This window comes from Coffea eugenioides, chromosome 5 (assembly GCF_003713205.1).
Source record: "Coffea eugenioides isolate CCC68of chromosome 5, Ceug_1.0, whole genome shotgun sequence".
Lineage (NCBI taxonomy): Eukaryota > Viridiplantae > Streptophyta > Magnoliopsida > Gentianales > Rubiaceae > Coffea > Coffea eugenioides.
In genome coordinates, this window is record NC_040039.1 from 46,918,054 (window position 1) to 46,987,870 (window position 69,817).

General features: G+C 37.8%; 7 protein-coding genes and 1 non-coding gene across 9 annotated transcripts; 2 read left to right on the plus strand and 6 right to left on the minus strand.

Moving 5' to 3' along the window:
* Positions 1–5,120: 5,120 nt before the first annotated feature.
* On the plus strand, positions 5,121–8,644 carry LOC113770394 (interactor of constitutive active ROPs 1-like). Its single transcript, XM_027314833.1, has 3 exons — positions 5,121–5,434; positions 6,992–7,073; positions 7,161–8,644. Exons 2-3 carry the CDS (start codon positions 7,060–7,062, stop codon positions 8,299–8,301), a joined length of 1,155 nt encoding a protein of 384 aa, XP_027170634.1. The 5' UTR covers positions 5,121–5,434; positions 6,992–7,059; the 3' UTR covers positions 8,302–8,644.
* Positions 8,645–8,872: 228 nt separating this feature from the next.
* LOC113770395 (YJU2 splicing factor homolog) lies at positions 8,873–13,013 on the minus strand. The gene is made up of 7 exons (XM_027314834.1): positions 12,396–13,013; positions 11,730–12,014; positions 11,494–11,559; positions 10,551–10,601; positions 10,363–10,473; positions 9,722–9,794; positions 8,873–9,166 (listed from the first exon to the last, which is right to left on the minus strand). Exons 1-7 carry the CDS (start codon positions 12,591–12,593, stop codon positions 8,979–8,981), a joined length of 972 nt encoding a protein of 323 aa, XP_027170635.1. The 5' UTR covers positions 12,594–13,013; the 3' UTR covers positions 8,873–8,978.
* A 140-nt stretch (positions 13,014–13,153) lies between these two features.
* Positions 13,154–13,226, minus strand: TRNAE-CUC. The gene has a single exon. It is a non-coding gene; the product is annotated as a tRNA-Glu (tRNA).
* A 431-nt stretch (positions 13,227–13,657) lies between these two features.
* LOC113772064 (tyrosine--tRNA ligase 1, cytoplasmic) lies at positions 13,658–18,258 on the minus strand. The gene is made up of 10 exons (XM_027316600.1): positions 18,031–18,258; positions 17,303–17,450; positions 16,317–16,606; positions 16,112–16,208; positions 15,120–15,225; positions 14,939–15,021; positions 14,662–14,807; positions 14,431–14,536; positions 13,990–14,049; positions 13,658–13,900 (listed from the first exon to the last, which is right to left on the minus strand). The coding sequence occupies exons 1-10, from the start codon at positions 18,114–18,116 to the stop codon at positions 13,880–13,882; spliced, it is 1,143 nt and encodes a 380-aa protein (XP_027172401.1). The 5' UTR covers positions 18,117–18,258; the 3' UTR covers positions 13,658–13,879.
* Positions 18,259–23,587: 5,329 nt separating this feature from the next.
* Positions 23,588–25,772, minus strand: LOC113770908 (gibberellin 2-beta-dioxygenase 1-like). Its single transcript, XM_027315534.1, has 3 exons — positions 25,136–25,772; positions 24,689–25,037; positions 23,588–24,079 (listed from the first exon to the last, which is right to left on the minus strand). Exons 1-3 carry the CDS (start codon positions 25,537–25,539, stop codon positions 23,831–23,833), a joined length of 1,002 nt encoding a protein of 333 aa, XP_027171335.1. The 5' UTR covers positions 25,540–25,772; the 3' UTR covers positions 23,588–23,830.
* A 13,122-nt stretch (positions 25,773–38,894) lies between these two features.
* LOC113772054 (cationic amino acid transporter 8, vacuolar) lies at positions 38,895–41,269 on the minus strand. The gene has a single exon (XM_027316593.1). It carries the CDS (start codon positions 41,125–41,127, stop codon positions 39,274–39,276), a length of 1,854 nt encoding a protein of 617 aa, XP_027172394.1. The 5' UTR covers positions 41,128–41,269; the 3' UTR covers positions 38,895–39,273.
* Positions 41,270–47,660: 6,391 nt separating this feature from the next.
* On the plus strand, positions 47,661–55,809 carry LOC113772135 (ubiquitin carboxyl-terminal hydrolase 15-like). Of its 2 annotated transcripts, XM_027316695.1 has the most exons (15): positions 47,661–48,074; positions 49,046–49,156; positions 49,587–49,940; positions 50,258–50,705; positions 50,793–51,213; positions 51,293–51,444; positions 51,649–51,737; positions 51,917–52,002; positions 52,197–52,359; positions 52,489–52,612; positions 52,735–52,892; positions 53,017–53,101; positions 53,581–53,793; positions 54,403–54,464; positions 54,948–55,809. In XM_027316695.1, the coding sequence occupies exons 3-15, from the start codon at positions 49,654–49,656 to the stop codon at positions 55,630–55,632; spliced, it is 2,973 nt and encodes a 990-aa protein (XP_027172496.1). In that variant the 5' UTR covers positions 47,661–48,074; positions 49,046–49,156; positions 49,587–49,653; the 3' UTR covers positions 55,633–55,809. The 2 variants fall into 2 exon arrangements, with proteins under 2 accessions (XP_027172496.1, XP_027172495.1); XM_027316694.1 differs by lacking the exon at positions 49,046–49,156.
* Positions 55,810–58,258: 2,449 nt separating this feature from the next.
* LOC113770862 (2-oxoglutarate-dependent dioxygenase DAO-like) lies at positions 58,259–59,803 on the minus strand. Its single transcript, XM_027315473.1, has 3 exons — positions 59,384–59,803; positions 58,968–59,289; positions 58,259–58,686 (listed from the first exon to the last, which is right to left on the minus strand). Exons 1-3 carry the CDS (start codon positions 59,713–59,715, stop codon positions 58,426–58,428), a joined length of 915 nt encoding a protein of 304 aa, XP_027171274.1. The 5' UTR covers positions 59,716–59,803; the 3' UTR covers positions 58,259–58,425.
* Positions 59,804–69,817: the final 10,014 nt, after the last annotated feature.

Consider the following 69,817-nt stretch of genomic DNA (forward strand, 5'->3'; position numbering starts at 1 on the left):
CCCACAAAAATAAAAAACTTTTTTTAATTTTTTAAAAAAAACTTTCAGTCACGTAAAGTGAAGAGGTTTTAAGTTTTAACCAAGCTCTAACGGATTTTATTAGCACATTTGGATTGTTATTTTTATATATATTTTTTTAAAAAATACTATAATGATTTGATATATAAAAAATAAAAAAGTGATCGAGAAATGTAATCACGAAAAACATAAAAAATTTTTGAAAAAAAATTGCAATCCAAGCAACGGACCATCTGTATCACGGGCCGGTTACGTGCAATGGAGGACATACTCTACATTTTATCCGTGGCCCAGTCCCATCTCATTGGGTCCTTCATGTTTTTGGGGTGGGGAGACAAACGCAGAACGTAGTTTATTTTGAAGGAACATTACCGCCCCAACCAAAAATTTGTTTATTCGGAGATAAATAAAATTTGCTCTTCTCTTGACATCTAAGGAAAATCAAACGAAAAATCATTTACCAGTAGTGATACAAGAAATATGACATTTATTTGTCTTTTTATTTATTTAATAGAGAAATATGAAATTATTCATCAAACATTTGCAAATCCGTGAAGATTGGGTACGGTCCAGGGAAGGCTGGCGAGACATTTTAGATTATTTTAAAATAGGTTGGGCATTTTCTTTTTGCATATCAGCCCTTCTGTGAAGTAGGCTTTCTCTGAGATCGGCCCAAACATTTTTGTTCTAAGTTACACTTTGGGCCTGTTGGTTCACCGGGCCAACACCAAATTCGAGATGAGCATTGCGTAATACGGAACAAGATATTTGGTGGGATTGAATCGCCATCAATTTTTTTTTGGGTTGATGAGAAATTTAAAAAAGACTAGATCACTATCAGATCAAACAAATGCGCGTTCATCCGTCGAGGAAATTTCCAAATGAGAATATGAACAAAAAAAATTTGATCCTTCAACTAACATCTATGGAGGGACTTAAGTCTCATCGTGATGGCCAACTCAGCCCAGCTAAGCTAGGTAATGGTGCCAACATTCAAAGACGTGAAAAAGAGGTTCTTTCATTCCTTATGCAGTATTGTTGTGACCATGAAGTTGTTTCCCAATTCGCATTGACTACCCACACGTCAACTTATATTAAAGAAGAGCTCAACGTACTGAGTCAAGAAAATTTGAGAAAGAGAAATCCATATCTAGACTACAAATGCTGTACTACTAGACATCTTCTTGATTTAATTGCACATATGAGAGTTTTAATAACTAGCTGGTATCTTATACGTTGGTAAGCATCTACCTAAAGCGGGTTTTTCAGAAAACAAAAATATTTTCTAGCCCGTTCTCGTGTATATATTGTTAACATACTTTTAGGTTGGCACGCACCAACGCTTCACTCTAATGGTTGGAAATGTCCGTAAACCCTATCATTTGTGGTTTCTGATCATTGATACAAGGAATATTGAGAATTGAAAAATACAATAATGACATGATCGTATCCAATGATCAAATACCAATTCCTCGTCCAGAATGGCCTTATTGCATATGAAATGGGGCAACATTCCAGTCTCACAAATTAATCTTGAGTACAATAAATATGCTGTGCTCCAAGAATTAGCTAGAGATGGATCTTCTGTGGTGTAACCGGGCAATGACCGACCAACCAGTAGTTCGTTGTTGGAGTGGTTAGATTCACATTTAAGCTTTCACATGCGATGTTTTCCTCAAAACATTAACTAATCCAGCTACCTATCTCGGTTTCACATATAATGTCACAATCTATTGTTCTTAAATATTTTTCTTTATTGTGAATGTAGGCAATGTCACAGTCAATGTTTTAAAAACCGGACCGTTAATTGAACCGATGAAGTGAAAGGGTCGAGATTCAACCGGTCGGACCGGTTCAACCCCGGTTCAATGAATTTTTTAAAAAATAATTTATATAAATATATATATGCACAAAATAAGACATGTAATGGATAATTTAATACTTTATATGATGAAAAGTTTACTATTTTCGAATAACTTGGATTTTTAAAAATAAAATTTTTAAATTATAAGTTAAAACAAATAAATTTCATCTCAATTTCAATTATATCTATCAAAAAATCTTAAATCCACGTCTATAAGAATTTAGACATTGTGAACTTAAATTTTAATTTACATTTTGGAATTTAAATTTACAATTTAAAAAAGGAAGTTTGGAGTTCGAAGAAAATCAAGAGAATTGAAAATAGAAATGCAAATTTGATAAGAAACAAAAAATGAGATAAAAGTGAGTGGTTGTGGTATTAAATAAATTGGATTAAAGAAAAATAATTCTTTTTTCACTTTTTTAAATTTAATGGACAAAAACAAAATTAAAATATGGAAGAAAACATCAATAAATTAAAAATAAAGAGGTTTGATTAAAAAATGAGTGACAAAAGAAAAGATGATAGAGAGAGAGAGAAAGAGTTGAAGATTAAAAAGAAAGAGCCATGAAAGGATGATATTTTGTAAGAAAAATGGAACAAAAGAAATATGAGTATTTGTTTTATATAAATAAGTTATCAAAAAAAACTAATAAGATGTGATGGTGCAATGGTTACTACATTGGTCTTCTACAAAAAGTGGAAAACTCAAAAACCGGAAATAACCGGTTCAAATCCGGTTCGGCGGTTTTCGCGATCCGACCGGTTTTGGACCGGTTTCTTGACAAAGTCAAACTTAGCATTGAACCGGACCGGAGCCATGGCCGGTTCGCGGTTCAACCGGTCGAACCGGCCGGTCCGGTCCGGTTTTCAAAACACTGCCTCACAGTCTTACCTCTGAACAACACACACAGCCCCATGACTTTTTACTAATTGATATTTAGGACCACAATTCAATGTTGTCATGATTTTTTTTGTCAATTTTTTTTTTTGAAAGAATCCAATGAGGAAAATTATAGGTATGGAGTTGTATCCATCTCAGTGCTGCAGCAGTTTTCTGGATCCACTAAGATGATTTGCATGAAGTTTATGTGGAGGATTTCCTTATAAATGATGTTACATTATTATACTGCTACTAGCTACGTGTAAAATAATTTTTCTACATTATTGTCAGGACAGGAGTGGACGTAGTCTATAAAAGTATTTTTTTTTTCTTTTGGTTTTTCTTTTTTCCAATTCAATCAGAAGATAATTATCTCATACAGCTGGTTCATTTGATTGATCAGAACTTAGACGTGCCGGTGAATAAACAAGTACAGATTAGATGGCCAGTAGACTTTAGATAACACACTAATTGATGGCAACATGATGATCTACTTCTCAGATAATTGATGTATTTATAACTTATCTTGAAGATATTTTAATATTGATTTTTTTTACGAGTGCCCATCAGACGCTTGTTAACACACTAATTCTAAATCTAATTTATTATGTAAAATATATATGATCATAATTATTACTATTGAGTTTTTGCTCTGTGTTTAAACACTTTCTTGATTTAATACCTGAAATATCTTTTAACGAGTACCCGCATATTCGCCAAATTGATTGATAGAGTAGTATTTGCAATGTGGAAAAATCATCAATGTGTACAATCAAACTTCTAGCTGTCTTATCGAGATGTATATAGTAAGGTATGCCCTTGATGGGGGGAAATAAAGAAAATGTTCCAACTTGCAAATTTAGAAGTAGGGCCTTTTGATATGGATGGGAATGGGAGATCTTCCTGTCTCCTTGATTACTGTCCGTCCTACTTCATTCATTGAATGCTCAAAATCAGCTAATTTCTTGTATTCATATTCGTACATACATATATTAAATGTATTCACAAGAGTTCATTGATTCAGAATTGATTGTCTACTCATCATTCCATTTGTTTGGATTGGACTTTATTTCCCTAAATTTATTTGCTTACATCATCATTACAATTTCCAATACACCTTTTTACCTTCCCAATTACCTTTTTATCTCACATACATCACATCACAAAAAGTGCTACAGTAAAAATATTTCTAATAATTCACAATCCAAAGGCATTATTCTTGGAAGATGAAGATGAAGGCTCGTACTGCAAAAGTTGCAAGCAAATCTATCAAACTAACAACTAAAGAGGAGACATATGAATTTGCTTTTGGTAAACTGATTGTTCAAAGCTGAAACAGGTCTTTTACAACCACGACTTTGAATTTGTTTGGAGGTCTTCCAAGGCTGACAATAATATTATTGATGCACTAAACCAATATATTAATGCATTCGCACTGTTATCCATAGGGCCTCAGTGTCTCTGTCTCTGTCTCTTATTGAAGCAAGAAAAAGGTTTGAAAAGAAGCAAAAAGACAGAAAGATATTATTGCCTAACAACTCGGATTTCCAACATAAATTTATGATAGTATTACTTTCAAAATTACTCTCTTGGCCTCTTCCTCCTTTCAAGATCTCCTCAGTCCTCACCTACAAAAAATGATTCTTTATTAGTACTCCAAATTTCGAGTCCACTTAAATTGGTACCATTCTAATTTCTTATCTAAAAAGGGAAAACAAAAAAAAACTTAAGTGAGTGAGCTCACTCATCCTCTAAAAATGTAGACACGTGCAAAATTTAAACTATGCTATGTATCTAGATCGATATTAATCTATAAGTAGTGAGTTTACCTAGATCTTACTCAGCATTAATTTACACGTCTTTAATTGAACTTATAGATCAAACTACCCAAATATTTAATTGATTTTAACCCCTAAATACATAAACGAAAATAATTGATGATCAAAGTTTTGCCATGTCTACCGTCTTATACTTGATATATGTTAATTATAAAATTACAGTGAAGAAATTTTGATTCATCAAGTTTTGTGTACACAAAAAGATTAATGCATTATAAAAAATTATTATTATTTAAAAAAAAAAAGTCCAATTAATCTTTTGGTTTTATAATTTGAGAATAGAGGATGATGAATATCAAGGCATGCAATTATGTGATTCACGGTTTAAGGTCCATGGGGGTATCCAAATATTCCTTGTGGGGTTAATTTAGGTATTGCATGTGTATAAATTCTTGACAAAAAAAAAAAAAAATTATGTGATTCACGGTACCCCACAAGCGCACCAACGACTTTATTTCAAACTTCAAACTTCAAACGTCTCTCTCCTCTCTCTTTCTTTCTGACTGCATCTGCATGTCTATGCACTGCAGCCTTTCTTCCTTGGTTATCAACTTTTACCGCCTGAGCTGAGCTCTCTCTTGTATCAAGAACAATTGTCCCATGTATCTATAAATGCCACTCAATGCCCTCAAGCTAAGGCCTTTTCTCTTCACTTTTTATGTGGGATTGTGGGGAGACTTCTGAATCTTTGTCTGCTCTTTCTACTTTTTTTTTTTTTTTTTTTTTTATTTCTTTAGGTGCATAAAAGCAGTAAAAGGTGTCAAAATTTTGATGAACATTCTTGCCTTTATCACTTCCTTCATCCACAACTAGAAGAGCAACGTATTCACGGTATCGTTCTGATTTATGTCCTTTGTAGTTGGTTCTTGATGCCGCATGTTTGTTGATGTTTATGACCAGGTTCATTGGGGTTTATTTTGTTTCTTTTAATTGCTGAAGAAAGGGGTAATATTGAAGTTTGAGAACATTACATTTCAGATTCTGGATGCCTGTTGTGATTTCTTGGATGCCCTTTCTGGGATCTGATTATCCAGCTTAACTTCTCTGGTGTTATTTGACGAGGTCTAGCATGTTCAATGCATGACTTTATGGATTAAATCTTTACAAAATCTAACATGTTTAGTGTCCCCTGTAATCTTCAGATCTTGCTATTCTGATCAATGATTATTCTTTTCAATCTGTTTGAGAAGTGTTAATTCCTCGTCTTTGCGCTCAATAGTAGTAGTAGTTGTTGTTGTTGATTTTTTTTATTTTTTTGGGGTTCCCTCCAACTAGTGGTTTTGTACCTGGTCCATGTGCTTCTTTTACCATTTTTGTGAATTTGTTGTACAAGCTCGTCACATGCCAGAGCCCAGAGATGATCTATAAAATTCATACTTCTACATGATAAAAAATCTTTAATTTTGGCATGAAGACAACATATATAGACCAGCTTATGCACCACTTTTGATCACATAGATATGCGCATGTTGAAAGTAAACTGCAAATTGAGTATTTTTTATCTGTTGAAAGACACTCTTCTTCTCGGAATCATCAAGCTTATTACGTTGCGTGTCTTCTTTGAATTGATTCTTACCCTCTTTAATTTCGTTTGGTACAATTGGCTTCATACCTGTGGAGAATGTGGGAGGACTAGATCAGCTTGACCAAAGATGAGTTGATGCATTTGTATACTTTGGGAATGTTTTCTTCTTAAAATTGTAGATTGAATACTATAGTCATCAACTTAATCTGAGAAAGCTCCAAAAATATTCTGCTAAGGCCCTGTAGTCACGGATCACTTCTCCATAATGTCAAACTATTCTTGAACAGAGATGCATCAGAAATCTTACTGTGTTGATAGAGTTTCTATTTTGAATTCCTTCCCTTCTCTTTATCTCTCTCCCTCTCCCTCTCTCTTTATCCCCCCCCCCAACTACGTACAGTGGGTCTGGATCTCAAGCAAATTTTCATCATTGAATATCATTGAAGTGGGAAGAATATTAGAGTACTGGTTTCCTGGCATTCATGTTAAATGTCTGTTAATAGTCAATGCATGAGAATTTTCTTGATGCCCATGTCTCCGAGTTACTACTGCTGTTATATGTTACATGACAATTTTACTCCAAAGAGTGCCTCTGTCTCTTAATTGCTGTTTTTCCTACTAAAATCATATCTCTGGAAAGTAGTTTTGATTTTAAAGTTGCAATTACAAAATGCTGCAGTAGTGTCCCTGTGTGTTGCATTTGCTAGCAACTTGTCAAAATAAGCAGATATTGCCTCCCTAACTAGTCCTCACGCTAATTTTATCCTTCCACCTTGTTTCTTCTCTTCACAGACTGTATATTTTCCTCTTTAGTATTTAACCCATTTTTTCAAATATACTGATCTTGTTTCCACATACTGCAGGTTAGAACGTTGTAGAGGTTAGCTACTTTCATCAGTTCTCCAGGAAGACGCGTCACAAGATCGGTGAAATGCCACGATCAAGGTAATTCCTTAAAATAATGCATCTCATTTAGTCATCTCTTTTCATCTCCTTGAGTTTGCTTCTAATGATTTCGATTATGTGAGGCAGCGGACCAGAAATGCCTCAAAGGCGATCTCCTCGTCCATCTCAGCTGAGGACCTCTAGCTCTGATTCTGAGCCCTTGCATCATCGAGCAACAACTGACCGGAGTCCTAAGCTTGGAGGCGATCGGCGATCTCCAAGAGGTACTCAGCCTGATCCACTGAATCAAAAGAAACTCGGAACAAGAATTGCAGACTTGGAATCTCAGCTTGGACAAGCACAGGAAGAGCTAAGGAACCTCAAGGAGCAGTTGGTCTCAGCTGAGGCTGCAAAGAAAGCAGCTCAAGAACAACTTGAGAAAAAAACTAGGAAACCAATTGCTCCTGAGCCAGAAGAGGCTCAAGATAAAAACTCCTCTCAAATGCAAAACCAAGAGTCCAGAAGGGGAAACAGAAGTGCGGCATTTGAAATTTCTGAGGAGAACCAACAGGAAACTGATGTGTTTGAAGTTCCAGTTGAAAAGGTAACTTTGGAGCCTGATGTTGAAGTCAACCAGCAAATCAATGAAGACGATCTCAAACCCGGGACTGAAGTCCTACCGACAGAATTCCCAGCCATTTTGAAGCCAGAGAAGCCCTCAGTTGATGAATTCGCCCTGAAAAACGATGAAATAAACATGTTGAAAGTCATGTTAGAAGAGAAGGAAAAAGAATTAGGAGTGTATTGCCAAGAAAATGAGAACCTCAAATGTCAGCTGAAGGAAAAATCTTTAGAGATATCAGCAGCTCAGTCAAAGGAAGATGAAATATCTACTAGGCTGAACGAAGTTACTAAGGAGCTAGAAGCAAGTAAGAACAATTCTATTCGGATAAGTGAGAAGCTGGAAGCTGTTGAAAAAGCTAAAGAAGAGTTAGAAGCCGAAATGAAGAAGCTTCGAGTACAAACAGAACAATGGAGGAAAGCAGCTGATGCTGCAGCAGCGGTACTATCTGGGGGTGTAGAAATGAATGGTAGAAGGATATCAGATAGGTGTGGATCAATGGATAAGCACTTTGGCAGTGTCTTTGAAGCACAGGGTGGTGGATATCATGGTTACCTGGGTTCTCCAGGCATGGTTGATGACACTGATGATGTTTTCGGAGGTGGAAAACGAAAAGGTTCTGGAATGAGGATGTTTGACCTGTGGAAAAAGAAGGGCCAGAAATGAGGTTTGCAGGGTTATTTGATAACCCTCATCCATCGTTAAGTTGTATTGACCTGCAAAATGGTACGCTTACCATTTTCAATGTGATTGCTTATGTATAACAATGGCTAGTACATCGATCTTTCGTTATCATCTTCAGCATTATGCTGGAAGTGATCCCAACCCCAACCTCGTACATTTGGGGTTCTATGAAACTTTTACGTCTCTTCCATTGATGGACTTGCATTCGGTAATTACCATCGGTCCAAGAAATCGTTAATGCAAATGCTTGTCCAGTGCATTTGATTACCCCGACTGTAGTCAAATGTTTGTTGAGGTTGGTAATCTGATATGCTTGTCCTGTGCATTTGATATGGTATAAGCTGCTTAAGCTCAGAACGCACAAGTATAGAGGTTGGTTGAAAAAGACAAATCCTAGACCATAATTTAGCATTTTAGCAAGATACATGAGCCGACAGAATCTCATAGTTTTTGAATTGTTTATTTCAATCCTCTGAATCCGATATTCTTCACAAGCTTTTTGGCTTGGCCGTTGAATTACACCATTCATGATAAGAAAGTGATCTCATAAGAAGATAAATAAGAAAGCAAATACGCATTGAAAGTGATTGAAGGTTATTTTAAAAACATTTCCCAGTTATCAACGACTTATGCAACATGAAGATTTTACATTAATACATTTAATCATCTTCATCACTCTGATACAGTTGGCATAATGATTGCAAGCCAGTGCTTCTAACAGTCTGATTGTGATCTGTCTCTTCCCCTTCATTTGCTGCAGCTGGCTTCTTCACAATAGATACTCTTACTAATGGCGACTTGAAAATGGATTTTCCATTATTTGAAGACCCAGAAACACCAGCTTTATCTGTCAAAATCATGCAATGTAGAAATGAACTAATAGTGCCCAGAGAAAACAAATAAAGACGGAGACAAACTTCTGGAGGGAAGCTAAAACAGACAAGAAACTGATACTTGAACAAAGATTCTATCCCCTTCTTTTGTTCTTTACTATTTGACAACTATTAGTCTCTTCTTCAGAAGGGGTAATCCAGGGCTTTTGTAGCCATTACTCATTACATCACTAAAATCATTTGCTATCTGAAGCAAGAAATAGTTTGTCCAAAGAAAGAAAAGAGTTGAACTTAGATAGAAACGAGCATAATTTATCTCTCTTCATTTATGGTACGTAAAACTTTAGAGAACCAGCAGTAGCAAGATCAAATCCTAAACAGAGCAATCGGGGAAATAGAAAAGAGCAGAGAAGCATCTCATAACATTCTGGAAAGAGACAACAATTAATATCACTGCACTGCTTGTCATCTATTCCAAGATTATAGCTGTGAGAAGTTAACAAATAATCACAAAAACTTGTGATCAAAAGCTGAAATCTCCAGAAAAATCTGCAGATAGATTAACTAACCTTTATCAAGTGCACTGCCATCTGACAATGTATCCGTTGGGTTGCCCAGTCGTTCTTCATCCAGTTTTTTCCTCTGCAATAAAAGAGCTAAAATTAAGCTTAATCTCAAAGACACTGGTTATGGTCAATCTCCAAGTTACAGAGCCAATGACTTGTTCAAACAGAGTATAAACACTAATTAACATCATGAAAAACACACACAAATAATCTTTCGTTAAGATAAGCAAGCAGTTAGACAATAACAAGCTTTCAAATCACAGATCAAGGAAACAGCTTTTAAGGATTGCAACTGCTTGATGAAGATAAACTAAGACAACCTGAAATTGAAAACCCTAACTCAATCCAGCAGTCCTCATATCCTAAAACTACAAAATTTCCTATCCTATAATGCAGTGGCCAGAATATAGCAATTGCATCAAACTGATTGAACATGAGGACACGCAAATCCTTGTCTTTATCAATTCTCAGACCTCTTTGGTCCCTCAACATTCAAGTCCTTCCCCTACCCATCACTGTTAGTTCAAGGTTGCATTGAATTCGCCAGTATCACTACTTCTGGAGAGGGCCTAAATACATTTTCTCAACTAACATATACCAGCAGAGAACAGCAAATTTTATTAACACTCTGTAGATAATTGCACCTTTGAAACAGAATTTGATGCTTCTTCACTGGCAGCAACTGTAGAAGCTACATCCTCCTCGTCATCAAAGTCATCATCATTAATCCTTCGCACATAGCTTTCACTTGATCCCTAAAGTCAAATTTTAGTACCATCAATGAGAATTTAGTTACAAAAATAGAAGATGATTTCACAATTGCATGCCTTACCTTAAATATAGATCTTATGAGAGCTTCATCCTCTTCAAACAGCTTCCTTTCCTATCAGCACAAGAATTGATAATTCAGTGAAAAATTCTTAATTGAAACAATGAAGACCCAATATAGGTGCACACAACATGATCTAGAACTGACTCTATATCCAACTCGCAACTTAATATATCACATCAACCCCATCCTATCTGTCTTTAAACCTTTATTTCAAGTATGTGCTTCTGTGTGTCTGTCCGCATGCGGATCCACGTGAGAGAGATGGGAAGAGAGAGGTTTTTGTTCAAAACCATGCTTCTAACAAATATAATTGGCAAATATTCTAACCCAACCTCACCAACCCAATTTAAAAGAAGAGAATAACATGATTCAAACATTACAAATTTGCAAAACAGGGGAAGGAGAAAAACTACATTTCTGATGACTTGGGCGTACAAAATCAACAGAAATAAGTGCCCGGGATGAGAAATTTTCAGGGTTTTGTTCCAAGCACATTGATAACAATCTATAGATATCACATATGCAGTATTTATCAAGTTATAAAGTCAAAAAATTAAAAAGAAGATTGACTTCCAAGCACATTTAGACATTGATAAAGCTATCCAACTACTGAATCTCAATGCAAACTTCTTGTCATAATGAACTTCTGCCAAATTTGCATCTTGATGCTTGTTAGTCATGTAAATGCCCAAAAAAATAAAATAAACAGCTAAGAAAATGGATTTCCTCTCTTGGATTTCACCCAGTACTGATGTTAGACATGACAAATTATTTGAAGCAGTTTAACAAGTCTAAAAGCAGAGATATCACAAGTTCAACCTTAAACAGATAGCTCCAAATTGACCCCAAAAAAAAAAATCCTGTAATAGGTTTCTCATGCAGGAACCAGTTACCAATATATACATTAGAGTCCTAGCAAATGGCATTGGCATAAGAATCTTACTTTCTCCTCATTTGCACGTTGCAGAACTTCCAGCATTGCATCTACGCTGACACTTGCTTGTCTTGACTGAAAAATATAGGGGAAAGGGAGAAAGAGGGAAAGAGAGAGAAGATTAGTACCAGGAAGGCTTAGGTATATTTACATTTCGCTCACCTATACAGAAGAATATAAGTATTTTGTGAAATATATGTATTAGCATAGGTCAGATAGCAGTAATGAGTAAGAAGAAAAATCACCTTCATGGACTTCACTTCATCCAATGCAGCAAGTATATCCATTTCTCGTTTTGAGTCCAACGTTCTATTCTCCAATGATTTCATAGCATCCCCCATTTCTTCAGAATCTCTTTTCCTCTTCTCACTCTCAACTTGCTCGTCCTCTGCACGCCAGGGCTCAAAATTCCGTGTTGCGCCAGATTCGACAACATAATCAGAATTCTTTGGATCTGTTTTGTACGTAATCTCAGCTGAGCACTTTGTGCACTTGAAATAGAATCTGAATATTTGAATTCCCAAGTAGTTCTGGAAAATTGATCAAAAATAAATAAAAAGGATTCACGAGTTATAAATTTTTTTTTTTAAAAAAAATAAGCTATCTTGTTTGAGCAAAAATGAAACGAAAGCGAGCAGATTCAACAACGCTATCATAACACGTGCTACACCGCTAATAATCTAGACTGGCCATCTTTGTACATCCAAATTTCTAATCCAAACATAAAAAACAGGAATTCCAACTCTGAAGTTCTAACTTTCGCAAAATTCAGACTTAACTCCAAAACCTGCATCACAATCCAAATAAGATAAAACAAGAAAAGCTTTTGAACGATAATCAAGAAAATCGCACAGGAAAACAACTTAACTGAGCAATGTTAACGCAGGTGCACAGGTTAATTGAGCGATTACCTCTCCGGCAACGTCTTCCTTTCTTGAATTGAACTTTGTGCCTTTGTAAATATAGTTGCCGCACGTATTACAGCGAATACTCATAGGAAGCATCATCCGAACTTTCATCTGCTGGTTCTTCGGTTGCCTCCGCCGTGGAATCTTCGCCGGATCGAAATCCGGCGGATAGTACTTGTTCAGAACCTTCCGTTCTCCCATCTTTCTTACTTCTCCTTATCCTCCTCCTCTTAGTCAATCACAACTGCAAACCCTAACAATATCCTTTTCTGGAATCAAAAGATTATATAACTTCTTGTGATCGAAACAAGGGCCCTCTTAGTTAATTTGTACCTCCCAGAGTTCAAAACGTTGACATTCAGTGATTCCAATAACTAAGAAAACAGTTAATCTCTACTCATTCAGAATCGTCATAGAGAAATCTGCTTCGCCAGAGAAAAGAAAATAATTCCCTCGTTTTCTTCTTTTTCACTTACTTTTTCCCCCCACTTTTCTCCCTATATTTGGATTGGGAAAATAATTAAACCGGGCAGTGGTGGCGGTGCTCTAATTAGTAAGCTAAAACGACGCCGTTGTTGAGAGGAAGGATAGTGAGTAAAGAAACCATGACCAAAAACACATTTCCCCGCCCCTTCTTATTATCCTATAATTGGGTTGGAAAAATAATTTGACCGGCGGCGGTGCTCTACTTAGTAAGCCAACGACGCCGTTGTTAGGCGGAAGGATGGCGAGTAGAGAAACCCATAACCAAAAAAGCAAAATTCCGTTGCCGGGACTCGAACCCGGGTCTTTCGGGTGAGAGCCGAATATCCTAACCATCTAGACTACAACGGATGATGGTTAGCTTTCGGCTCGAATATAAATAAAAGTGAGAAACATTTGTGTTGTAGCCAATTATTAACAAAGACTAAACATCCTTCATAATATTCGAATACAATTTCCAAATTTTGGAGCGTAAACCTTTCTTTTGACGGATCCTCTATCTTTTCAAACAAAACATAAGCTAACATTAGCGTGTTTCTATCATTTGGCTAAGGTGTTCTTGGAAACAAAATGCCATAACATTTCTGAAGCGTTTTAGCAAGTCATAGTCATAGATCCCCTTGATTTGCCTTTTCCAGAACTATATGGTATTATTGGACTCAGCAGAAGGCTTATCAACCATGTTTGGACTAATTTTACGTAGTCATTCGGGATTGAAGCTAAACATTCGTGATGAATTACACAGCCCCAAAAAAAAAATTTGAATGAAAAACACCAAGAGATATAGAGAGCGCACTCGAATAATTCTAAAGTGCCTCGTATATTTGATTCAATTTAAATGTTCGTCAACAAAGTACATGATACAATATCCCGCATAGTTGCTAGCGAAGGATATTGGCAAAAATTCATCATAAACTGCTGCCCCAAAAAAGTGGCATGTTCAAACAGCTTCAGGTCGTCCACAGAAACACTGGTTTATCGTGCAAATTTTTCTCCACTCCACCTCATTTAGTGACCTTGTAACTCTGAGAAACCATAAAAGTCAAGCTTTAATTAATGAGGATATGCCGCTTAATATAAATCCTGCATTTATTTGAATTTCCAGGATCATTACCTTCACCCTTCTCAGTAGCTCTCTAGCGTTTGCGTCATTCTTAAAATGGTCACGAACGGGCTGCAAAGGTCATGCAATTAGAACAAGAGCAAATTAAAAATGAGAATAAAAACTTATAGGAGGAGAAAATCATGCTAAGTACTCTCATTCATTAGAATCTGGTTTACAAGTGTCACTACTTAAAAACAAGCTATATAGGAGTAGTTCCTTGGAATGGTGTAACATGATTAACCAGTTTGGAAGATGAAATTCTCACCTAATGAGCAAATTAAGTCAAGACGAACCAACAATATTCCCTTGCTTAATTTAATAAAAACAAGCCACCTTTGTGAAGGCCATGTCTCTACATTTTCCTATTGTCCTCTGTGTTTTTCTATCCTTGTACCATTTCTGATTTTGAAGTCAGTTTTCTTCAAATTCAAGGAAGTAAAAATTGTTTACCTGGAGTATTTTGTTCAACGATTTAGCTAGCGCAGGTTTGACATCACCTGGGTGCAGTTCACCACTTTCATAATCAACAGCTAATTCTTCAAAAGTCTTGTAGATCCTAGAAAAAAAAAATTGACATAAAAAGTATTAAGTGATTTTGGAACTATTCTGAAGCCAACGCATCATATAAAGGTACATTTTATCTTAATTGACAGTAAGACTGTCAGAGTCGAAAGAACTTACTTGTCACCACCATTTTGAGGACTGCGCTCAACCTTGAACTCATTGAACCAAGGTAAGATTATATATTTTATGTACTCAAGACAAGGATTCCCTGCTGCAATTTGTGGAGGGCAGTATGCCTTTCTTATCTTGAGATTAACCTCCGCCTGTGATAATCAATATTAGCTATAATAAAGTAAAAGAAAAGGCATTAACCAATACCAAAAGTAAAAAGAAGATCAAGCACCTGACTCCATTCAATACCAAAAACACTATTACTAGCCCCACAGCATCATACCTCTTCATCCTCCATGTATACAGAAGAAGATGGGTCACTCTTTGACATCTTCTCCTGCCCCTGCTGTAGGCCAGGCAGCATGTCTACAATGTAAAAATTAGGCAAAAGCTAAGTTTAGTAGCATTAAAAATCAATAAAAAAAAGAAGGTTTTAACCGTAAAAGAACAGATTGAAAGCCTACGATGGGACAAAATGATAGGTTTATTTTTCCTCTTAATATCATCACAGTACTCCCTTGCGAGAACATTCACTTTGCGCTGATCCATGCCCAATTGACAGATGTCAGCCTGTAAAATTGAATCGTCAAGCGTCACTAGATCATTTTTTTATACTCCACAATAACCAATCATTTTCAACATGCCTCAGAGTGAGTTTTAGAATGATACAGATGCACATGGGCAGAGGACCATAATTCATTTGAAAATGAGAAAGGTTTCATGATGCTGAAAAGCTACATAATTTGCATATAAGAATTCCTCAATATTCTATCATAATCATTTTGCTATAATGAAAGCTTTTTCCCACCTTTCAGCAACACTTTTTTTTTTAAGGTTTTCAACAACACAATTGTTTGCTTAGCACATGCATAGTTCAGTTATATGATCTAAGCAGATAATACTGTAGGAGATGAAACTAACTATCGAACCATCTTTCCGGTGGTATTAAGGAAGGGGGTGCTCAGCAGTAACTTTCATCACTAACCACTAGAACCCTTGAGATACCCAGAGGCAAACTGATTGCAAAACCAAGGAAAACTATATCTGCGACAACTCCACAAACACATTATATTTATGTTCTCAGTCTGTTCGCTTAGGAACAATGCAGCGCCTAGCTAATGTAAAAGAAATAATGGTACGCCACAATCACAAAGACATGGAGGGACATGAGGTAAAACCTAATCAGATTGCCAACATGCAACAGAGTTGTACATTCTTAGTATGGTCAAACTTTAATAAAATTAGTATGCCTTAGATACGTAGCCACTATAAAATCTAAACAAATCCACGTCTTCAGCTATTAGCATAACGAAGCATGACTAGAAGCCACTATATTGGTGCAAAAAGTGAATGTACTACTACTAAACTTTTGAAGTCAACAGTAAAAATCCAAATAAATATGGAAGCCAATCCTACATATAGCTATTTCCATCACGTCTCTTATAAAGCAAGTCACCTTGAGGAAGAATATGTCTGCGCACTGCATGCAAGGGTAAAAAATTTGAGCAGCAGTCAATTCATCTTGCTCATTACGACCCATAATCTGGCAGCACCTAATAAATTGAAACAAAAACGAAAACCAAATACTGGATATTATACCAGTATCCATAGAGCAGTAACTCAGTGAACCAGATAAACGAGCAACTTTATAGACCTGCTACCTGACTATCCTGGGAAGCTTGTTCCTCCGTGCTATGTCCATTACCAAGGGCCAATACTCATTGGCTCTGGAATTTATTTCATCAGAGGACCACAAAAACTCTACCTGACCGCCTTCCAAATTCATCCCCACAGCTTTCCAAATCTCAATTAAGTATTCACCAACAACTTTGATTTTTTTCAAATCACCACCCATTTTGTTGTTTAACTGGGCAAACCAGTCTGCTATCCAAATTTTGACCTTGCAACCAGCAGAAGTCAGTTTGTTCACATTGATTGCCTTCATGACTCCCTGTTTAGCAATAAATTGAGAATAATCACCCACTTGTTATTAAGACATAATAAAGGCATCCAGACATGATAATTAACAAAACTTGGTTTTCTAATTCTTCATCTAATCTGGGAAGACCATGGATGTGAGCTGTGATGTTTTAAAACTCTTCTAAGATACTTATGAGGAATCCAAAATTATTTGGCATGATTTACTCCGACCCACTTATTTTAGCCAAAAAACACAAAGGCATGGAAGGAGAAAAGGAAAACCATACATAAAGTGCCAAAATAGTTTAACACAAACTAGAAGAACATAAAAGCAGACTGTAGTCCCTCAATTAGGAAGAAGATAACCTGTGAGAAACTTCACCTACATCCGGAACGCTTTACAAAACATACATTTCTCACATATAGTACTTGACTCAACTGCAAGTAAATTCTCAGAGCTAGAGGTCAGTTACCAGGTTTGAAAAAAACTAAGTACACATAAAGCTATCTGTACCATAATACATTCATTCTACATTTGTAACCAGAACAAAAGAGCAACCAACAGACAATCTAGCTGAGATTAAGTATGGCATGCTATAGACAAACTACATTAAGGTCATCAAATACTAATTAAATTGTCAAACAGATGATAAAATAACATTTTTTTCCCTTCTTTAATTTTTTAGCAAGTAAAGGAACAGATGTAACTAGTATCCAAATTCCACACCTGAGCGATGTGCATTCTGCCAGATGGCTCAAAACCATCATAGCAAACAAGCTGGGGCTTCTTCTCCAAAAGGTTCAACAGTTCATCCTCTTGAATACACTCTTCCCCCACACTCCTGACAATCCTGAACCTCTCCTCTAAGCTCATCCTGTACGCAACATTTTTTGGCAATAAGGATTGAGAACTGAATTTGCAGAAGTCAAAACATACTTGAAAAAGAATTCAAAACCAGCTCATCAATCAAGACAAGTCGAATTACCAAAGCACCACCGCACATTTTCTGGGTTTTGTATGTGCTTGCACGTGTATCTACAAAACCAACTTCCTGATAACCAATTGAATTCATCTCACATGGAAATCCATCACTTTAATATCACATAAGTCATCCCAAAAAAAAGTGTTGAACTTGAAAACACAGAAACACATATGTATCATCTATCAACTCAGGAAAAAGCAAAAAAAAAAAAAAGAGCATATACTCAGAGCAGCAAAGAGCAGCTTCCTCCACCCATACCAAATTACCAATTTACACTTTACCTTGAGTACATGCAAAAGCTTCTAGAAAAACAGAAAGAGCAGATAGTTGCAACAACTCGTAAGAACGTCCGATAGAAACTACATTCCAATTCATTTACAAACAATTAATCCACATTCACATGTCTTAGGAAAAAGCTAAATGAAAAAACAAAATCAAACTTGTAAAACGATTAGAATGAGATAGGACTTACTGTGAGGAGGAGGTTTGGGGAGGGGGCGGAGAGGAAACCGAGAGAGACGCCACGGATTCCGACGGAGGAATGGCAGTTTCGTCCATTCCGATTCGATTGGACAAACTTTCTGTAAAATCTTCAGCTGCAGACTATTGGTTGGCTGCAGGGAGGAAATTAGGGTTTTCAGAGGACGAATGTGGAAATAGAACAGAAGTCGATGGCTTTTTTGGAGAAGAAGACTCGTGGACTCATACCCCCTTTTCTTTTTGGACTTTATCTTTGGATCTAGCTTCTGGGCCTATGGACAACTACTTATGAAGTACCGAGAATTATCATTACATGGGCTTACATCTTTTTAAATTTTAATACATGTTCTTCTTTTGTAGGCAGAGGCAGGTGCTAAGATATGAGCAAATTAAGGAAAGGTAGATAAAAACAAATTGACAAAATAAAAGTGTCTTTAATTCTTAACTTTAAGTAGAGTTAAGTTTGTACTTAGGAAATACAACTACACATAATTTTAATCCAAGAAAAAAAAAACTATGCATGCTGTTTTGTAAAGACTGCTATTTTATCAAAGCAAATTTTAGTGAAGTAGCATATTACATTTTTATTTCGGAAAAATGTTAATGACACTTCTTTTGACTTTTTTTTTACTTGTACGACAGGAAAAGTATACCCTTTACTCTTTATTTTAATTATAATTGCTTAAAAAGGAATAGTTGCAAATTCAATGAAGGATACAGAATTTCTTTCCAAATTCACATGATCAAACGGTCAAAAAGAGTGCATGATTTCAACATACATAAATCAGGATTTTGAACTGCATTCCTTAGTATTGTTCTTTCATTTCAGTAGGAGTAGTATTCTTTCGATTTCTTATAGTTTTTTTCCATGGAAACATGTACTTAGCACTTTTGCATTGGTACTACCTTTCTCAGCCGTGGGAGTTTTCCCGTTGAGTTGCTAATTAGAACGAGGAGGAATCCATGGGTTCCCATAGCTCACCGTTAGATCAGATGAGTACATTATACACCCGTATGGATCTAGAGAAATCCAACTGTATTAAACAGACAGAGCAGTTGTGCCAGTTTTCTTTATTATTTCGTTTTCTATTCTAATTAGATATTTGAGGAGTTTCTTACTAGTCAAATAGTTTTCCAGTCTAGTTGTTTTCTATTACTTTTGCATTTCTAGTGGTAGTTCTCCCTATAAATAAGTTTATTAGGGTTATTATAATCATTCAATTCTTGACAATATTATTTATTTTAACACTTGCTGCGTTATTTGGGTTATATACCTTGTCCCTTTGAGCGCACCTTGGTTAAGATTCTTGAATCTTGTTTTCTCTGGGGACTTGATCGCTTATTGCCCTCATTCATCTGCTCTGGGTAGAAAACCTCTCAGGTATTCTTGAAGCAAGGAGCAAGGGGGTAAGCCGCAGGAGAAGAAAACCTAGAAAGTGAAATCTCACAAGTGAAATGGCGAAGGCTATTATCATCCACTAATTTTGCCACCAACTTTTCAGTTCCAGGTGTCTGTATAACATTTAATTCATCCAGAATCTTAGAATAAGACCATGCCCCATACATCCCAACACTTTTTACCCAAGTTGGGACCATTTAATGTTTGTTCCGCATTCATATCAACGCAGGGTCGTAGACTTGATGGGAAATGATTCGAGCCCATGCCTGTGGTTCCTGCAACACTAGCTTCAACCCTCCTCCCACCCTACAATTCGATCCTGTTTTCTTTTCCCCTAACTCAGAACACTACTGATTCAGACCATCCGTGATAGTTTACTACTGTTCACTACTATTCCAAAGCAATCACATCAATCTTTTATATATTTCTTGTAACAGGACATTTCTTTCACCAATTATTAGCAATTCCAAGCCAGGTTCAGTAAACTTCCATTAGGCCTTTAAATGTATGATTTTCGGTGACGATTAGATAAACGACACTGGACATCACAAATTCTAATCCCATAAAAATAAAAATAAAAAGAAAAACATCGTGCCGATGAACTATTAACAGGGATAAGAGTTAATCTTGCTCAAATCTGACAATGTAGCTGAATATGGAGGCAATGTTGGTTAGAATATATACATCCTCAAAATAAAAGGGTTGGTTGTGGTTGATGTCCGGGGATATTTGCTTCCTGCCATCCCAACACATGCTTGATCTTTAACCACAGCAGGGAGGACAGATTGGCACCTAACTCCAGGCTGGAAACAAGGCCGACAATTGTAGCAGTGACTACCCATGAGAGGACGTTACGCTTCTCCCTTTAAAATCTAAACACTGTTAGTTGATATTGTGTTTGTGGTCTGGCCTTCAGTTCGGAAATCTCAACGTACAGCGCCATCGTCCTGGAGCCAACCTCATTTACTTTTTGGTACTGCTGCTCAATTTCTTGCTTTTTTTTTCGCAGCATCAGAGGTCTGTTTTGAACAATTTGTCAAAAGGGTTCTCATTCTTCCTTCCGTTTTCCTTGTGCATTTGTTACTTAGTGACCTGTATAGTATTACAAAAAGAAGATGCATAAACAATTGAAAGCACAAGTGATAAAGACACGAAATTTCCGTTAATGCATTTATATTCTGGGATTGGTTTCTACTTTTGTCCTCTTCAACCTCCATTTATGCATGGCCATCTCCATTCTGTGAAGCAAGAGAAGTTAACTTCTTTGTTTGGGAGTCGGGAGAAACAAGAGCATAAAGTGTAAAAAGCTGCTGAAATTGCGAGAGAACTCAATTGGGTCAAGAGGAATTAAAAGGGAAAAAAAAAAAGAAAACCCCCCGCTTTAACCATACACCTTTTAAACTTTTTAGTGTTGGTACAGAAGCTTGAACTTCTAAGTAAGTTGCAGCCAAGACAACTTAGGAGTGAGCAACTAATTGAACTTATGTTTGAACTAGATCGAGTGTTCAAGTGTAGTTGACCAAATTATGATCCAACTAGCATTCCAGAAGCAGTAAAAACGAAGTGGGATATTGTCGCTGACAGATCAATGTGGGAGGAGTAGTAGCTGCAGCAGGTTGGCCCATTGGTCCGCTTTCTTCGAAGTCCTGACTCCTGACTTAACTAGAGCCTTAAAGCCAGTTCACCATCCCAGAAAGCCTGTGACCAGTCACCAGTGGGACTTCTCGCTGGGGACTGACTGACTCACTGACTGAGACTCTCTGCTCTCCTACCAGAAACTAGATAGGAATGAATAGTAGCAGAAGTTCATCTTGAATTCCACTACTACTATATTTATTATTAATAAAATAATTTTTATTGCTCAATTAACTTCCTTTTAGTATACTACTAGCATGTATAACTAACTTCCTTTAGTTTCACAAACTTGTATCAAAATGGAACAAGTAAGAATAGATACACTATTCCAGATGTGTCACTTAAGAATTTGCCATGACAGTATACCCCAGTCAATTTGTTTTCAATCTTTTTTATTTCATTTGATTCTCGTATTGGATTAACTTCACTTTGCACTCTTCAATTATATTTGAATTCTGGTTTTGGTCCATACATAAATTTTGAAGTGAAACGCTTTAGTCTCTGAAGTACTATAAATTATATCCTATTTAAGTAAATATATGTTTCACTGAAATATATAATCTATCCCACTAAAATATAAATTAATCCATTCTACTTTAGTTTCTAAAGTTGAAATTTATCCCACTTAGTTAAGGATAAAATTTGTTTCACTTTCATCTATAATCCTAATTAATTAAAGGGATAATATCAAAAACCTCCTCTGAGATTTCTCTTAATATCACCTGGCACCCTTAAGATTTTAAAAATATCACTTACCTTCCTTACTTTTGTTATTTGTGTAACAAAATTTTAAAAAATCCTAAATTACCCTTCTACTTGCTAAATAAAAATGCTCCTAAATCACTTTATTTACTTCAAGAAAACCATCATTTAAAAAATAATTTATAGTAGTGCTACCACATTAACATTATAATGCTATAGTCCATAAAAATATAGATTTGAAAAATAAAAAAGATATTTGCAAAGAAATACAGTTGACTAATTTAACTCTACGTGCTCAAAATCGATTTCTTATGAACTTTATCTTTTTCTCCAACTTCTTTCTCAATTCGTGCCTAAACTTTGAAATTGTACTAATCATTATAAAAAAATAACTTAAAATAAACAAATAAATCATACCCCATCTATCACAATTATAAAAAGTAAAAGATGTCAAAATTCAATTTATTATAATTTACAAATAGAAAATTGCATAGTCGTCTAAGAAATGAGTAAAAGAGGATATTGGAGAAAAGGAAAAAGGAAGAGAGTAACTTTTGTTTCCTTTTTTTAAAAATTTTTAGTTCCATTTATCTGATATATGAATTTTGTTTCAAGTGAAGGTTAATATATAGTCTTTTTGTAATTACTATGAGAGATAAGTAATACTTTTGAGACCTTAGAAATATCAGGTGATATTAGGAGAAACCTCAAGAGAGGTAGGTGCTATTATCCCTTAATTAAATGGGATAAATTATACATCGTAGATATTAAAAGTGCTCCGCTTTGTACTTCAGAAATTACGGTGGAAATCAGAGCATAGTTAAAAGATGTAAAGTGGAATTAAGCCTTCTTGCATTGGTACGATTGGATAAGATCATTTTTTATGTCACCGTGTTTTTTTCTTGGGAAGGGGTCGCACGTAATGAAGAGCACAGCACACTGAAAACTGAATGATGGAACCTTAAGCTAGGTCTCTAGAATCGAAGTAGTACTTTGTTGACTAGGTTACAACTATGGGCTATCCTCCTAAGTAGTAACTAAAACCAAGAAAATCATTGTTGGTTTGTTATTTTCCATGTGGGATAAACATTGGATCCGTTTTTGACAATTCATCTATGCTATAGCTTTCGAGGCATGTAGGAACGAACTCTTTTAATTTTGTAATGACAGCATTATAGCGCTAATAGTAATGTATAGGCAAGGCCTTAGCTAGCTTAGATTTGCCACCCAAGAAACAAAAGGATAGGAATGACCACCAAAGCAATTTACTACTAGTACTAATTGATTTTTCACCTCAAAGGTGAGAAAATTGAATCAGCTTCCATCCATCAAGAACAGTGGTAGGAATAGTGGGTCGTGGGTATATAATTAGACCCCTTAATCCAAATGGTTTGCATTTGGCTTTGAGATTAAATTGTTTCAAGAAGTTCCTTTCAAAATATACATATATATTATTGTATCTAGAAGGCAAATAACTGATAGGAAATGGTGCCCCCTCTGCTGCTGTGTTTGGCCTCTCCGATTATGACTAGCCAGTTGACATAAGCTTAAAAGTATCCAATTTGCATTCTTGTATGACTGGCCACAAGATTGAGGATGTACACTCATCCTTTCTTTAAAATTGGAGTTGTCACTATTGTCGCCAATTATAATAATGTCCTGCTGTCCTGTGATTTTATTAGATGTTCTGGAAAAAAAAAATACTTTTCCTTGTGTGCTCAGTTTATCATTCAATGAATATTTTAGTTTCTGCTATCCCTTTTGATGGTGACAACGATTGAATAATAGGCGGTTGACAATGAGGCTGTGATGATGACGATATTGAACAATGTATATTAACAAAAATGCGGGTAGTTACATGGAGTGTGAGGAAAACAAAATGATAAAATAGAAGGGAATGAAGATACAAACAGTTTTCCATCCATGGGAAATTCAACCAAGCTCTCCTACATGCTACACATACATTCATATATATATATATATATATATATGAGTTCTTGATTTGCCCATTTTTCCTAGCAAAAGGCAGTAGGGACTAATTAAAACAGGAGGGGCATTATGAGGCTGCAATTTTCTCAAAGAGACCAAGTCTATTATCAGCCAATCTTGACTTGTAAGCAGACTTTTTGTACTCAAACCATGTAAACTCTTTGTACAAGCTGTCTTCGCCTTCCATAAGTGAAGGCAAAGGAGCTATCTTCTCACTCAAAGGTGGTCCTCCGAAATAAATCATTGAGACCCTTGATTTGGAACTGTTGGCCAATACTCTATGCCTCACACTTTTAAACCTCCCATTTGTCAAAACCTGCAAAAAAAAACCCCACCATAGCATTAGAAAGGGCACCAAAACAATCGCCATTAGAACAAGATTCCAAGATTGGCATATCCACTTCGCAAAATAAGGACTGGTAGTTACAAAAGTGGTAGTAAAAGAAGAAGAAGAAGAAGAAGAAAGAGAAAAAAGGGGTTTTATTCAAAAGACTAAAAGTCTTCAGTCTTAAAAAGTAAATTGTTCTGATTAAGAAAGTTTCTTAATGGTCATCGAGAAAGTAAGTAAAACCATGAGAATTTTCTTATCCCGCACGCAGCACTTAGCTGAAAGTGACATGGAAAGCATTTGATGTTAAAGGCATCCACGAAGATTCGTTTAATCTATTTTAGTCAAAACCGCATGTTTTGCGGAAGTCTACAGCAACAAAATGCATACGCGGAAGAGAGAACCATCTGGCTTAAAAATGAAAAAAGGTGTAGTCAAGAAGAAAAACTCAATCCCAATTTTTCAACAACTGAATCGCTTACTCATCTTGAAAAGCATATGATACCTGTTAGGAAGACCATTAATTTCCTACATGGCACGTGCAAAACAGACAGAAATATCTTTGCAATATCACAACAGTGAAATTCACACTAGTACCTGCATTGAGTCACCAACGTTGATAAAGAAGGAATTTTGATCAGGTGGAACTGAAATCCAACTTCCATCCTTCAATGCGATTTGAAGGCCAGAAGTGTTGTTGGATCGCAAAACAGATATGATTTGTGGGTCAGTGTGTTCTCCAAATCCAATTAAATTCCTGCCATGCAGTTCTTGAAGGTCAGGGCAGGGTGGGTAGTGATTTAGCCTGAAAACAGAGTCACTCTGTTCATCCATCAACAGCTTGCTGAACACAGTCTTTGGCTGAATATTCAACCCTTCAGCCAATTGTTCAAGAATTGAACAGGCCATTTTCTTCACTGCCGATATATAATCATTTACAGCACCCCTGCAACAACAACAACAACAACAAATTCTCATTAGAACAGAAGGTAACAGAACCCGAGAAATATTGACATATACGTATCTGCTTTGAACACAACTTACTGAAACTTCTCTGGGGTGACGCCAAAAACTGATTCGAACTTTTGGTAATTGAATCCAGGGTTGGTCGTTAAGAGGATGTATTCAACCCAACCCACGTCGCCATTTGGTCCAATCATCTTGTTACCATAGCCGAAAGGGTCAGGGGGCCCCGCTTTTTCCTTCTCAGACAGGGGCAAAGAGAAGAACTTGATGGCTTCAGACTCAAGTTTGGATATGAATTCAGTGGGAACACCATGATTGATGACTTTAAAGAATCCAAATTCTTCGCACGCCTTCACAAGAAGGTGCTTGGAGTCCGGTTTTGAGAGGTCTATCAATGGAATCCCAGGGAATAATGTGGTAGCTTTACACGAGTTCTTGACTAAGCTGAACTGTTCCATTGCTTGTGTAGGCAATACCACCATTTTCTTTCTTTATATTTTGCTTTCTTTGGTTTGCTTGTGGGGGAGGGTAGGGGGCGAGGGGGTGGGGTGATATATAAGAGATGGAAGTATAGAAGAAAGCAAGGCACCGCGGACAATGAACTGGGAAAACTAGAGATTGGCTTTGTGTGATATGATCAATGAGACTTGTGCCGTTGCAGTTGGGGAAGGGCCAAGGAGGGATGAGCTGTGCCTGTGTGTTGAGGGGGGCTGAGTATGAGCTAAGGCAAATGAACACATGGCTTCAAGCTGATGCTGGTCTATTTATAGTGGTTTTTATTCAACCTTAAGACGGGAGAGAGAGAGAATGAGAGTCGAAGATTTCAGCACTATTTAAAATGTTCTGTGGAATTTTCTCTCTCTTTCATACTATCGAATAGAATTACACAGTCGTAAACAGTCCAATCAACGCCCACAAACTCAAAATTATTGCGTACAATTTATGTTACAAAATCTATAAAGACCTAAGCTCAAAATTATTGCGTACAATTTATGTTGCAAAATCTAGAAGACCTAAGCTCATTTGGTGCCAATGATGTCACGTACTTAACTCAATTGATAGGGATATTAGTCAAGTAATCATTTTTATGTTTCTGATTCGATTTTAAAACCCTTTTTTTTTCTCTCCTCCTCCTCCTCCTCCTCTGATTGAAAGGTTTGAAGTTTCCGTTAAATTAAAAATAAATGCAAAAGATTATATGTTACAGAGTGTAAACATGCACATACTTTTGATGGAAAACGTGACACAATCACTGAATATGAGGCACATTAATGGATGAAAGTGAAATATAACACAGTTCTTTTCCTTCATCTACATAGTGAAAAACGTGATACAAGGCATCTGATTAGATCACATCAACAGTTACTAATCTAAAGTTTTTGTTTTTTTTTTTTGGTTTGGCCTTGGATCTTTTGATATAATATTATTGTGTATTAAGAGAAGAATGGGTAATCTAAACTTAACTACACTATAGTCTTCTTGCTTTCACACGTGATTAACAATCAGTGAACAAATGAAATTTCTGCGAAACTGAAGTTGAATCATGCTTGACAGTTCTGAAACTTGACTAGGGAAATTCTAGTAAGCATTGAAAACTTTGGAAGTGGTTAGATTAGCCCAAGCAAAGTCATTGGGTGCCAAGAAACCCACTTATTTACCTTTGGTTGCTCTTGGTCAAAGTGTAATGAAGTTTCCTGAACAAAAAAAGTTCATTAGTTTCTTGAAAAGGAGTATTTATTTATATTAGCAGTAGTGAGTCGCAACTGTCCCCCACCCTCTCCCCCCAAAAAACAGAATGAAATGACAAATTCCACTAGTTAGGTAAATAAGATCGAAATTATGAGGGTTCTGTTTCAGCATGAACATTTGATTTCAGAAACTTGTTCTGTGATTCGAAATCTTTTCTTTTTGGATCAAAACACATTTGGGAAGTCTTTTTGGAAAAAGGAAAGTTCATTAATCTCTTGGAAGGAGGAGCATTGATGCTAAAAGTAGTAGTGAGCTGCACCTGTCCTCCACCCTCTTCCCCCCCCCAAAAAAAAAAAAAAGGAAATGACAAATTCTACTAGTTAGGTAAATAAGATCGAAATTATGAGGGTTCTGTTTCAGCATGAACATTTGATTTCAGAAACTTGTTCTGTGATTCGAAATCTTTTCTTTTTGGATCAAAACACATTTGGGAAGTCTTTTTGGAAAAAGGAAAGTTCATTAATCTCTTGGAAGGAGGAGCATTGATGCTAAAAGTAGTAGTGAGCTGCACCTGTCCCCCACCCTCTCCCCCCAAAAAACAGAATGAAATGACAAATTCCACTAGTTAGGTAAATAAGATCGAAATTATGAGGGTTCTGTTTCAGCATGAACATTTGATTTCAGAAACTTGTTCTGTGATTCGAAATCTTTTCTTTTTGGATCAAAACACATTTGGGAAGTCTTTTTGGAAAAAGGAAAGTTCATTAATCTCTTGGAAGGAGGAGCATTGATGCTAAAAGTAGTAGTGAGCTGCACCTGTCCTCCACCCTCTTCCCCCCCAAAAAAAAAAAAAGGAATGACAAATTCTACTAGTTAGGTAAATAAGATCGAAATTATGAGGGTTCTGTTTCAGCATGAACATTTGATTTCAGAAACTTGTTCTGTGATTCGAAATCTTTTCTTTTTGGATCAAAACACATTTGGGAAGTCTTTTTGGAAAAAGGAAAGTTCATTAATCTCTTGGAAGGAGGAGCATTGATGCTAAAAGTAGTAGTGAGCTGCACCTGTCCTCCACCCTTTCCCCCCAAAAAAAAAAAGGAAATGACAAATTCTACTAGTTAGGTAAATAAGATCGAAATTATGAGGGTTCTGTTTCAGCATGAACATTTGATTTCAGAAACTTGTTCTGTGATTCGAAATCTTTTCTTTTTGGATCAAAACACATTTGGGAAGTCTTTTTGGAAAAAGGAAAGTTCATTAATCTCTTGGAAGGAGGAGCATTGATGCTAAAAGTAGTAGTGAGCTGCACCTGTCCACCCCTTCCCCCCCCAAAAAAAAAAAAAGGAAATGACAAATTCCCCCAGTCAGGGAAATGAGATCGAAATTATGAGGCTTCTGTTTCAGCAAGAACAATTGGTTTCAGAAACTTGTTCATTGATTCCAAATCTTCTCTTTTTGGATCAAAACAAATCTGGGCAGATAGGAAAAAGTCAATGGCCAGATTGAGTATGTCAATTTTTTCCCTTCAAAAGCTGGCTTGATCATTTTCACCAATCAATCGTACCGGACCCTGAATGCAATGATTCCAAGCATGCTGCTTTCATGACTCTCTTTTTATCTATACAGAAAATCCTAACGCTATTTAGTGTATGTTCTCTTTGATCTGATGAAATATACAGCTAGCTAGTTGTTGATATACCAATGAGGTACGGGTGCCTATGGTCCGGACATTTTAAGTTCGAAAATTTTCAATTATTCCTTGTCCAGCAGAAACCTGAAATCTTTTTGTGGAAATGTAGGATGTGTTTGAATATGCCATTATTTGAAAAAAGAAATTATTTAACTGCATTGTATATATAAAAAAAAAACTGCATTATGAACACATTTTTTAATCACTTTTTTAACTACGTGATTTCTAATTCTGGGATTCATTTCCTTTTTTCTTCTTTCTTTTTTGGTTTAATACTTGAAAAGGTTTTTGAAAAAAAAAAAGAAACTATATAATGTAGAGAAGATGCACGCTCGAGATCACTAATCTTCAGACAGACATTTATTCGAATCTAAGTTAAAGGATGAGCATTGTTGCAATGCAATACTTCAACATTTTGTTCATAACACTTGTGCAAAAGCAACGAGCGAGTAAAGACTACGGTTGTGTTTGGATTGCATTTTTCGTGATTTTTCATGGAAAAATTACTGTAGCGATTTGATGTATGTGAGGAAAAAAAGGTAATAGGGAAATGTGATCACGGAAAATAACGTAATTTTTCGACGGAAACCGGCAATCCAAACAAGGCATACATCAACGGCATGCCAATTTTTCTCCTAATTAATTAATTGGGGGGAAGGGAGGGTTAATTAAATCGAATCAACAGCATGGTACAAATTCAATAATTACGTAGGCGTGTCTTGAGATTGCTTGCTCTTTTTGTTGAATGTGTCCTAAAATTGCTTGGATTATATGATGATCATGAAGTCATCTAATTATGGATTTGCTGTGGAAGAAGCTGTGTTGGCTAGTCAGCGGGGGGTAATCAAGTTTAGATAGTTCTCTTGTTCTAGTAACCGACCATGTGGTGTGGGGCTTCATTACTCTTGCACATAATTAAGTACTCTGTACATCGACTTATTGAGGCCCCCATGGCCATGGATCGAGAACTTTATAGGGCGGGAACATTTCTCATCTCTCCAAAATTGATTTTCTTTCATTGCCTGATTATTTCATCAAGTGTTAGAAACCAAGTACAAGTACTAGTATAATTGAAGAAAGATGGGGTACATAATTCGATGTAACCAAGAATTTCATGTACAGTTCTTAAATATCCCCACCACCTTCAACTGCGAAAACAAGCCCTCGAAAACAGCTAATTACTTCTTGGATTCATGGACAGATGCCAGAGGAATCACTAGACGTCTTTCTGTTCCTCTATGGGAGAACCCTATCAAACATATACATATGTTTGTGCATTTGTTCATCAAAAGGGAAGTAATGCATTGCTTTTCCAAGTTACATGCATGAAGAAGTACCAACATTTCCAGTTGTACCACTGTCATCTCTTCTCAAATTGAATAATCGGCAGTATAAACCAACATCATCCACTGCATTAAAATTCCTCTTAATCATTAAAATTTTCTATCCCCGGCCGCATAATCCCCGACAAATCACACCTGAATTCATGCTACGTACTTGTGTTTAAGCAGGTATTTAAATGCTGGTTGGTTCCAACTTCCTCTGATTTTCCCTTTTTTGTATTCTCCTCTTGTTCCATATTCTTCTTTTGTTCCATGGATCAAAGCATAATTTATATAATCCTCCCGTTTTTTTTTTTTCTTTTTTTCTGTCCCAATTTCAATACTAAGTAGTAAATATTTTCTGATGGAGGCAGCCACACTGAAAATCAGGAGTTGTCTAAATCATGGCTGACTAGACAGTCAGTCAGCCACCCTTTTCAGCCATGGCTGATGCAGTGGGACCCTTTACACCCCATGTTTCTAAAATCCTTAAAAGACTTTTTTTTTTCTTGAAACACCAAAAATTAATATTATTACTACTTCAATATTTATTCCATTCAAGGCTCAAGCATTCAACCTTCATCCCTTTTTTTTTTTTTTTTTTTTTTTTGGGTTTTCTTGGCAAATTCTATTCTTTTCTTTTCTTATAGTGGTATGATGATTCTATTCTGCCTTGCCAGTTTTTCCTTTCCCATTCATTTATTTATGCTGCTGATGACAGTTCAGGAATTTCTGGATTCTGTTGGTGGCATCAACACACGTGTTGAAAAACTAGCCTCCCCTTCCATACTTACCTGTCGACGCGTGTATGGTTGGGGACAACATAGGCCTCATCCCTGTGACGTGGCCTGATGTTATTCGTAGCTTTTTCCCATGTCTGATATTGCACACAAGTCACGTACAATGTCAGAAAATTATTGTTGACAAAATATGGTAGGTAGGGAAAAAAATATATGTCCAGTTACATCAAAAGTTTTGATGCAATAATAACAATAATGTACTAAGTCTCATGTAAGGAATTTTGTCATAAAACACGTTGATCTAAATACTAAATTGGGTGTCGAATGGAATGACATAATCTTCAAATTGGTCATCAAGCAAAATTATTATGTTAATCATATATGCACTTGGTGTGTATAATTTCAAAAAATAAATTTTTTTTTATGAAAAGAGATAAAGGTTGAATAACACAATAAGTTGTCAAATACAAATAATTTAGGAGCTAAAATAAGATTTCAGAGATTTAGGCTTTGTTTGGATTGCATTTTTTTGAACCTTTTATAGAAAAATTAATGTAATAATTTGATATTTATGAAATAAAAAAATAATTGAAAAATGTGTTCACAAAAAATATAATTACAATCCAAACACACCAGTGTTCTAGATTCGCATCTCGTCTCTCCCTTCTCTTTTCTTAAATTTCATACCATCCCTGCTATATTTTTTAAAAAAAAAAAACACACACACACACACACAGATGAAAGAGGTTGTTAAATGTGGATGAGGACATCAAGGGATGTTATTAGTTGACGGATGGTACGTAGTCTTAGGATGCCATGTGTAACATGAGGTTGACAAAATTATTAGAAACTGAAAATGTATTATTACATCATCCACCCAAAAAGGAAAAGCCATCAAAATTTGGCTCTTGATTTATTTTATATATATATATATATTCTTTTCTTGGGAAACTGCTAACTCTCAGCTGTGCTTTAGTTTAGAGCTTCGAATACAAGGCGTTTATGTAAAGATTCCACACTTAAAGTATTCGAAGTGTGTAAAGCAGATGGTCGTGAAAATAACAAATAATGGTCTTTATTCAAAAAAAAAAAAAAAAGAAGAAGAAATGGTGGGAGGATCTTTCTGAAATCTAACATAAGAGCAAAAGCCCACACCATTCTTGCCGAAATTGAGAGAAAATTCGAAACTTGCGTTCGAGCCTCACCAAGAAAAAGAGGATGTCCGTTCGACTCATTCTGAAAATGATTGACAGGTTAATGGCATAAGAGTCGCTTTTGGTCCCAATTCAGAATTGGTTCAATAATTGGCCTCTTTTCCGAATACACGGAATAAGTGTGTTTGGATAGCAATTTTTTTTTTCTCAATAGTATTATTTTACTTGCATCACAGTTATAATTTTCAATTAAATTTTTATCTTCTTAATAATCTTTTTATCTCGCATACATAAAAGTATTCAGTAATTATTCTAAATAGTATTTTAAATAATATTCTTTCTAAACACACTCTGTTCCAATAATTTTTTTATCTCCCATACATCACATCGTAAAATATATTACAACAATTATTTCAAATAATCTCCTGCCCTACAATTTGTTCCCACATTTTAGGGGAAGAATGTGCCATCAACAGTAGTTGTTCCTAGTGCAGTGAAAGCAACATGACGGGTGCCCAACTAAGCTTTAGCTCTTTGAAGGACTAAGCATCAACAGATGGCAGAAATAGCCTCTAAAGAGGGACCTATCGCAAGATCTCTTATGCTTTTGCGTTCATGCACGGTATCATCAACAATAATTTTACATTACAACTTTGGATCGTACAAATAGCATCAAGATTTTTGTTCTTTTGATGTGATTTCTGAGTTGAGTGCTCACGTCCAAGGTCACCAAATTGAAATTTACTTTTTATCAAACAGGAGAAAAAATTTAAAAAAAAAAAGTCACCAAATTGAAGTAGCGTCTCAGAATTCTTCTAAAAGCAGGTGTGTCATCATTTCTTGATTTTACCACAGGGGGATGGGGTGTAGTATTATTGGGAAGATCTTCAAGCAAGGACTAAAGGATTTCTGAGCGAATGAAATGATCAATCGTACATATCTTTAGGCAATGGGGTGTTAACTTTAGGGCACATCCATACTTGTGGATTGACCATGTTGCATTTTACTAGTCATCAGTGAACTCTTTTAATTGCATGAGTGAAGATCAAGATATTGAAATTTTAGCTTAAAACAAGTGCTTCACGTGTTGAAACTCAACTAGGGTTTGCCTTCTCACTTCTCATGGGAGTAGAATCACAAAATTTTCAATTAGATTCAATGCACATTTTGCTATCTAGAGATGTATAAGTTGAATATGCATTATTTTGAAATTGCATATATGTATGGGGTACAAACTGTAAAAGCATGTATCCTTCGTCGAAAGCGTTCTAGTCATTACAAAGTAGTATTGCTAAAAGTGCTTGAGAAACATACAGTGGAAAACACAGCCCTTTTTTTTTTTTTTGCAAGAAAACATAGTGGAAACTGGAAAACACAGCTGATTTGAGACGCCACTTGTGAGTAATAGCATGATTTGACGGACACTAAGCAATCTTTTGCTAGTGCACGACGCAAAGTATAAGTACGTTTATTCTCCGCAGGTAAGTCAATAGTTAGGCATATCTTTCACACAAGTGGAAAAAGAAATTTGTCTAAGTGGTGCCTTCAGGCGTTAATTTTGTTTTTTTTAAAAAAATTGGCACAGTATTTAAATGCAGTGGTTCTATCACAGCCCGTTTGAGGTTGCAATACGTTTACCAAAAAAAAAAATGCTTTTAATCAGTAAAAGTACATTTATGGTATTTGATAATTAATTTTTCATAATTTAAGTAGCCCAAGTTTTTGTAATTAAAAGCACGCTTGTTATAAGTGCTTGTGTCAGAAGTGGTTCTTTATAAGTCATTGCAGCGTCAAATGGAGTCTGAAACTGACTCATCTACGATTACGTACCCACAATAATGTGAAAGCGTACGTGTAATTAATTGTTAATCAAGTTGCGATCCATCGCGTAGTCGTACCCACAATAATGTGAAAGTGTACGTTTAATTAAATGTTAATCAAGTTTGCGAATCCATCGCGTAGTCGTACCCGCAATAATGTGAAAGTGTACGTGTAATTAAATGTAAATCAAGTTTGCGAATCCATCATATACCCGTTAGAAAAATTCAAAGTAAAAGGAATGGAAAAAGAAAGAGACTATACCATCACAATCTTAATCTGATGATGACTGGAAAGACTATATAGCTCGTCGAATGACACAAATCTTACGACTAATTTATTGGACGTCTTTATATATTCATAAGAGAGACAGTCAAATAAACTTTCTTCCTTCTTGCTTTATTGTTTAGTTAATCACAACCAACTCATCGTGAAAATGACAACCTGCATTTCTTTTTCTTTTTTGTTTCTAGAAGTGGGACTTTCCCTTTCTAATTTTCGGTGCTGATCGGAAATAGAACAAATATCAACCAACCCATCGTCCCCATTAATTTTTTTTTTTTCCTGATCAGATAACGATGCAATACACTAGGAAAAAAATATACACTAGTAAGAGATTTGGCATCCAGAAATGAGAATGAAATATGAATCCCAAGACTTTCGAATTTATTCCCACTCAGGACCACAGAACAATCTCTCGATTTTCAAAGGCTAGTGTGTGAAATTGGATTGAGTCAAGCTGAGGGTTGAATTTTAGTTAATCAAAGTTGTTGTATTTTCCATTTTCCACCCCACCAAAGCCAATTCAAAGAGTCAAGAAAAATCTTGGACCAAAAATGGGACATAATAATTAATATACATGAGCTGCTCGCAACCGCACGTGGCGCTGTATGGAGTTGAAATGTGCTTTCGACAAAGAAAAGGTCTTCGAAGATCTTTCTTGGTTGTTAATAGAAAGAATAGATCATTTTTGTTCCAAGAAAATTACTAAAAAAAAAAAATTAAACAAGAAAAAAAGAATGGACCACTTTCCCAGTCTGCTATTTCGTCAAAATTGGCCATCCATCACTCATTTTCCATTTGGTCAGTTTCTACATTTCTCCATAACCCTTTACTTTCAGGGCTTGATACACATTATTATTATTACGAGCAATTAATTTACATGGATGGATTCGTTTATCCATTCCATCATTTTGCTTAGGTATCAAGTCAAATCTGTGAACACTAATGCTAGTCCCAGTGAACAGCGAGGGCGTTCACATCTCGTGCAAGTTCTATCCAATGAAAGTTTCCTGGCGACAAAAAAACTTTTGAGGGTATTAAGGCTCCTGTCTACTTTGTGTCTTCCCATGTGTTGTGATCTCTAATTCTTGGAATGTGGATTTAAGCCATAGTGTTTTTTTTTCGAAGTACTAATAGTAGTTGATTTGAAAGATGACTGATCGATCCAAGGTTTATTACAAATAGCAAAGATTCTTTTCACGGTCACGGGTGGTTTTGTCAGAAAGTTTTAATAGTCAGAAATGACTTTCAGAAGATTTTCCTAGTCAGAAATAGGAATGGAAATCATCAATCTTCTTCCAATCACTTGAGTTCTGTCTGATTGATTATTGTTGTAATCCGGAACCAAAACTAAACCAGCGGTATTGTGCAAAATTTTGAGACCAATAATTTAGATTGCGATTTTTTTGACCATGTAAAATTCAGCTGACTATACCAGTAATAGCCGCCGTGCGTGTGACCAGTACTGTAGTAGTAGCCGCATTATTATTAGTTTACACTCTTAGCGTGTAGAATTAGTCAAATTATTCCTTTTCTTGTGCCTTGAGAAAGCAAGACATGATTAAATCAGACGAACAAAAAGCTGCAACTGCGGCTGACCCTTATTGGGATTGTTGTTCATCTGATCAATGATAAGTATCATGGATGAGTGGATGGCTTCTGGGGCTACTATTAATTTATACTCTACTGGATAAACGAAAAACATGTCAATTCAAACTAGCATTCAATTGGGGGTCCGAAAAAGTGCTACCGCCGGCACCGCATGCATCTTCTATTAATTTCTAGTCTCTATTCTATGTGGTAGGGTGCAAAGGGAGCTGAAGATTCTTCTACAAAATGAGGAGCCAAGAAACAAATTGCTTTGAGACGGCCGAAGTTTGTTGGCTAGGGTAGATAACAGGGTCCCTGGCCGACATGAGTCGGTCAAAAAACTGCAGACAACTTCTGCCATGCGGACTTCTTTACATGCTCTTATTTATTCATCTTGTTGGGATAGAGTCTGCTGCAACCTTATCCACGCACGCATTTTCCTTTTGCTGATAAAGACATTATTGAGAATAGCAGCTCTTTAGGAAGTCTGAAGTAGAGAAAAAGAACTCGCCAGACATTCGGATGGGATTGATTGGGAGGTGGCAAGTTAGCTTGAAAACTGAAAGGGCGTGCGTGCACATAATGAGGGAATAATTTTTTTTTGCTTCACATGCAGAGATTACATTCATGAACATTCCACCAATACGTAGAACACGAATGGATTGACAGGTCTCTGCTTGGTGCTAGTTTCAAGCCGCTTGATAATGATGGACAGCGACTAACTAACAACGGGAGATTAATCTATCCACAGTGCTGCTGCTATACAAATTGAAGGAATGGTTCGAGAGATACATCCACAAATCAATCGTGCTATAGTCATTGATAAATAGAACCAGTGACGAAAACGGTGGTACAGCACTAAGGGACGATAGTGGACTGGGAATAAAATATGTCGGGCAAGGATGTGTTGCGGGTCGATTCGGAGGATCGCTTCTATTGCAAGAAAAATTACCAAGAGAAGTTACAATTGAACACGTTTATTTGAAATTTTGGGATTTGCCTGCTCTTCAAAGTGAACCCAGAAAGGTAGCAACGATAATGGGAGTCTTACGACAATAATCCCAAGAATCCACTTTTTCTGGTACTCATGGAACTCTTTCCACGTTCTGTTTGAGTTTGAAAAGAATTGAGGATAAGAACTCCATCCCATCCTCAAATCTCTCCTCTGATTTAGTCACCAAAAGCATAGGAGGACTTTCTTTTACTATAAGTAATAATTCTCTGACCTATCACCCATTGGAACGCTACCAAAGTAAATGGCAGGTCTTTGCCTTTTCATTCAGAGAAAGAGAGAAGTCCGTATACTTTCCACTTGATTACCAACCGACGAGTACTACACCAAAATGACATTAGATTTGATGGCAAAGGCCAGAGAAAAAGTACCTTTTTCCTGAGGTGAAAAATGAGTAGTTGGATAACCCTCAACTCACTTTTCAATATATCTGCAGGCGGGCAGCCTATGCGTGATGATGACCCTCAACATTCCAATACATTTGCTCTCTATGCTACTAGCATAAAATGCAAATTTTCATCTCAGAAGATAAACGTGTACATATATCTGCTTCGCATGCTCCATACTTCCACAGCAGATTGGCACAATAATTGGTCATACGCTATAGTAATCAATTCCAATAATTTCAACCTTTCTTGAACTTGAATCTGTATGCAGCATACAAATGATGGCTCCTTACGTTTTATCATTCATCAAGCATTGCGTATAACATTATTGCCTTTTCAATTTGGAAATTATGATTTGTTTGCCACCAACAATTCCAGAATCCATAATTCCACATCTAGGACAAAAATCAGGCAGGGGAAGTTGGTCTTCTCTCTATCCAACAAGGAGATAGCTGCTACTTGCTTGATAAGGGATACTGCAGCTTGGGGCAGAGGCAAACCATGATACGGGGAAGAAACATCTTTCAACCCGGATTGATGGGCTGGAAAGTGTTGGAACTCAAAAATTCGAGAGCTGAGCCAATGTTGAAGTGGCCAAGTCCATACACAGATTCATTTATGCATATGCAAATGAGAGACAAAAGCAGCAGAAAGGTTCCCCTGACAAACCAGAAAATATTACGTTCACAAGGAAAGAAAAAATAACATCGGGTGGCTTTGGCGAGATGGATTTACGTTTCGTAAAATCTAATGACACAACATTCTGTGTTGCCACAGGCAAAAACTACTATGAAATACATGATATACAAGACATTATTAATTGAAGCAATTTGACTATGGTCATAGGGCAACATATTAAAAGAGACTTGTGTGGCCTGCCATAAACGGGAAGCTCCACGGATTTGCTAGTAAATTCTGGATTTTCAAGTCAATGAAGTGGCACTAAGAACATCTACTCTATCATGCAAAGAACTACATATCAAGTTTGTAGCAACTGTATTTCACATCAATCAGCCATATGTAGCATTGCATCTAAGAGCAGGTGGAAATCCATTATAATCCTTGATCACCACATGGATGTAAAAGTTCCACAATGAACATCTCACCACAACCCTCAACGTTATAATAACAATTGCAATTTGCATAAATGAAGTCAGCGCGAGGAAATGGCAGCCTGAGGTTTTCACAATCATTAAGACCACATTGTTCATCGATAAATAACACTAAATGTACTCCCTATTCCGCATTTGCAGCGCAATGACCACATTTGGACTGGGAAGTTTCTTTCACTTGAAAGTGAAATGGAGAAAGGTCCTTCTGAAATCATAAAAATGCTTCGTATACATGTGTGTTTTTATTTGGCCTTATATCTCTGTTTGTGAGTGTTTCTTGAGCCAGACAACATATTACTAAGGGTGTACTGACTTAAAAAATGAGTTCAAGAGTCAAGACCATCAGACAACTGAGCTTGTCGATCCACTACTCCTGGATTGCCAAGCCACCAAATGCTTTGGCATATTGTCAACCATTAAGCATAAAATTCATCAGTGAGGGTGGACAAAATTTTATAGATATGTACAACTTTCTGATGCTACAATTTGTTAAGCAGAACAGGCATGACAAAATTTGTTTCAGAGATGCAAAGTGAGACAACTGAATCTAGCTAATTCCTATTAAGTTGATATTGGCTACTATCAAGTAATTTCAAGTTAGTAATCTAATGGTAAGTTTCAGCAGGCCAAAAAGGTGAACTTACAGTCACAAATAAAGAAAAGTTCAAGCAAGAACAGCCAAATCAGCACATCGCCATTAATTTCAACTGCTGAGAGAAGGATTATCTATCCCAGCTCCTTACTTCAATTCAGAAACTTGATAAACATTTGGAAATTGGAAGCACAGAATTAGGTCAACACTTCTGGAGCACATTCCACTGCGTGCTAAATCATCTCATAGAAAAAGTACATATTGCCTCACAATAAACATACTAAAGAAAAGCATCTTCACAGGGAAAAGAAATGATAACTGCACCACTGATTGTGGCCAATAAAAGGTCCGAGTCTCTCATGCAAAAGTGAAATAAAGCATTCATGAAATTCAAAAGCGGTGCCATTAAATTGAAATTGGCCGGAGTTATGGATTGAAAATCTAATCACGTAGAGAAATTCAACGTGCGCCCTGAATAATCAAATAATTCAGTTTTAATATCACTCCATTTCCCTAAGTACAATGACAGCTAGAACAGTCAACACCTATTCGGTGTAGACAGCAAGATGCTATCTGTAACAAGTGGATTTGTTCGGTGATTAACAATGAGAATTTTCTAAGAAAATGGATACACAACAGACTTCTTTAGGGTACACAAATTTAAGCAAGCATGGCTATACACTTCAAAGTCTAAGCACTAAAATGTAGCACTATGCATTATGCATATCAAATGGATGAACGTGCCTCTAATCAAATGGATGAGTACACAAATCATCAGTCTATGAACTACAATGAACAATGCACGTAAAATTCTACAGCATCATACCCACTACGAGGTTCCTTGATTCTCATTTGCCTTACCCTCTTCAATTTTCAATTCTGGTTCCTCCTGATGAGCCACATCATAAGTTGTGTGTACACCAACTAAAACATAGTAAACTAGCATAACTGCACTTGCTATGACGAACCGCCAGATAGCCACTACACCAAGAGATCCTATGAGAAAGATATTTATGAAAATTGACAAAGATGGCAACCATGGAACAAGGGGAACACCCCAAACTTTAGGAGACTGCTTTCTTGGAAGAAATGCCAATCCTAAGGTGCCTATCAACCAGAACACACCAGTCACAACATACGCAATCCATCCACCCTTGTTCAAACACCAAAAAACTGTGACCCCGATTGATGAGCCAAAGATGACAAACAGGCAACCAAGGAATTTGACATGATCGTTCCTTGGAGTGACATCCTTAACATAATACCGCCTAACGAGCACTGCAACAGCCATAAGCATGAAAATGAAAAGTGTGCTGAATGAAAACACGCTTGACAAGACATCCAAACTTGAGAACAAAGAAAGAATGCAACTAAGTGTAGTCACCAAAAGTGTGGCATAAATTGGTGTCCCAGTTTTTGGATGAACTAGAGCAAAATAAGGTGGAATCATATGTGATCGCGCAATCTGGGTCGTATACCTAGCCTGCCCCATAGATCCCACAAGCAAACTTGTAGTCATTCCCTTAAGAGCACAAATTCCCACCAAATACTTAGCCCATTTCATCCCAATCTTCTCAAATGCAACCGAATACGCAGCATTAACATCCACCTCCGTATATTTCACCATCATTGCCAGTGCCAACGCCATCAAACAATAAATAATAGTAATCATAGACATTGAACCAACCAACCCCAAAGGTATATCCCTTGAGGGCTTCTTGGTTTCCTCAGCCATTGTAGCTACCATATCAAAACCAGTATAAGACCAATACACAACAGCAGCAGCAGTGAACATCCCCTTAGGTCCATATGGGAAAAACGGCACCAAATTCGAAGTATCGGCATGAATAAAACCAACAATGATAATAAAAATAATCACGCCTGCGCTGATTAAGGAACTCACCCATGTCAAAATAGAAGTCCTCCTAGACCCAGACATGGCTATCCCATTACACAGTGCCAAAATCCCAACAGCAAGAGGGTCCAATAAATTAAACCCTTCAGGAAAAGAATCAATCTTTATCCTTAAAAGATCAGGATTACTACTAATAACGCTAGCAAAATATGATGACCATGAACGGCCTAATCCAGCAGCACCCACAATTGCTTCTAACAGAATATTCCCAGCAGCAATATAAGCAAGAAAATCACCCAACTCAATCCTAAGAAAAGAAAACGACCCGCCAGCAGTTGGGATATCCACCGAAAATTCAGTATAACAAAATACTGAAAGCAAAGCAGAAAGCCCAGAAATTGCATAGGACAAAACAATAGCGGGGCCAGCATGATCATGAATTTCTTGGCCAGTGAGGCTAAAAATACCTGAGCCCACAACAGAGCCAAAACCAAGCCACATCAGATCCCACCAGGTGAGGCATTGGTGCATTGAATTCTCTGACTGTTTCTTGAGAACCACCAGCTCGGTATCGTCTGAGGAGCGGCTCAAAAGGCGATCTTTCAGCCTCTGAGGTGTCTTGGCCACGGCGGAGCGGTAGGTGGAGAAATTCTCGAATGTGGGTTCTGGGAAGAAATCTTCTTTGCTGAATCTCCAGTACGATCTTTTGGCAGTTGGCTCCGGTGGTTGCTCCATCTTGGCGGCGGCGGCGAAGGGAAGTATTAAAGGGCTTTTGAGATGTTCTTGGGAGAAATTTTGATGAGAGGCAGAAGCATTATTATTATTCATAGCTCCGGAAGTATGGTGTCGAATCCAGGGATTCTAGCTCGGCAAGTGTCAGTAAAAGTCTTTGGATTTCTTTCCTAAGTCCGGAATTCGGAGACTGATGATGAATTTTTCCGATAACTTAGGTAAAATGTATTCGTCTTTTGGGTAGTTGAAATATGAATGCTGCCAATAAATCCTTAACATGTGTTTAACGTGGATTTTATTTATTTATTTATTTACGCTTTTCTTGTTGGGGACGAGGTTTCATCTGTTGCTTGCAAATTTACCAACAGCGAATTTGTTCAGAACTGATGTGCCGATTCAACTTCTTGAAATTAAAACATTTTAGTCACATATAAAAAAGAGTTAATCTAATGGCCCCACAGGGCATTTATACAGTTCTCTTATTTAATTTTACCTACACTCCTTCGTGTTTATTTTTTTAATTAATTTTCAATTCAAAAAATATGACATTTAAAATATATTTTAGTGAGTGCCCGTAGAACACTCATTAGACAGACCCTATAAAAAATGACTCCAATTCTGCATGACAAGAGAGCGTTATTGCTAGTTAATGTTGATTTGAGCATATAATCTTTAAGCTCGTTAAGCAAATCAAAGTTCAACAGTAATCTAATGCACTAAGTCGACATGACTAGGGGCTTACGAAGATTATAGGAACTAAAGACTTTTATTTTCTTTTTAATTTTGAAAGTAACTTCAAATTATTCAATTGATCTTTTGGATTAGAAGCAGCTAATGGCATTGTTTTTTTTTGTTGAGGTTTTGGGGTTCCAAGAGGAAAAAAAAATAAAAATTTGCTATCTTATAGTAATAACTAAGGGTACGTTTAATGAAACTAAAATTTGAAATTTGAAATTTGAATCTATTAAGTTATTAAATTGTTAAGTATTAAATCTAATACATTTAAGTGCATATCATATTCGATGATAAGTGAATAACTTATCACTTAATTTTGGAAACAAGTTTTGCCTAAGAATTCAGTGCCACTCAATTAATTCATATGTTCAATTTTTTATTATCAAACGGTATGAATATGTTAAGACTTGATTTCATTAAATTTAAGTGCTGAATTGGATTATCAAACATGCCTAAGTAAAAATGCCTATGAAAATTGTTCTCACACCTTGTCATACAAAGTATTGATCCCATCAAAATATGAGAAGAAATTGTAACTAATGCTAAGTTTGGGAGTTTAGGATAGAAAAGAGAAGAAAGGAAAACTTAAGTTATGAGAGAAGATAAGGGATTGTTATGTTGTTTGGGAGTTTTGAGAATTAGTGGAATGATTTTGGATATAAAAGTCATTAAATATTTGTTCAAGACATTTTTAAGGATAAAATAGGTATTTTAAAAAACTCTCATAAGCTTTCTCCAACTTTCTCTCCATTTCTCTCCAATTTGGGAGGAAAAATTTTACTTACTATTTATCTTCTTGAATCCTTCCATTTCTCTTCTTTTCTTTCCTAATTAAAACTAACAAACGAAGGAAATGTTCACTCTCTTTTCTTTCCCTTTCTTTTCTCTCCAAATCATCCACTCCCAAACGAACCTAAGTCTACCGCGGCAAAGACAGTTTTAGTTACTTACAATTGTAACACTGCCTCCTCCAAATTTTGAGAACCACTTAATCAATTCAACCCCTTTTATGTCTTAATTTTGACACAGTGGACTCCTGATGGTTTCAATATCATACTCTCTAATGGCATTAGTGAGCTCACTAGGAGTAAGATTAGGGATAGAGTTGGAAATTTCCACACTTAATGACCAACGTTCAGAGTAAACATGAGGCACTAGATTAATTAGTTCAAGAAATAAAGGACGAAATTGTTATTATTCTCTGAATCTCACTGGTCTTATGAGCTATTTAGTATGTCAAGAGCCTCTACTCAGAAAGGCCCACAGCTAGTACGCGGAGGTCAAGGGTTCGACCCTTGTCTTCCACAAAAAAATTGTCACAATATGTGACAGTTCTCATTGGTCATTTTCGATGGAGTTTCTACTCACATCGAGTCCCCTCATCCCTCTAGATTAGACTAGATTAGGTTATAACAATCCTATCGTTGTGACAAAAAAAAAGAAGAAGTATGCCTTCCTTAATAAAACGAGTAATGGTGATGGCGGCTGTAAATTGTTGAAATCCTCGCAATTTAGTGTTCTTTGGTGTATTTTTCTCTCTCCCTTGCTCTATCCTTTTTTTTTTTCCCCCAGATGTCTCAGAATTTTAATGAGCTAGTAATACTATTTTGACTGATTTTATTTTCAATTTTCTGTGTTTGTCTTTGAGAACTTACTTGGTTATTATCTTGTCAAGAACCCAGAATTAACCAACCAAATCGCATCTTATCTTTTAGGTCTACAGTCATTTGGCAATTCAATACTACATTCTATAACGTAGTATTGTTTATTTATTAGTTCATTAATAGTACTCTTTTGTGATATTAAGAAGAACAAATCATTCACATAGCATAGAGGTAAGTTTCAGTTTCCTGTGTTTCAACTCATTTCATCCATCTAATAAATGATGCAGACTCCCATGTCTGTGCAAAGAACAGACTCTAAGCGTCCTTTCTATGAAACTTCACTGCATTGTTAGAAAACTTTTGCGCAACTTCGCAATAAATCTAAGAGGCGAACGGCAGATAAAGCTTTCATTTCTATGCAACGTGAGGCTGTCATGGAAAGCCATCTATACAAATAACTGGAACTAGACGGATTAATAATCCTACAACAGATTGCATGAATTAAAAATGTAAAATTTTTTCATTGGGCCATGCTTGACAGTAATTTTTCTTTTCTTCAATCGTCAACTCTTTCAAATCAGCATATTTGATTACACATTAATGCGTATCCTAATAGTTCATTTCCAAACTTCTATCTCCATTGATATATAGGGTTGGTTTTGGCCACTTTCGAGACTTGAATTCTCGAATATTTACCAAAGGCAATATTCGCATTTTTCCTTACCTGCCAAACAAGCATGATTCTGGTGGAAACATTTAGCCGCATAATCAATCAGAAGCCCACGATCTTTTCATAATCTTTTGGACTTGGTAAAACATTTGTTTAATACTTACTCCAATAAGGTAGTATTAAGTAGTTAATCCAAAGTACAAGTCAACTAATGTGATCAGGTGAGATTTTAGAACATACCCAGGGTCTGCATCAACTCTCTGGTCCCATGACTTACCTCCCCATCATTAGCAATGGATTAAAGAGGAAAGATTTAGTCGCTTGTACAACGACTCCATCACCTAATGTGGCAATCAACTTAGTCCTTTTCAATAGACTTATTTGGCCATTGTTTAATAGAAACACATGGTGGAAAACTAGGTTAGTGAAGCATGAGAAGATATACATCAGTAATTTTGGGTGGAGACTGGAGGGTGGAATGCAAAGATGGTAGCCAAAAGGGCTGCAGTCATATAATTGGACCATGTGAATCAAGGGTACGAACAAGAAAAAGGAAAAAAAAAAGTTGTTTTGTCAAAGTTGGTTTCGCACTGTTACAATCTATAGGTATGGGTTGCTCGTACTTTTAAGGCTTCTCTGTGCATCATGAGTTTCAAAGTTGAATCATTGCAAAGTAGTTTTTTTTTTTTTTGAAAAACAATATATTTTCTTAGCAATTTATTGTTTTCATTTGCATGCAGTGACCAAAAATGAAAAAAAAAAAAAAGGAAATGCATACCCACATTCTGTTATTCCTTCTTGGAAGAATTATAGATTGGTCACTAAAAAAGATGGAATATAGGTACTATGAACTCGAAAATTATGGCTAAATATGAGTCTGTAACATCGAGAATCATGACACAAAATAAAGCCTGAATGAAACATTCTAAAAACATATGAAAAATGGAGCTCATAACTTTGAAAGTCATGAACTCATACCTTCTGGCATTAGAATGCAAACGATTAATTTTTTTTTTTTTTTGTGTTGGCTTTCTCTATAGATTTACTTATAGATCATATGATATATGATATGTGCAATAGTTGATATATAATGGAACAAGAGAAATGAAAACGAGTGCGTATGACGAGGAAAGAAAATTTACGTGACTATTATATATATACCGTATGATCTAAAGTGATTCCGTAAAATAAGGCTAAATAAGTTTTTGCCAAAAGATAAAGCCAATGTGCAATAAGTTTAAAAAACGAACAAAAAAACCGAGCTCAACTCAAAGATTGTGGCAAGAAAAAATGGAACCTATTCAACATAACGCAGGATCAAGACATTGTTAAGCTCTCAACTCCAGAAATTTATTATTTGGCCATTGTTTAATAGAAATACATGGTGGAGAACTGGTTTAGTGAAGCATAAGAACATATACGCTAGTAATTTTGGGTGGAGAGTGGAATGAAAAGATACTATCCAAAAGGGCGGTAGTCATAAAATCGGACCATGTAAATCAAGGTACAAAAAAAGAAAAAGAAAACAGTCGTTCATTTAAGGACTTCCAAAAGAATTGTAGTTTAAAGCCACAATCTAAGGTGATAATATATGGCTTGCTCGTACTTTTTAACTTCTCCGTGCATCATAAATTGTCAAAATTGGATCATTGCAAAGTAGTTTTTTAATTATTTCCTTACCTATTTATTGTTTTAATTTGCATGCAGTGACCAAAAATGAAAAAAAAGAAAAGGAAACGCATACCCACAGTCTGTTACTCCTTGTTGGAATAATATATTGGTTACTGAAAAAGATGGAATATAGGTACCATAAACTGGAAAATTATGACTAAAGATTAAGCTAAAAGATGAGTCTCTAACATCCAATGCTTTTTAACTTGTACCGGAGAGTGACCGGAAAACCTTTTGGTTCGGGGTTTGATCATTTCAACCGATTCAATCTCGGTTTAAAGGTTTAATAATTTTTTATTTATTTTAGTATTAAAAACTTTGAATAAAATTAAAACATTTATTTTAGAAATAAAAATTTAATAAAAACTAGTTGAACCACCTGTTTTATCGATTTTTATCAGTTCAATCGGTTTTTGATTGAATTTGACGAGTTTAATTAATTTTTTGGATTATTTATTGAATCGGACCGAAAGCAAGACCAGTTCGCGGTTCGACCGATCGAACCATCCAGTTTGATCCGATTTTCAAAACATTGATCACATCGAGAACTATGACACAAAATGGAGCCTAAATACAACATTCTAAAAACATACGAAAAATGGAGCTCATAACTTTGAAAGTCACGAACTCATGCCTTCTGACATTAAAACACGTGCAAGCGATAAAAAAAAAAAATTACGTTCGCTTGATCTATAAAATTACTTATAGACTGTAAGATATATACACTAGCTGATACATAGTGATATAAGAAAAATGAGAACGAAAATGGTGCATGACCACGAAAAGAAAGTTCACCTAACTATTATATACATCACACGATCCAAAAGTGATTCCTGCAAATAAGGCTAAATAAGTTTTTGCTAAAAGATAAAGCCAACAAGTTTAAAAACCAACAAAAAAGCCAAGCTCAACTCAAAGATTGTGACATGAAAAATGGAACCTATTCAACGTAACTCATGATCAGGACAAAAGATGATGTCTGTAACCGCAAGGGCGAGAGGTCCCTTTTTACCTCACACTTCATACGTTACAACTCTCGAGTTTTGGCTGTATAGCACTCTAATCCTACCATTATCATGTGATCAGTTCACATAGAAAAGTGCAAGAAAGAACAACAAAAGAGTAGTCAAATAAATGCCATCTTTTTTTTTTTTTTGGGCAAGAAATCCTTGAAAAGTACTGAATTAATCAACAATCACTCGTTTCTGACTTGTACAATTAAAATAATTCAAAGCCAAAAGAAAGAGCCATAAATGCTGCATTAATCCATCCTATTCCTCGTTAAATCTTCCAATAAATTCATTTGAATGTAGCAATAAAAGCAAAAGATTTATTTGTGATGGATCCTCGTCTAGCAATTAAGGCAGCCATTCATGTTCTTATTAATGAATCAAGAATTATCAAAAAATGAAAACCTTAAATTTGCTTTTTACCAAAATGGGACTAGGCATCATGCAATTATGTACTACTATAGAAGATTAGAACAGTGATAGAGCATCTTATTTATTGGGAATAGTTCCAGAAGAAAACATGCTCTGTAATCTTTAGTGCTACTGTTACATGTTTGTCACATGCTCCCTCCATCACCCACAACCACCCCCCAAAAAAAAAAAGAGGAGGAGAAAAATCCAAGAAGGTGAAAAACCCATCACTCAGTATCTCACAGAGGGGAGGGGAGGGGAGGGGAGACGTCACTGGTCAAACAGAGTCCATGAGGGATCACGCTCATTACCCACTTTATTCACTTCCTTTCGAAATCAATGTGCATTTAACAACAAAATCATGCAATGTCATTACATAATCATGGCCGTACACGTGGCACCCGCTTAAATTATTGGAAATCCCGAACATCTGATGACCGATGGACCCCACCGCGAAGACCCCCCACCATAGATAATCCACAAATTTTTCTTGCATCAGTAAGTAGCAGCAGCAGCAGTAGTAAGAGGGAGAGTAGTGTACTGGTACTAGTACTTCTCTGCATCACGTTTTCTAATTCCCCGGATGCACACGGTCAAATCTAACGCTCCAGATGATGAAATCTCCGACTGGGTTCTTTCCAACTAATGGGGTTGTGCCACGTATGATGGGATTCTGGTGGGTTTTGTGCGAGCGTGTAGAGGGGAATATTACCATGTCTTAGAGGGAACAAGAGAGAGTGATGTGAATAAGGCCAACCTTGTAGAGAGAGAAAGGAAGAAGAGAAGCAGAAGAAGCTGAGAGAAGTGTAACCGTTTTGTTTCTTACCATCTGAGGAACCGAGGGAATCTTTTGTTTTTTTCTTGGTGGGTTTAAGATTAAAAGGAAGAGGAGAGGAGGAGGAAATGTTGTTGGGTTTTTCTTGGTGTTGTGGGAAAACTAAGGTATATGCTCAAGAGTCCCAACCCAACAACTTTTCTATATTCCATCGTATTCACTTGTGTGTATTACGTACGGATATATGTTCAGCCTTTTGTTGTTGTTGTTGTTGTTGTTGTCAATTCTTTAATTTAATCTTTGATTCCATCTGGGTTTGGTGAATTTATGTAGCTTTTGGTAGAAATGATTTGATTTTTATTATATCTGTGCAGAGTATTTCAGCTGTTCTTTTTTTTTTTTTGGGGCGGGGGGTGGCGGGGGACGGGCGGGCAATGGGGAACGCAATGTTGTACTTGATTTTTCTTACCTTTTTTTAAATTGTACCAGGAATTGGTAGAATGTGATGAGTTTTAGGTGGGGGTTTAATTGAATTAGATGTGAGAATGTGGAAAAAGAAAGGATTTTGTCCCTCCAGTGTTCTCATTGTCATACATGTTTTTAATTGGTAATATTAGGGCGAGTCTTTTGTTTTTCCCTTTTTGAATCTTTTCATCCTTTCTCTTTGTTTTTTCGACAAAAATTTGTTCTTGGTAGGGTTATGATGGAGTAATTTTGCACTCATTGTGTGTTGCTTCTTTCATTAGCAAATGTAGCTAATCATCAGCTGATCATTTGTGGATTTGCGTTATTGATCATATTATCTCTTCTTTTAATTTCATTGAATAAAGTTCAATTCTTGAAATTTTCTTCATGCAGTTCTATACGTTGATGCATGAAAGTTACTAAGGTGGAATGAATTGAATCATTAGTATCCAATGGTTAGTTATTTCAGTGCGGTAGTTTCATTTAAAATTGCATTGGATGTGTCATCGGCATGAGAGAAATGAGAGCTACAAGGTTCTTTTAAAGTTAAGGAAAGAAATGTAGAAACAAACAGTTTGTTTGATGTCTTGCAGTTGCTATAAGTGTTGAAGCAGTTAATAGAATGTACTCTTCCTCGTGCCGATTATATTCTCTTAATGGCTTTTCGTTCCAGGTTATTGGACTGGCAGCGTGTTATCAAAATTAATGCCAGGGTCGTCCTGTTGGATCTGTATACTAATTGAGCTACTTATCAATTTACATCTGCCAAATTGGAAGCAAAAACGTAGTTTGGAAACTCTCTTTTATTCTGGCATTCTTTATTGAACTAGTAACAAATTTGCTCAGGCACTTCAGAACGTGGATCATGTCTTCCATAGACAATAGGGTTAGTTATGTGCCCACATGAATCAAGACCTTCAGAAATTTGATATATCTGGATGTTCACTTTGGTTACATAGAATTTAGTCACAGAAAGGATGAGTCATGCCCATGAAGCTTTCAAGATAACTGGACCTCTATGTTTTTTGTTGTTGATGAGATGTATACTCTGTCTAAAGAACTAATAATTTAGCATAGCCTTTAACTGTGATGGTTGGTTGATAATCACTTATATAATGATGTGCAGCAGATTAGTCAATTGAGTTGAATGATGAAGTTGATGATGTTGTCTACTTAGCTGATGTCTGTGTTGTTTCTATAATTCTTACATGTAGTTAAGTGCGATCTGCCATGCCAAAGAGGTTTTAGAGGAAAACGGGACATGATTGTTTTGGTGAGGACATGCTTGAGCCAAGGGAAACTGATATACCAGCTTTGTTTCTGGTCTTTGTTGTGCTTCCCCTGGTTACATATATCTTGCTAGGAAAATGGAGCGAGTCAACGAAAAAAAAAGAGAGGGTTAGTTTGCTTACTCAACAGGCAGCTGAAGAATCTCTTAGAGTTGAAGCAATGACTGCTACTACTGTTGCCCCTGTGTTATGCTTGCCAAACAATTCAACTCATCAGTGTGCAAGATGCTTTGGTCAAAGTACAACTCGCTGTAAACGGTGCAAGTCTGTTTGGTACTGGTATGATCTTAGTGTTGGTTTTGAACACATTTGCATGTAATTTGTATCTGCATATACTGTAGGAATATAAAACTTATCTTGGGTATGTGAACTGTGGTTAACTGCGGTATTCTATAATTCTTACTGAACAAGTTTTGCTAGAATGCATAACAAAATTACAGTGATTTAAAATAAAGGATTTGGAAAGATATATCTAATTGTTCTTAGTTTTATTCCTAAAAAATGTATCTAGCTGTTCTCTTCTGAGGCTTAAGAGTAATTGTTATTTGTCAACTTGATATTTGTTAGTCTAAACTTTTGAGCTACTGTGTTTGCAGTTCCGGAAAGTGTCAGATTATTCATTGGAGGGAAGTGCACAAGCATGAGTGCCAGGAATTGGATAGCAATTGCAGCATTTCATCTCCTAAACTCACCCTAGCCAATGAGTTTCCTGGTGGAGTATCACTTGATGGCAGTGTAGATTTCCAATCCTTTGAGTACAATAACAACCAACCTATGCTTGAAGAAACTCCTTCAGAGAATACTAGTTGTTCTCCCTTGCTGCCCGTAGCTGTTACAGCTTGTGCGGAAGTGGATACATCTGGGACCCCTTTGACAGAGAGAAGATCTGTGGACAAGCGACCTTCTTGTAAAAGCAACAGAGAAACGTCAAATAATGGTCTTGAGCACCTACCAGATTGCTCTGATAGAGCAAATCCTAATGGGGTTTCTTGTTCACCCTTGTCTTGTAATATGCCGGTGAAGGAAGCTTCTATGGGACACAAGGTTCTTAGCCTTGCCAACTGTGACATTATAAAGTTTTTATGTAGATATTTGTTATATCCTGAAAACTGCTCTTACTTTTGGTTGCAGTCAAGAGAAAGTGATTCTTTGCTAGACCATGATGTCAGCATTCCTATGGGAGTGAGCTATGGAAATGCAAATGCAAGAAGCTCACAGGAAGAACATCATATGATTCGACGACAGAGCAAGCATATTTCTGACATGAGAAATAATTATGCCACCTCAAACTCGTCAAATAATGAAACGAGTTTATGTAATACTCCCTATTCAATGAATGGAGAAAACTTGCAGAAGAAGGAAACTACATCTCATGATGAAGTAGCAGAGGCATGTTGTTCAACTCAAAGGGCTACAAATAAGAGAAGCAATAAGGCTAGAAGTGCATCTCAATCTCCAAAGCTCCATAAATCACCAAAATCAGTGATTAAAGCGTCCAGAGAACAAACATGTTCAGATCTGGATCTTAAGGGTGTAACAGCGTATGAGTCTAGTAAGTCTGAAAGAAGCATCATTTTCTGATTTGTCCCTGCTGATCTGTGATGTTTACTTAACAATTGGTTATGAAACAGAAATTAATCGAACAAAGGATGCTGGCCCTTCACAAGGAAGTAATGGTGTTACTGGCATGGGAATTATGAAGATGATTGGCTTCATGAAGCCTTCAAAACTTGAGAGACTAGAGACTTCAGAAGTAAATTCTGACCAGCATAAGAAAGTTAAGGTCTGAATTATAGGATCAGTTCTATTATCATTTAAACAGATAGAGCAAAAATATTAAATAGGATTAATGCATCTGTTTGAAACATTTCAGCAAAGATTTTGTTTGCCAGTTCTTAAGCTGCTTGATTGATGAATCTAAATGGTGTATTCTGGGCCTAGTCATTCATGAAAGTTTGTGGATAAATTTTTTTCTTTTATTTCACAGATGCTATTTCCGTATGAAGATTTTGTGAAGTTCTTTCAGTATGAAGTTTTCAACATGTCTCCAAGAGGTCTTATAAATTGTGGAAACAGGTATTTCTTCAAAAATTTTCCTGCTTTTCTTGTGCTTTTACATATCAATAGCTCTAGAAAAATTTTATAGATATAGGAAATTTACAGACTCTTAATGCAATAATGTACTGAAACAAATCTCATAGGATTTTTTATTATTTGTCAAGTATTTTCAAGATTTCTTTCATTTTACTGTGCAGTTGTTATGCCAATGCTGTATTGCAGTGTCTGACCTGCACAAAGCCTCTCCTTGTGTTTCTGCTTCAGAGATTGCATTCTAGAGCTTGTAAGTGATTGTACTTTTATTTCTTTCTCTTCATTGCCATTTGAAACCTTTGCCTACGTCTTGTACACATGTATACATGCGTGAGTCTGCTTCATTTGTATATTTACTTGGATATGTGTCTAGATGTATGTAAGTGTGTGTATTTTTCTTTGGATTTTGAATAACGATCTCACTAACCGTTAACTAATTACCAGCTTGTATCAGAGATTGGTGCCTCGTGTGTGAACTTGAGCAACATGTAATGATGTTAAGAGAAAGTGGAGATCCAATTTCTCCAAGCAGGATCCTATCACACATACGTGGTATCAATTGCCAGATTGGTGATGGAAGTCAAGAAGATGCTCATGAATTTTTGCGGTCAGTGATTGATGCTTGTTTAGCTTGGCTTGTCTCAGAATGAACTCATGTTTGAAGGAAAATACAAACAATCGTTCAAAATGTGTACTAACCTTACATCCTTCTTCATGGTATGTCTCTTTAATGCAGGCTTCTTATTGCGTCAATGCAATCGATATGCTTGGAAGGATTAGGCGGTGAGAATGTGGTTGATCCCAGATTGCAGGAAACAACTTTTGTACAACATACATTTGGTGGGCGCCTGAGATCAAAGGTCCTTATTTACTTCTATTTTCCATTAGAATCTTTCTCACTTTTGGATGCCATGCATCTTTGTTACTTCCTGTTGTTTTTAGTATTTGCAATAGTTGCTAAGTTTAACCTTCTTACTGTCAGGTGAAATGTTTAAGATGTCATCATGAGTCTGAGAGGTCAGAGAACATAATGGATCTGACACTGGAGATATTTGGTTGGGTGCAGTCTTTGGAAGATGCATTAACGCAATTTACAAGTCCAGAAGAACTTGATGGAGAAAATATGTATAGATGTGGCAGGTCTGTTGAATTTGTATTTCTGATTCACAACCTGGTTATAATGCTTCTGATGGTGATTCTACTGTTAAAAATTGAAGTGGTTGACTTGTGGTTCACTGGTGGTTAAAATTTTTCACCAAAACAGGTGCGCCGCCTATGTTCGAGCTCGAAAGCAATTGAGCATACAGGAGGCTCCAAATATACTAACTATTGTGTTGAAGAGATTTCAGGTACGCTTTTTTTATTTTATTAAGTCAATGCACTGTCATCTGGTGGAAATGGCTCACAGAAATGGATATTGTACCTGAATAGATTAGATCTGGACTTTTTGCACATTAAACTGGCGGTAGTCTTGACTTGTTCATTTATAGAAGGTAATCATGGGTATGACTTGAGCTGGTGACCTCCCTTGAATTGGTCACCAACTTTGATGGACTTCCAGGGCCGTTTAGCTCATGGCTTTGATGATTTTAAATCTGAAGCATTAGAAGGAATGAAATTACACTTGCAATGAAACCAGTACAAGGGTCGAGTCTGGCAAGCTAGTAACATTGTGGGCTCATAAGATGCTTAACATTAAGGAACTGTTCGCATTCAGATATCTTGGTTTTTGTTTACTTATCCTGGGATATGGTTACATATGTCCCTTTCCATCTAAATTGCTTTGTTTCTTAAGTTTTATTGGTCTAATTTTTATGATAATATTCAGGAAGGACGTTATGGGAAGATAAATAAATGTATCACTTTCCCGGATATGCTAGATATGGTCCCTTTTATGACTGGGACAGATGACATACCTCCACTTTACATGCTTTATGCTGTTGTTGTGCACCTGGATACACTAAATGCATCCTTTTCTGGGCACTATATCGCATATATCAAAGATCTGCAAGGAAATTGGTTCAGGATTGACGACACTGAGGTAAATCCCTATCATCTTAGTGTAATTATTATCAGCAGTATCGGATACAATTGACTGATATGATGATTGGATGATGCATTATGGAGCTGAAGTAGCTGCGATTTTGTTCTGCCGTCTGATTGGAAAATGACAAGTTTGAATTTTATACCCCTCTCCCTTCCTTTCTTGAGTAGTTGTAGAAAAAAGATTCCTTCTTCAGAATGCTTGCTAATAATTGCTTTAGGTGCTCCAAAATCCTAGGTTTACTGTGTAGCTATACCATTCAAATGCAGAATTGTTACTGCCAGACCTCGAATCTGTGTTAAAGAGAATAAATGCTGTTTTTCTTCTTTTGTGCTATACTTCTGCTTTTACTGGACAACTTTAGATCTTTTGGATCATTTAGAGGTCTCCACTCTGAAGTATCTGTCTTTCTTTCATATTTTTATTTTTTAAATTATTATCTCAAACTTTTTGACTTCCATCTTAAATGTCTTCATTATTTTGTCACAGTCTTCTCATTGTCTCATGTATTCTTCATTTTATCATCTGAAATAGTTTCTGCACTTTGTCATGATCTTCTAATGATCTTATATGTGTTCTGTCCTCCATGTCATGCTAAAATGGCAGGTACAGCCTGTAGAAATGACTCAGGTGATGTCAGAAGGAGCATATATCTTATTTTACATGAGGTGATCATTAAATTTTTTTATTTAGCGTCTCCAAGTTATCTTAACCACCGTGTTAAGATGATATAAAAGATCTCGAAATGCTGTCTTTTTGAACCATATTTTTGGGAGACCAAATAATCCTTTGGATTTTGTTTCCTATCATAGGAAGCACAGATTTTATACCATCAAAAGAACAAGTAATATTTATCTGAAATGATGTAGATTGCCCTGTTAATGGCCAATGTCAATTTTCTTTTTCAGTAATTTAATAACATTTGTGCATGAATGCCCACTGTGTATGACTTGGTGAAACTAGATTTCCTTGCGATGTTGCAATGTGGCAGCCGAAACTGGCTGAGCTCCTGGAGCAAACTTGCTTGCATTTCCTTATCGCAATGATGCGAACTTAGTTTTTTGTTTTCCAGTAGGTTCTACTCAACTAGTGTAGCTGTTTTTTGACTTTCTTCAATCAAGTGTTGCAAAGTCCTAATACTGTTTTGTTAGGTCATCCCCGCGGCCATATAGGGGCTGTACTAGAAAAATTACCCGCCAGCAAGCTGCTGGGATCCCAAGGCACTGGCCATCAAGAGCTCAGAAGTCCTCCAGACTAGAACAAAGCAGAGTGAGTCACCGTGTTGCTGACCCTTGCCCTCCTTCAGATCATAATTGGTGCATGAACTTTTCAAGTTACGCAACTGGTCTCAGGAGTGAGAGTGGGAATAGACATCCTGCTGAGACTTATGCTCAACCACTGAGCAGGGAGTTCTCAGATGCTACATCAAGTGATTGGTCCCTTTTCACAAGCTCAGATGAAGCATCTTTTACAACTGAGAGTACAAGGGACTCTTTCAGTACCGTGGACTATGCTGATGCAAGCAATATTGATCCATTCTCGTCAATATTTAGCAACATATATCCATCAGGGTATCCACCTCAGAGGACTCTAGCATGTAATATGTTTCCAACCAGCATGATCCAAACTAGATTCTTTTCAGAGCAGAAGGGTTCTGTTGCGGAACACTATTTGCCACCTCAACCTCTGACGAGAGCTTTGAGTGGAAAGAGTTCAAGAAAGGTTGTGTGGCCTTCTGGAGCATTCCATAACGATACTCATGATGGCAGACATGTAGGATATGGGAATGATACCAGCAATGGACTTTCCCAAACTTCTGTAAATTGTAACATATAGAGTATTCTGGGAATTCAGACTCGATTTTTAGGGCAAACTAGCTAGGTACAAACTGTGCCTCACATTTTTGGCTTCTAGTATTTTAATTGATGGGGCACATTAGTTTATAGGTTAAATGTCAAGAGAATGAATTCCTGTTGTATTTAAGTTTACAGTTGAAAAGCATAAGATTTCTCATCTTTATCTGTCCATACTGCTGAGCTGCAGTGAATAGTCAAATGTTCCATATATAAAGCTTTAAGGCCATTTTGTTCCTCTTGGCTTACTGTAATGAACTGGTGAAGCCTTTTGAGTCAAAATTCTTCATATAGAGAAGCCAGGCTTTGATTAGACTGTTGGTGCAACTATATGCATTGTGATCTTCTTTTGTTTTCTCATGCTTTTTGTGGATTAGATATTACTCCACTATTTTACTGCAAATTTCTAGCTGGAATACTGCGGCGTGGAATCTGCTGCCCTCGTTAATTAGTCACGGTGAGATGCTGACATGATGATAAAGAATGACCGTTGGAAGCATTTTCTTGAGAAGTTGCATAGTAACTGCGCATGACAATCCAGAAGCCCACTGCAAAAGACTAGCCACGAAGGTTTCCTGCCGAGTCTCGAAGAAAATACTTGTTGGATTTTGTAGTTTATTGACGACAATTATGGCGGATAAAAAGGTTAGGTGCTGTTAGCAGCCGGCAGCCTCATCTGTGGACGGTGACAAGAAGAATTCATGCATGGTTCTCAAGAGACTAGCTAGAGAGCAAATTAAGGCCATGCACAATCAATTTCGTCACTGGAAAATCCATCTCGGTCCGAAGATTATCAATTACTCAAGGCAACAACAGAATGATCGGTCATAAACTACAACCTAACAGATGCAGGATAAAAGTACACAACTTCTCTTGCTTAGCTTCGAGGTAGACTTCTTAAAGTCGCAATATTTTTTCTCTTTCAAAAAATGAAGGACAGAGCCGCCACATGTTCTAGTTAAGCAGAAGAAAATTAAGACGCGCTTTTTTACCTTTCAAGTTTCAACAAAGGGATGGACTGTTGACTGTTGCCGCGGATCGAGGGGACTAGTAAACGAGGGAGAAAGTGAAACCGTTGATCTTACAGTGCTCTTCAGTCTTCTCTAGTCACTCCGGCACCTTGCGTTGGTAGTTGACGCTTGAGTTTGACACACCATTTCCTCTTCCTGTGGTTAAAAATGATTGGTGGTCACGTCACTTTCACTTTGGTTGTACAACCTAAATACATACGTATATACGGATATATATATTTATACATATGTACACATATGCTTAGATTTCATCCTCAACGGAACGGGACTTGGTTGTACATTAATTTCTCGACATGACACAGGGAATTTAATCATCTCTAGATAATTATTTGGATTGTCCCCTTTTTTTTTTTTTTTTCTATTTACTGGGGCAAAAAACTATAAGAGAATCTGATGACATCAGATAGGAGAGTTTGTACACAGAGGATTTTCATTATCAGATAGGAGAGTTTGTTGGTCCCGTTTGCACGCTTCCCTTTGATAATTCTTTTTTTTTTTTTTTTTTCCTGCAACGATAGATGTCCTGTAACCTAATCTAACCTAATTTAGGAGAAGGGGTAAAGGGAGATGATCAACTAAGACCAGCCACATGTTATGACAAATTTGTGAGAGGCAGAGGTGGAATCCTGACCTCCATCTTCCCTTTGATAATTCTTGCCTCTTTTTTTTTCCTTTCTTGTAATTTTTTTCCCCTTGATATTGGCGCTGGTCAATTTTGAGCGCGTTGTGCCTGAAAAAAGTTCCAAATTACTCAGGGGAGGGGAAGCTAGTTTGACTACTAGACGCGAAAAGAAATTCGGGAATCTACAGTAATTTACAAAGAAAGTTACAAATTGTGTTACTATTCACTTGTCAGCAGGTAGTTCACCAAATAGGCAGAATATGCCTCGAGAGTTTGCTTGCCAGCTTTTGGGTTAAATTTGGGATTAAATTTAATTAATTAATTTCAAAAGTCTGATTAAAAAAAAAAAAAAAAAGGCAGAATGTGCATGCAGGATCGATCAGCATCCCTTTTTTTTTTAAAAAAAAAAAGTTTTATTTTGTGTAATGTTTGAAGCAATTTTACAGGATGTACAAATTTATAACTCAAATTTTCCCCTTAACAAACAAACTAAAAAAAAAATTAGCATGCGAGTTTTTTTTTGTTTGGTGGAAGGAGGTAGTACACCAATCTATGTCTATGTATCGTGTTTTGCATTCATTTTCTAGTTAAACCACCTTAGGATCGGATCGCGATTGTTGAAGCCAAAAAGGTCATAAATTGAGACGTAAAAAGTGAAAGGCCAAAAAATTCATGGCTTCGCTTTTCTACTTAGGAAATCTTCACATCAATGTGAAAAAAATGGTCTACGCTGCTAAGTACAACGGACGTCTGAAATTAATTAATTTGATAAGAAGCTATTTTAATCCCCACTTGTAATGATTTATCAAGCATAATCACGAGAGAGTCGAGTAATATCACTGGTAGATTAGTTGGCAAACAAATTTTGGAGTACTGGTTAGTAAATTTTTTCAGCAAAATCGTAAGAGTTAAAATATTACCATAATTCACACGACACACATTTAATTTACTTAACGTTAATATATCCAATAATGTATAAGCGATCCAATTAGACACTCCAAGGGCAAAGGAGAATAACGATTACAAGAAATGATATATAATGGCAACCAATCAATATTAATAGCTAAGAGCGAATAATTAACCCTCATAATCCGCCCCTTCTCTCTGAACCCACATCTGAAAGTCAAGAATCAATTGGCAAGGCGGCTCGGAACAACTCGAGAGCTTCACCTGTGGGTGAATTGGTGGAATGACGTAGCTTTCTATATGCCTCAAAATCAAATGGATTGTAAAGACGAGGATGCTCTGAATCCACCAGCTCTGATGCTGCTTCAACCCTCTTACCTCTCGGTCCTAACACGAACAATGCAATTGAGATACGAACAGTTGCTTTATAGCATTGTACTCTATGCTTGACGTTGTTAAATCTTCCATTGCTCCATACCTGCATGCATGCATGCCTTTTGATCAGCCCTTCATTGGCTAATAGCAAAGTTACATACAATAATAGGATTCCAGATGCAATTGCAGAGGTTTGTAACTTTGAAAGTTATGAACGTATAAAACTTCTTCAATCGTTACTTTTATTGTATAATTATATACACAGAAGTTACCAAGTACTACTGCCTAAATATGGATTCAAGGCTGCAAAAGTTACTTGCATTTTTAATTAGTTGATATGGATATAATAGTGAGAGAAAAGAAATTTGTAAGGCTAATAATTACCATGCCAACATCTCCAATGTTGATAACAAGGGTGCCTGGTATGGGATCCACGGAGACTAAGTCTCCAGTAAACTTGTTCACAACCTCTAGACCATTAACCAATTCATCATCCTGTAATATGGTGATGAATCCAGGGTCTGAATGCATTACAGCACCGGTTGATCCAACACTTTCTGGGCTATAATTGTACTTGTTCATTTGGAACTGGCAAGGCCAATCCTTGAATGCCTCTAGTCCACCCAAACCCAACCCTTCAGTCATCTTTCCACCAAGATCTTTCGCAAGCTCAAATAGAGCTTGAGAGTGCTTCAATATAATCTCCCTGCAAGAAAGCCGAAATTTTGAGCAGTTGTATACACATGATCTTAGTTAAGAGAACCCTTTGTGCATTTCTACTTTGGGACGAGAAAATTCACCTTTGATGTGGAGAAGCATGAACTTGAGTACAAAAATCATCGACAGCCCCCGGGGAGGCCATGTCATAGATATTCAGTCCCTCGAAATATGGACTTGCCATGTTTAGTGGCGTGTATCTCTGGCCAGGCCCAGGAGGAGAGTCTCCTTGCTTGATTTTGAATGGAAGATCCAAGAGCGAGCGGCAAACAACTTTCATTTCTGACAAGACTGTCGATGGAATTCCATGGTTCACTAGCCTAAAGCAACCCCATTCTTCACATGCTTTCACTAGTTTCTCTGCTAGACCATGAGGGTCTTGCATGTCAATTAGTGGGACACCTTTAGTTTCCATCTCTGATCTTGTGGATATTTCTCTTAAAATTACACTTTCTCTTTTTTCTTCTCTGCTCTCTCTGAGATTGCTTGAATCAAATCTAAGAGTGTGTTACTCCTCAATGCCACGCAGTCCTTTCATATATAGTGGTTTAAGGCTTTTGAGTTGTTGGGATTACAACGTTAAATAGTCACATCAATCGGACTTCTTGGAGGTTTCTTCATTTTTTTCTTTTTTTTTCATTTTTGGTTTTTTGGACGCGTCTCTCTGTCGATTTTTGTTTGTTGTCCTTGACTTGGATTATATTGATCAATTTTGAACTTGTTTCTAGAAAACTTTTATCCTCAATTGAGCACTAAGCTGTAGATTTCTACCAAAATATGTCAGCTATTTGATCACAGAAATATGCTTACCGAAAGGAAAGTTGAAGCAAGAAAACATTCTTGCCTTTCCAGTCTAATGTTGATGCCTACAATATGTGTTACGCCTCATGACATGCAGGATGAAAATCAGCCAATTTTGGAAATGGATCTAACAAACTCGTGTTTGGATTGTAATTTTCTGAAATTTTTGTAAAAATCATACTGTAGTGATTTAATATATATAAAATAAAAAAATAATTAAAAAATATATTTAAGTAGAGATTTTTTTGGTGGGAAATCCCTTTCCGAACAGGGGTCACTGTCCATGAGAAATCGTGAACATAGCAGTTCTAGAAGAAGGAGCCGTGAACAAGTTGGATTCTCTTGCTAGGAATGAGATCCTAAATTTCCGTGTTAATTTGGCAACCGTGTAGATTTCAATTGAATTCTAGAAGGGTTGGTAATTTCGATCTTCATTGGTTCAATATCTGACGCGAAGGTACGTAACCAACGTTTTCCTTTGGGAAATTTGCCAAATTAGTCCCTAACATTATCATAAAAAACTTTTTTAGTCCTTAACATTTAAAATTTGTCAGAATAGTTCCTAACATATAAATTATGAGCCAATTTGATCCTAATGCTCGTATTTGCTCTTTTTTCCGGCTAAAAATACCACATCGACATAATTTCAAGGGCAAAATTGGAAACATTTGGTAATCCATAATTTTCCACCATTCTCTTTCTTTCTGATGGCAGCTTGCATAGCCAGATTCCTAGAATTGGCTCAAAGGTTTTTGAGAATCTGGAAGCTTATAATAGGGAAGGAACTAGTGGTGGTGGGGGGAAATAATGGGGAGGTCAGGCGGAGGAGGGGATGGTGAAGGTGGGGGTGGCGATGGGACCAAGGGTGGTGGTGGTGGTAAGGGCAGAGGTGGTGATGGTGAAGGTGGTGGAGGGGATGGGGATGGTGGGGCGAGGAAGGAATTGCAGGTGGTGGGGGTGAAGGTGAAGGTGATACAGGCGGCGGTGATGGTTGAACCGGTGGCGGTGAAGGGACTACGGGTGGAGGCAGCGATATGGGTGGTGGTGGAGGTATGAGCAGTGGTGGTAGCACTGCAGGTGGAGGGGAAGGAAGTAGCGGTGGCAGTAAAGGAATGAGTGGAGGAAGAGGAGGAAAAGGCTGCACAATTGGCGGCCACAGTGGAGTCGGGCGGGGAGAGGGAGTTGGCCTAGGCAGGAAAGGGTTGTTTCCAGAAGACCTTGAGAAAGGCCATGCCCGCAGCTTCCAAATAAATATGAATAAAGAGGGTCACAATTTGATGATCCTCCTGATCTTCTTCCTCCGCTGCGGCCTCTTCTACTGCCAACTCTATTTCTTCTTCGAGCACTTCTTAGTTCTTGATCCTCTTCTTGTTGACTCGATTTTGTATGGTTATCCTTGGGATGATTTCTGGAATATTCTGCAAATGATGAATTGACAAACACCAATGCTATCAGAGTCACTACTAGTACGTTTCTTTTCATCCTCAATATTTTTGGTCGTGTGTGTCAGATCCCAACTCAAAAACCTTTGAGCCAATTCCAGGAATCTGGCTATGCAAGCTGCCATCAGAAAGAAAGAGAATGGTGGAAAATTATGGATTACCGAATGTTTCCAATTTTGCCCTTGAAATTATGTCGGTGTGCTATTTTTAGCCGGAAAAAAGAACAAATACGAGCATTAGGACCAAACTGGCTCATAATTTATATGTTAGGAACTATTCTGACAAATTTTAAATGTTAAGGACTAAAAAAGTTTTTTATGATAATGTTAGGGACCAATTTGGCAAATTTTCCTTTTCCTTTCAGCTCTCGTTTAACCACTTATTGGAGCACTAAAAACATTTATTGCAGCAAAATGGTCAAACGTGCTTAATTAACAAGGAGGCTAATAAATAAGCAACTGAAACCTCTGTACAATAAAGAGGCAGGCATATTCAACCGGGTGTTTGTGGGTGGTCGATTTTATTGCTGCACTCCTACCCGACAACCACCCGTATTACTCCATTTGTCGCAATATTAGGTGAAATTGGACAAGGGGCACAAACGGTTGCAGGTTGTATTAGGTGAAATTGGACAAGGGGCACAAACGGTTGCAGGTGCAACCGTTTGTGCGGGTTGTATTCATTTTCCAAGGCGCATAACTTTCATTGTACACGATGTAACTTACTTTGCCCACGACGTAATTTTACAACACTTTTTTGTGGGTCCCACACATGGCGTGAAAATCGAGTTACATGGTGTAATCTGAGCCGCACAAATTTTTGAGGCCACATCGTGGCCGTGAACCTTCAGGAACGGTTGTCACTGACAACCGTTCCTGCCCCATTTCCGGTGAAATTATATCTCGATCCAGATTAAATATATGATAAACTTAGTAATTGATATTTGACCAATATTAGAGTAAAATTTTGAAAGTCCAAGTTAATCATTATGCCCATCTAAATTGGTATTAGATGAATTTACGTGTGTACCTTTTGAATTTAAAATACTTCCTTATTAAAGTGAATTCGAAAAAGTAAATACACCCTTACATGTGTCCACGACAGCTCAGGGAGGAGGAGGGGAGAGCAATGTTGTTACACTCGGATCGGATAGTGACTCGACTAAATTACTGGGTTAGGAGTCAATTGGTCAGATCGATCGGACCATTCGCAAAAATCCATTGATGTTAGCATGATGTCATAATTCTTTTATATTTTTATAAGTTTCAGAAATATTGAAATTAAATTCTTGATTGTATTTGGCCAATCATACAAAATGTTCCAAAAATATTAGACTTGTAATCAAATATACACCTAATAATTATATATAAAAATATAAATTCATAATTACAATATGTCTATTTTCCAAAATTATTTGAAAAATTAAATTAAAACAAATTAATGTAAGTTGGAATCACTAATACTAAATTGATAAGATGATAGGAATGAAATATCTTGAATTAGAGATCATTCAGGAAAGTGAGTGATTTTGGTATTTACACTAAGTGGGTGGCGTTTTCATACTGCCATTAATAAATGAAAGTGTTACAATTTAAATAACTCAAATTATATTTGAGACAAATAAGAAATAAAAGTTTGAGAATCGGGTCAATCAGTTGAATCCAATCATTGGTTCAACCGATTTTGATTGTTTTGATTGATTTTTGACCAAAGTGATTTGTACTACAAACTAACTTGGGAAAAGGTCGATTCACGATCGGACCGGTCGAACTGAATTGTGAACTGGCCGGTCTGGTCCGGATCTAACAACGCTAGGGGCGAGGGGTGGGGTTGTGGCGGGAAAGGAGAGGAGAAGGAGAAAGGAGGAGGGAGCGGGTGGTGGCGGTGGCGGTGGTGGGTGGGGGTGATAGATAAAAGAAAAAATAGTGTACATTTAATCTTTTAATTTTTTATATATATTTGGAGTTATTTTTGATATATTGTATGGATGTGACATTTTTGGAGTTATTTTTGATATATTGTATGGATGTGACATTTTTGGAGTTATTTTTATTTATATATTATGATGCGACTGCCGAGAACTTGATCTGAACTGAGCTGCGGTGGGCTGAGCGAACTGCAGAGGAGCGGATTGGCGCGTAAGCGAGATGTGCGAACTGCCCTGCAAAAAGAAGTGAACGGCGGAGCTGGTTTTTCGATGCAACTCCGACGATCAAGTCAGTGAGAGTTTTTTCAGAGTAATAGTATATAATACTTTTGATGGCGTACCTTGCTTTGCTTTGTGGGGGTGTATTTATAGGCTCCGGGGTAGTTGTTTCCTTATAGGAAATGGAGTCTTATTAGAGAGGGATTCCTCCTAGGGCTCCGTTGGGTGGCTCCGAAGAGTTCGGGGGGCTTGGCCCATCTGGTAGGAGAGGCGGCGCCCTGCGCGAACTGACTACCACCCTGTCCGAGTTGATCCGACCGAGCTGGTAGGTCAACTTGCCCGAATTGACGAGTGGCCGTGGTGGATTGGCCCACCACACTAGACTCCCATGGAGTCTAGAGTCATCGAACAGTCGCGTTCGCTCATGCAACCGCCACTTCAACCGTCACGTCGCCTCATAATGGCGGTTTCCAGTATTTAATTCGAATTAAATGCGAGTCTCTTCATGTTCCCGCCTTGATGGTTGCCTATAAATAGGCCCTCCAGGCGTCACTTTCACTCCACTCTTCTCACTTTATCAGTTCGTTTCTCTGCCTGCTAGCTTGCTCCTTCCCTTCTTCTTTTAGGAGTCGAGAGTCAGTTCGCGCATCTTGCCTTTATACCCCGCCTAGCATCCGAGCCTTCCTTTTTCACCAGTAAGTTCCCTCTTCTTTTATGTCTTCTTCATCTAAGCGATCCGATATTACCAGTTCAGCCCCTAGACGTAGGGTAGCTCGTTTTGTACTCGTAGATATTAGCTCTTCTACTTTCTCCTCCAGCTCGTCCTCTTCTAGTTCATTCGAGTTCGAGTACATACCTTCCCCCGTTCTATCTCCCGTTCGGATAATGAGTTTTCGTGAACATCCCGTCAATCCTTCTGTCGGAGTTGCTGCCCAAACAGCTCCAGATCAACCCGTCGTGGGGACCTCGGGGGGAACGGGTGGCGACTTTGGCGAGGTCGACACCATTTTCCCTGCCCTAAAACAGAAAGACGTTGACGAACTGGCAGAGAAATACGACATCCCTGTCTAGTTCAAAGCCAGAGCCGTCCGACTTGAGGAGGTCGCCAGCCGACCTCCCCCAGGGTTCGTGGCAAAATATAGGGACCAGCTAATAGCTGGTCTCCATCTTCCTATCCCCAATTTTCTTTTTGAAATCCTCACCTTCTGGGGTATTCGTATAACCTAACTCATTCCCAGCGCTGTTCGTTTCATACTTGGCTTTTTTATCTTATGCCGCGTGCTCAAGATTCCTTATTCGCTCAACCTGTTCCGATCTGTATTCCAGATGAAGGTCAGCAGTCATATGCCTGGATGGTTTTACTTCACTCGTAGGAGCGGGGCGAAGACCCCCACCCGTGAACTGTTCGCGAGTGCGCCTTCCTCTATTCGGGACTGGAAGCCCCAGTTCTTCTATGTGAAGAACATAGGTCTTCCTCCCCCGACCTGGAGGATTGAGATCCAGGTCTCCGATCCACTCCTTTCGCCTCTCCCCGTGTCCGAATTCGAACGCTTACTCAGTTCGGACATTAGGTTGAACATGAAGGAATTTAACAATGCCCAACTCTGGGCTGCCGGTCTGATCCGACCTAACATATTAGATCCCTCCTCCGAAAACAATGCTCTCTCCTCGGATGGGCTGGCCACTTGTAATTTCTTTGCTCTTATTTCCTTGTGTGTTCGAACTGACGACCTCTGCTCGTCCTGATACTGATCGTTTCCATTTGTCTTTATACAGTGAAGAGGTTTTCTCAACTCCTATCTCTCCGGAGGACTGGCAGCTCGAGCACGCCTACCCCAGCTCCTTCCATTGTTCCGGCTAGCTCGGCCCCTCTACCGCCAGTTCAACCAATTCCAACTCAGTTATCTCCGGCGGGGGAGACAGGAAAGAAGAAAAGGAAGAAGTCCACGGCGAAAAAAGCTAGGACTGAGACGACCTCGTCTCCAGCTCGGGAAGGTGGATCGATGCCTGACCCTGCTTAGTCCGGACATTATGACATCAACAACCACGAGGAGCAGGCCCGAACTGAGGCCCTTCCTCATATGTGGCAACATAAGAGCACCTCGCCCTTCGACCCGCAGACTAGGCTGATCACGCATCCGCATCCTATGCATTTCTGCCCACAGTGGGGGCTGTTCGTGAATAACCGAACTCAATATCCGGAGGTAGCTCGAGAGTTCTTGCATGGTGCCATCCTTCCTCGTAACTACAATTTCATCAAGACTGCAAATCCCTCCGACCTCCTTGACTACTACTATGCAGGGGCAGCTTAGGTCGGTTCCCTTTTGTCCTTATCAAATTGTGTTTCTTATATCTTCTTCTTCTTTTCTTGGACTAATCGATATTCTCAAACCCGAACTACCAGATGAACGTGGTAGGTCCTGAGCTGGCCAGACGATATGAGAGCTTGGTCCCCCTGCTAAGTGAGACCAAGACAACTAACGAAAAGCTGTCAAGTCAACTTGAAACCGCTACTGCGGAGGCAGAGGGCCTGAGAAAGCAGCTCGCGCAGGCTCACTCGAACTTCGAGCTGGAGCTGAAAAAGAATGCTGCCCTGTCCTCCCAGCTGAAGGACGAGCAGCAGAAGGGCATCAAGTTGGCAAAGCAGGTCGTGGCTGCTAGGGAAGAAGGGTGCCAGGAGGGTGTTCGGGAGTTTCTGAGGTCGGAAGACTTCATGGGCGACTTGGCCATCTTGAACATACTTGTGCATCAACAAGGGTACACCCAGACCCTGAAGGAGGTGCAAGAGTTGAATCTATCAGGGTTCGACCTGGGAAAATTCTCAAACTATAACCCTAGTGCGCTGGAGCAGGTCGACTGACTGGTAGAGGGATACTCGCGCGGGCGCAAGCTGGCCGACTTGGTTGTTGATCCCTCGCTGCCCGTGACCACCCCAGAACCTGAGCAAGAGGAGGAGGAGGGAGAAAACTAGAAAAGCTAGGCATTAGGATAGGGCGCCGAGCTGGATAGAACCAGTTCGTTTTGTACGAGCTCTGCTCCTTTTGTAAATTTTCTATTGAAGGAATGAAATCTTTCTTTTGCTAAACACTTAGCCAAAATTTTCATTCACATCTTTCTTGTCATACTATCTTAACTCATTCATGCGCGAGCTATATTCTAAAACAACTCAACCTTGACCGAATACATTTGCACGAACTGGACTCTAACTTTATTCAGATCTATGTAAAACAGCTCGGGTTGCGTGCAAACAGAGTAAACAAGCTCTAACGAAAAAGTCTTAAATTTGAATTATGCCAAGTAAGTGGGACTTCCACTCCGCTAAGGTGGGCTAACTTACAGTATCCTGTGCGATTTGCTTCTTTCACCATATAAGGATCTTCCCAGTTCGGATCCAACTTGCTCGTACCCAAGACCCGATTGAATGAGTTTTTTCGTAGGACCAAATCCCCTGATTTGAACGAGAGGTATTTTACCCTGGCGTTGTAGTGTCGCACGACCTGTCCCTTGTACTTAGCTATTCTTATGGCTGCCTCTTCTCTCTTCTGTTCGAGTGAGTCCAAGTTGAATCGCATCTCACCCTCGTTATCTTGGGCCACAAAATTCTGCACCCTGCTCGATGGCAGGCCAATTTCTGTCGAAATTACCGCCTCTAACCATTAGTTAAGACAAATAAAGTTTCTTGAGCGGCAGTTCGGGGGGTAGTTCGGTAAGCCTAAAGTATGGAAGACAGTTTGTCCATCCACCCGGTTCGGCCGGACTCTATGCGAGTCTTTAAGCCATGCAGGATAGTCCTATTGACGTTCTCTACCTGACCGTTAGTTTGAGAGTGTCCCACGGAAGTGAATTGTTGCCGGATCCCGAGTTCGGAGCACCAATCTTGAAAGAAATTGTTGGCGAACTGCCGGCCATTGTCCGAGACCAGGACTCGTGGTATGCCAAACCGACAGACTATGTTCCTTCAGAGGAAGTTATGGACCGACCTGCTGCTGATGGTGTTGATTGGTTCGGTTTCGACTCATTTAGTGAACTAGTCTATTCCCACCACCAGGTATTCATACCTTCCTTGAGCTCGGCGGAATAGGCTGAGCAAATCTATTCCTCACTGGAAGAACGGCCACGGGTTTTGGAGGGGAATCAGCTCTTGAGTCGGGGTATGGTGAATTGGTGCGTGTCTTTGGCATGACCTGCACCTCGCCACCAGTTCAGCCGAGTCCCGGAAGATGGTGGGTCAGTAATATCCGGACAATATCCCCTTTTTGGCCAGAACCTGCGGGCCAACATGATTTTCGCAGATACCCTTATGTAGCTCGCGCTGGATGTAGTCCCTTTCCTCGAACGTCACACACTTCAGCCACGGGCGTAGGTATGACTTCCTATAGAGTACTCCATCTGTGAGGACATACCTCTGTGACTTGAGGAGGATTTTTCAAACTTCCACTTATTTGAGGAGAGCTCTCTGCTGGCTAAATACCGCATAATAGGGTCCATCCATGAGTTCATCACTTGAATCGCTGCAGTGTCCAGCTGTTCATACGCTCGCCTTTTCACGACCTCTACCAATACTTCCTTGTTCAGTGTACCGAACGAATTGGAGGCCAATTTGGAGAGGGCGTCGACCCTTCTGTTCCGACTCCGGGGGATCTGTTCAAGCTTGAACTGCTCAAATAGACTCATCAGTTCATGTACCTTGGCGACATACTTCTTTAGCGATTCTTCTTTAACTTCTTAATTTCCTAAGACTTGATTCACTATCAGCCGCGAGTCGCTATAAACCTTTATTGATTCAGCCCCCAGTTTTCGGCCCATTTTCATCCCTGCGATCAGAGCCTCATATTCGGACTCGTTATTGGAGGCTCTGAAGTCGAATCTCAAGGCGTAAGCCAATTTTTTCCCAGTAGGGCTGATTAGGAGAAGCCCGGCTCCACATCTTTCATTGCTTGAAGTTTCGTCTACATACAATATCCAGGTCGGGATGGCGTGCTTGGCAACCTTTTTGATCTTTTTGGCCTCGGCTCGTACGCCAGCCTCTCCGACCTGTTCGGCTTCAACTCGCATAGCAGTCTCGTCGGCCTGTTCGGTCTTGGCCGGCTTTGTGCCAACTTCTCTAGCCTGGTTAGCCTCGACCTGCTTCATGCCAGCCACTTCGACCTGTTCGGCCTCTGTTACTTTAACGCCAGCCTCTCCGGTCTATTTAGCCTCAACTCACGCAGTCGCTTCTTTGGCATGATCAGCCTCGGCCAACTTCGCGTCGGCTTCTCCGACCTGTTCGGGTCTCTTCTGTTCAAAGGAAACACCTTCCGCTATGAAGTCAGCTAATGCCTGGTCTTGATGGTTGTACGAAGTTGGTAACCGAGATCATACTCGGACAGCTCTACAGCTCACTTGACTATTCTTCCTGACATGTTCGGCTTGGACAAGATTTGTTTTAAGGGCTGATCTGTCACCACAACAATAGGGTGAGTCTGGAAGTACGACCTAAGTTTCCTGGTCGCGTGAACTATCGTCAGGACATACTGCTCAACCGCGGAATACCTGACCTCCGCCCCTTGCAGAGCATGGCTGATATAGTACACCGACTTCTGGACCTTGTCTTCCTCCCGAACTAGCACCGCCGCGCTGACTGCCTCCTCTCCCACAACTAAGTAGATGAACAGGGTTTCGTCCTGTCCGGGAGAGGTTAAAGTCTGCAATGTGGCGATGTGTGCCTTCAGTTTGTCGAACGCTTTTTGGCACTCAGAAGTCTACTCGAACTAGGGATCTCTTTTTAGGGTCTTGAAAAATGGAGAGTCCCGAACAGCTGATTTCGATAGGAACTTGTCCAAGGCTGCTATCCTACCAGCTAGTCACTGCACTTTTTTTATGTTTCGAGGAGAGTCATATCCATGATGACCTTCATTTTGTCGAGATTAGCTCTTACTCCGTCTTTGGATATCATGCATCTTAGGAATTTGTCCGATTTGACCCCGAATGTGCATTTCTTGGGGTTCAATAGCTTCCGTGAACTCCGAAGGATGTCGAAGATTCTCTCTAAGGTCCACGATGAATTGTTCATGAGTTCAGCTTTTCACCAGCATATCGTCCACGTAGACCTCCATATTTCGGCCTTATGATCTTTGAACAGCTTGTTC

What these genes read in the sequence shown, in the direction of transcription:
- LOC113770395 (XM_027314834.1), bottom strand. Translation starts at nt 12,593, where the DNA reads ATGGGAGAACGGAAGGTTCTGAACAAGTACTATCCGCCGGATTTCGAT. An exon ending in AACGTGCAAATGAGGAGAAA is followed by an intron (nt 10,602 to 11,493) that starts GTAAGATTCTTA and finishes TTGTGCTGATAG; the next exon opens with GAAAGGAAGCTGTTTGAAGA. An exon ending in TGGCAGTGCACTTGATAAAG is followed by an intron (nt 9,167 to 9,721) that starts GTTAGTTAATCT and finishes TGATTTTGACAG; the next exon opens with ATAAAGCTGGTGTTTCTGGG.
- LOC113772064 (XM_027316600.1), bottom strand. Translation starts at nt 18,116, where the DNA reads ATGGACGAAACTGCCATTCCTCCGTCGGAATCCGTGGCGTCTCTCTCG. An exon ending in AAGCTTCCCAGGATAGTCAG is followed by an intron (nt 16,209 to 16,316) that starts GTAGCAGGTCTA and finishes TCAATTTATTAG; the next exon opens with GTGCTGCCAGATTATGGGTC. An exon ending in CCTCAAAATGGTGGTGACAA is followed by an intron (nt 14,537 to 14,661) that starts GTAAGTTCTTTC and finishes TTTTTTTTCTAG; the next exon opens with GATCTACAAGACTTTTGAAG.
- LOC113770908 (XM_027315534.1), bottom strand. Translation starts at nt 25,539, where the DNA reads ATGGTGGTATTGCCTACACAAGCAATGGAACAGTTCAGCTTAGTCAAG. An exon ending in GTCACCCCAGAGAAGTTTCA is followed by an intron (nt 25,038 to 25,135) that starts GTAAGTTGTGTT and finishes TTGTTGTTGCAG; the next exon opens with GGGTGCTGTAAATGATTATA. An exon ending in ACGTTGGTGACTCAATGCAG is followed by an intron (nt 24,080 to 24,688) that starts GTACTAGTGTGA and finishes TTTTTTTTGCAG; the next exon opens with GTTTTGACAAATGGGAGGTT.
- LOC113772054 (XM_027316593.1), bottom strand. Translation starts at nt 41,127, where the DNA reads ATGAATAATAATAATGCTTCTGCCTCTCATCAAAATTTCTCCCAAGAA.
- LOC113772135 (XM_027316695.1), top strand. Translation starts at nt 49,654, where the DNA reads ATGCTTGAGCCAAGGGAAACTGATATACCAGCTTTGTTTCTGGTCTTT. An exon ending in GAGATTGCATTCTAGAGCTT is followed by an intron (nt 52,003 to 52,196) that starts GTAAGTGATTGT and finishes ACTAATTACCAG; the next exon opens with CTTGTATCAGAGATTGGTGC. An exon ending in TTGTGTTGAAGAGATTTCAG is followed by an intron (nt 53,102 to 53,580) that starts GTACGCTTTTTT and finishes GATAATATTCAG; the next exon opens with GAAGGACGTTATGGGAAGAT.
- LOC113770862 (XM_027315473.1), bottom strand. Translation starts at nt 59,715, where the DNA reads ATGGAAACTAAAGGTGTCCCACTAATTGACATGCAAGACCCTCATGGT. An exon ending in CATGCTTCTCCACATCAAAG is followed by an intron (nt 59,290 to 59,383) that starts GTGAATTTTCTC and finishes GCTTTCTTGCAG; the next exon opens with GGAGATTATATTGAAGCACT. An exon ending in ACATTGGAGATGTTGGCATG is followed by an intron (nt 58,687 to 58,967) that starts GTAATTATTAGC and finishes GCATGCATGCAG; the next exon opens with GTATGGAGCAATGGAAGATT.